The 72,089-nt window shown below is 39.4% G+C and overlaps 1 protein-coding gene, 2 long non-coding RNA genes, 5 other non-coding genes and 1 pseudogene across 9 annotated transcripts; all 9 read right to left on the minus strand.

Annotated features, from left to right (window-relative positions):
- Positions 1–3,273: 3,273 nt before the first annotated feature.
- Positions 3,274–3,392, minus strand: LOC122139195. The gene has a single exon (XR_006156071.1). It is a non-coding gene; the product is annotated as a 5S ribosomal RNA (ribosomal RNA).
- An 84-nt stretch (positions 3,393–3,476) lies between these two features.
- On the minus strand, positions 3,477–3,595 carry LOC122139191. Its single transcript, XR_006156067.1, has one exon. It is a non-coding gene; the product is annotated as a 5S ribosomal RNA (ribosomal RNA).
- A 12,270-nt stretch (positions 3,596–15,865) lies between these two features.
- Positions 15,866–15,974, minus strand: LOC122139114 (annotated as a pseudogene).
- A 5,731-nt stretch (positions 15,975–21,705) lies between these two features.
- LOC122139156 lies at positions 21,706–21,824 on the minus strand. Its single transcript, XR_006156028.1, has one exon. It is a non-coding gene; the product is annotated as a 5S ribosomal RNA (ribosomal RNA).
- A 3,931-nt stretch (positions 21,825–25,755) lies between these two features.
- LOC122138527 lies at positions 25,756–27,000 on the minus strand. The gene is made up of 3 exons (XR_006155652.1): positions 26,868–27,000; positions 26,726–26,787; positions 25,756–26,645 (listed from the first exon to the last, which is right to left on the minus strand). It is a non-coding gene; the product is annotated as an uncharacterized LOC122138527 (long non-coding RNA).
- Positions 27,001–27,259: 259 nt separating this feature from the next.
- LOC122138788 lies at positions 27,260–32,344 on the minus strand. Its single transcript, XM_042733409.1, is given in 3 exon segments — positions 27,260–27,283; positions 27,367–29,879; positions 29,882–32,344. Coding segments are annotated over 3 exon segments (4,917 nt in total). The 5' UTR covers positions 32,262–32,344.
- A 272-nt stretch (positions 32,345–32,616) lies between these two features.
- LOC109066770 lies at positions 32,617–34,348 on the minus strand. Of its 2 annotated transcripts, XR_006155661.1 has the most exons (3): positions 33,879–34,348; positions 33,570–33,798; positions 32,617–33,491 (listed from the first exon to the last, which is right to left on the minus strand). It is a non-coding gene; the product is annotated as an uncharacterized LOC109066770 (long non-coding RNA). The 2 variants fall into 2 exon arrangements; XR_006155660.1 differs by lacking the exon at positions 33,879–34,348 and having other exon boundaries at positions 33,570–33,870.
- Positions 34,349–48,781: 14,433 nt separating this feature from the next.
- Positions 48,782–48,900, minus strand: LOC122139178. Its single transcript, XR_006156051.1, has one exon. It is a non-coding gene; the product is annotated as a 5S ribosomal RNA (ribosomal RNA).
- Positions 48,901–48,984: 84 nt separating this feature from the next.
- LOC122139165 lies at positions 48,985–49,103 on the minus strand. The gene has a single exon (XR_006156037.1). It is a non-coding gene; the product is annotated as a 5S ribosomal RNA (ribosomal RNA).
- Positions 49,104–72,089: the final 22,986 nt, after the last annotated feature.

The following is a 72,089-nucleotide window of genomic DNA, read 5'->3' on the forward strand; positions in this document are numbered from 1 at the left end:
GATGAAACCACTCACCACTATTGTGACACTTACTGCTGCTGATGTTTCCATTCCAGTCAATGCAATCCTCGATTCTGGGTCAGCCGGCAACTTTATCCCTGGCTCCCTCTGCCGTCAGCTCAACCTCCAGGCCACAGCCACGCAATCCTTCTACCAGATCCACTTAATAACTGGAAGGCCACTAAGCAGGAGACGGGTTCGCCGTAGTTCGAGCTTCTTCTTTGTGGAGAAAAAGGACAGAGGCTTGCGGCCATGTATTGACTACCGAGCCCTCAACAACATTACTGTCAAGTTCAGATATCTCCTTCCTCTTGTCCCAGCAGCCCTGGAACCTGGAACACCTCCGTGGTGCCACTGTCTTCACCAAGTTGGACCTCCGCAGTGCGTATAACCTCATCCAGATACGTGAGGGGGACGAGTGGAAGACAGCCTTCATCACACCCACTGGACACTACGAGTACCTCGTGATGCTGTATGGCCTGGTCAACGCCCCCTCCGTATTCCAGGACTTCATCCACGAGCTGCTCCAGGAGTTTCTCCACAAATTCGTCTTAGTCTACATCGATGACATCCTGATTTACTCCCAGAGCTTGGCAGAACTTCGTCACCACGTTGCAGAGGTCCTGAAACGCCTGAGGGAATCCCAACTCTACCTGAAAGCGGAAAAGTGCTCCTTCCATCAGCCCTCAGTGCAGTTCCTTGGATATAACATCAACAGCAGTGGCATCCGGATGGACTAGGGGAAGGTGGATGCCATCAGGAACTGGCCAACACCCACTGCCGTAAAAGAACTCCAAAGATTCCTCGGCTTCTCCAATTTTTTTACCGCCGCTTCATCCAGAATTATAGCTCCATCACCAGTCCACTTACAAGCCTCCTCCGAAACAAGCCCAAGTCTCTGTCCTGGACCCCAACGGCCACGGAGGCCTTCGCTACCCTTAAGGAAGCCTTCACTACCACTCCTCTCCTGGTTCATCCTGACCCTGACAAGCCTTTCATTGTGGAGGTTGATGCCTCCACCACCGGAGTGGGAGCGGTGCTTTCTCAGCAGCAGAGGAATCCCAGCAGACTCCATCCATGTGCCTTCTTCTCCCGCAAGCTCAACCCGGCGGAGGTGAATTATGACATCGGCAACCGAGAGCTTCTGGCCATCAAGTTAGCACTTGAGGAGTGGAGGCATTGGCTGAAGGGAGAAAGACAACCGTTACAAGTACTTACGGACCATAAGAATCTGGAGTATCTGAGAATGGCCAAGAGACTTAATCCCAGACAAGGCCGTTGGGCTTTATTCTTTACCCTTTTCAATTTCATGATTTACTATCGACCTGGATCCAAGAACGTCAAGGCTGACGCCCTATCCCGTTGTTACACACCTGAGGAAAACTCAGTAGAAAAAAGTATATTTTCTTTTCTTTTTCTCCATTGGGAGCGTGCACGTTCACTAAAACAAAATTGTCTTCTTTCATTTAAATCCATTTCTACCACTATACATTTTCCTTTTTTATCATTATATATAAGTTTTGTCTTTATACCTCTGTCTTTTCTTATTAAAACCGCCACTCCTCCCATTTTTTTCCTCTTCATTATTGACAAGTAATTCCCCTTCCCTTCTTTTTCTAATATCCTCCATAACATTCTTTTTCCAGTTTGTCTCTTGCAATAAAATCACATCTTCATTTCGACACAATTCCTTCACCTTTTTAAATTTATAAACATTCATTAATCCTCTAGCATTAAAAGTCACAATTTTCAGCACCATAAAATAAAAGCCATAAAACCCCCATATTGTCACTCCATTCCCTCTCCTTCCTTTACCATTTCCCCACTGTCCTGTTTTTCCTCACATCCTTGTTTTAATACTTTTCTTTTGGCTTTCTCTAAAATTGGTGTTACCTTAGTTTTTCTTCTTCTTTTATTGATTCCCGTAGTGCCGGCATCGTCGATGCATTCATTGTCTTTGTCCATTCTCCCTTCCTCACTGACCCACTCCTGCTCCTCTGTCTTTTCCAGTTGAATCTGTAAAGAATCAGTTATTTCCATCAGTGACCCCGTTTCCTCACTGCACTGCATTAATCCAGTCCTTTCACTTTCCTCTTCAATGTCCGTGCTTGTGATATCCTTTCTTTGTGTTCCTTCCGTGTTCCCGTGTAGCTCCTCTTCACTGTCTTCCTCATGCATCTGCCCGCACCCCTGCTCTTCCTCCTGATGTTGTTCTCTGAACCAGCACTCGCACTTGTTCAGCACAAACCTGCAGTCCGGGCACCTCACCGCATTACAGTCCCTCGCGAAGTGTCCTCTTTCCGCACACTTAAAGCATTTGAAGTCAGGACAGTCCTTCATCATGTGTTCAGGGCTCATACACAACCTACAGGTTCTCACCTGCTGGCTATGTATCACCATGAAATACTGAGGTCTCTTTTCCGTCTCCATTCTCGTGCTGTAGGGCAGGGAAGCCACCTCTTTTGGTAACAGTACTCTCAGGAATCTCGTTCCATCTTCTATGCGGGTGCCCGGGTAGAATCTCCTTTTGATCTGTGAGATAGGAGTTACCCCCCATCCCTCCAGCTTCTTTAAAATATCGTCATCCTCCAGGTAAGCAGGCAGATGCATGAAAGAGACAGCAAAATCCTTATTGTTCAACTTTTTAATTTCACAAGTCTTTCCTTTTATCATCAATCCTTCTGCCAGTTTCTCAATATCTTCCTCTTTCTCCAATGTAATTTCATATTGGTTCATCATTTTTGGTCTTACCGCTAGTATGCTAGTCACTTCAATCTTGTCTTTCAATGCTTCTATAATGTCCTCTGCTCTCCCATCTTGTACCTCCGTCAAATCAATCACTACCGTTGCTTCCTTAGCATAGATCCGTTTGAGTCTCCTTTCTGGTTAATCCTTTTCTCGTTGTCTTTTGTCCAGTCCATTTTCAGTTAGCTGCCTTGTCTCTCTTGCCGAACCCATGTCTGTAGCCGTTTATGCGTCCATTTAAAAAACAACACAAAACTAAAACGATCCCAGGACAAATAACAAAAATAACACAAAAAACTAGAAACAATATACTTATCTTGAACAAAAACAACGCAAAAAAACAACACAAAAGTTTGGGTGAGCCTTTCTCACCTCCCATAGCCAACACACTTCCTGTTTCTCACTAGCTCCCTCTAGCATGCTCAGGGTGCTATGGCCGTAAGCGAGGCCTGCTGCAAAGTGTGGGCTATTTAAAGATCAGCCACCCTAATGCGCAATGTATTAGATAAGTTGTGAAGAAAAAACTAAAGTTTACAGCACCTGGTATTCCCAGGCATTCTCAAATCCAAGTACTAACCAGGCCCGACCCTGCTTAGCTTCCGAGATCAGACGAGATCGGGCGCACTCAGGGTGGTATGGCCGTAAGCGAGGGCTGCTGCAAAGTGTGGGCTATTTAAAAATCAGCCACCCTAATTGGCAGTATATTAGATCAATTTTGACGAAAAAACTAAAGCTTACAGCACCTGGTATTCTCAGGCATTCTCAAATCCAAGTACTAACCAGGCCCGACCCTGCTTAGCTTCCGAGATCAGACGAGATCGGGCGCGCTCAGGGTGGTATGGCCGTAAGCGAGGGCTGCTGCAAAGTGTGGGCTATGTAAAGATCAGCCACCCTAATTTGCACTATATTAGATATTTTTTGATGAAAAAACTAAAGCTTACAGCACCTGGTATTCCCAGGCGGTCTCCCATCCAAGTACTAACCAGGCCCGACCCTGCTTAGCTTCTGAGATCAGACGAGATCGGGTGCGCTTTGTTTTTTTTTTGTTTTTTTTGAAGAAATTTTCAATTCAAACATACATATCAATTATGTGACATATTAAAACATATAAGATGCTTTCTTGGACATAAAAACTCCTAAAATTAAGAGTTTACAGATATCTTTCGTACAAAGATTTAAAAAAGAGGTAATTAAAAGGTTTAGTCTTTTAAAAATGACAATTCCATCCCCAAGTCATTTAAAACCTTTAAGACCTCCTGAGTAAAAACATCATAAAAAACATCCATGATTTCCTCTGACTTAAAATAATAAAAAAGACATTCTACATATTTCTCAACTTTTCTCTTAAACACATTCCACAGATCAATTAAAACATTTTCCTTTTTCACCACCACCCTTCTTTCCCATACTGCACTTTTCATCAACATCACGAGTAAATTAATGAGCTTTTTATTCTTACATTTCTCATTAATGCCCAACATTAACACCTTTTCCCACTCAAAGTTCCCATTTCCCTCTCCTCTCAAAATTAAAATCATGCTTTTACATCTCTCATAAAAATCTTTCAGCTCATTACAATATAAAAACAAGTGTAAAAACCCTTCGTCTGCATCCTGGCATACATGTGGCACTTTCCTCCCTCCCAATTTTGTTTAAAATCACATCTGTGAACACTGCTTTGCTCCTGATAAAATACTCCAAATTCTCCAGTTTCGTCTGTACAATTTTTCCATTTATGTTCCCCCATATGTTATCTTCTTTAACATCATTGAAAATCCATAACCAGTATTCGTTTACTACAGGTTTCTTAAAAACCACATCTCTAAAAAAACAATAAAACATTTTTACAGTACACTCTTTAAAAGCACACAGTTTCTCCCCCAGTCTTACATAAACATCTTTCTCTTGTTTGGCCTCTTCCATATTTTCCACTCTCTTTATCCATTCTCCAGGTATTGCCTTTTTAATTATGTTGTATTTCTTTATCAGTTCCTGTCTGTTAAAATCCATCTTTGCCTCCTCCATCATGTCAACAATGTACTGTACTGGTAAAAATCCTTCTTTGAATTCACATCCCTTACCCTTGTGATACCCACCTCCCACCATTTACTAAAAAAGACCTCTTTACCTTCATAAACAATGCCGCTGTTTAAAAATAAAGGCTGGTTTAAAACGTTCTCTCTTCCTTGTGTATTAAAATGCACACATGTTAAAAATTTCCCCCACGCACCCATCAATTCTTGATAAAAATCTGGCAACCCCTCTTTCATAATTTTTTTCACTCTCATCCATAAAATGTTATCCCCCAGATTAAAATTACCACATTTACTTAAAAAATATTCCATTGTTCTCTTCCATGCCGCCTTGTTTCCTTCGTCCAAATATTTGAATAAATATAAATATAAATATAAATATATCATTTTCACTCTTAAACTGTTCTTTCTTTGCTCCACATCCATTAGCCCTAGTCCCTAGGACATTCATTTCCAAAAATTCAACCTTCTCTCGATCCCTCCTAAAATCTCCTCCCACATAGTTCCTTCTGCTTTCGTTTCATCCTTCCCCATTAAAACACCTAAAATCTTTATTTCTTTCATTTCCTTAAAATTAACGTGCCCAGCTGAAACCTCAGTTCCCCCAAATCTCATGTATACTGTTTTGTCCTCATTCACTTTAGCCCCTGATGCCCTGCAAAATCTTTTTACTATTTTCATTGCTTCCCCTACACTCTCCAGATCTTGCAGCATTAGCGTAGTATCATCAGCATATTGAAAAATGTTATTCTCTCCTCCCTCTATGCCTATCCTATATTTATTCTCCCTTCCTGTTTTACTGTTAATCCGAGTGGTTCTGCAACTAAAGCATATAAAAGTGAAGACAACGGGCAACCCTGTCTAATTGATCTTGTTAATTTAACACTCTGTTAAAAAGCCATTACATTTTACTCCCGTTACAGCACCTTTATATAAGTTCTTAACCCATTTAATAAAATTCCCTCCAAAATCAAAACTCTTTAAAACCCCAAATAAAAAATCATGCTCTACCCTGTCGAAAGCCTTCTCAAAGTCCAAACTAATTATAAAACCATCTTTCTTCTTTTCAGTAATATATCTTATTGTAACTTTTATGCTCATTGTTGTATCCGCAATATCTCTTCCTTTAATTCTCTATGCTTGGTTTGTTTCGATTATACTGGGCATCACTTCTTTTAGTCTGTTAGCTAAAACTTTTGATAAAATCTTCAGATCGATGTTAAGCATCATTATAGGCCTATAGTTCTCCACTTTGTCTCCTTTCCTTTCATATATCAGCTTCATTAATACCATTCCCATTCTTTGGTTCATCTCACCTTTCCTAAAAATCTCATCAAATACTTATTTTAAGATACTGGTTAAAAAATCTTTTAAAACAATGTAAAACTCACTCCCAAACCCATCTATCCCCGGACTTTTTCTTTTGTTTAATCCACTTATTGCTCTTTTTATTTCTTCTTCACTTACTTAAGCATCACACTCTTTTTTTTTGTCCACTTCTCCTGCTCTTGCTTTTATTCGCTTGAGTAATTCAACTTTTTCTCCTTCTTTTACTCCCTCTGTACAGAATAAGTTCTCATAGTATGATTTTATTTCTTCCAAAATTTCCTTATTTCCTTCTACTATTATCCCATTTTTGCCCCTTATTTCTTTAATCATTTCTGCTTTTCCTCTTCTTCTCTCTAGATCAAAGAAAAACTTTGTGCACTTCTCCCCCTCCACTGTATATTTTGCTTTGCTTCTTAATCTTGCAGCTTCATATTTCTCCTCTTCCATTTCTTTCCTTCAGTCTACCTTCTATTTCTTTTATTTTCTCTATGCTTTTTTCCACCTTATCCAGTTCCTTATTCAAGTTTTGTCTTAGCTCTCTTTCCTTATTTTTCTTACATTTATTAATTAACTTGCAATACGATATTGTAAACTTTTTTTACCAGATATTTCACGTTCTTCCACCATATTCACTTATCCTCATTATACATTTCATTTCCCTTTTCCTTTTCAATGATCTCCTTTATACTTAAAACATAGTCTTCATTCCTTAAAACCTCTGTATTTAAAATCCAGACTCCCGGCCCTCTTTGCACTTTACTCCAGTCTACTTTAAAAAATAAAAACTTGTGATCGCTAAAACTTGTTTCTTCATACTTAATCTTCTCTATAAAATTCTCCACATTTCTCGTACATAAAATAAAGTCAATTCTTGTTTCACACACAAACTGCCCCACTATTTGCCTCCTTGAATATTCTTTTTTCTTTTCATTTCTTTCTCTCCACACATCGATGATATCATTTTCTCCCATTAATGCTTTTAATTCTTTTCTCCCCGTGTCAGTTTTAAAAACCATTCCTTCTGCCATGTCTTGTTTACTAAAAACTGTTAAAATCCCCATCATTATTATTTCCTTATACTTGTTTACAATATTTCTTAAAACATTAAAATATTCTTTCTTTTCTTTCTCCTCTGTTGGTGCATGTACATTCACTAAAATCAGTTCGCGTCCTTCATAATTTACTTCCACCACCATACATTTCCCCATCTTATCTTTATATACTACTTACTTGCATTAAAAACATCTTTTCTCATTAAAACGCCACTCCTCTTCCAAGCCTTCCATCCCCATTGTTATATAAAACATCCCCTTCCCATTTCTTTTTATAGTCCTTCATAGTTTGTTTCTTGCAAAGCAATAACATCTTCGCCTTTGCATTTTTCTTTCATTCTTTCAAATTTTCCCATGTCCATCAGTCCTCTTGCATTAAAAGTAACACAACATAAAACCATTAAAAGAAAGAAAAATAAATACCTAAAAACCATTATTCTCCATCTTCTCCCTCCAGCCCTCTTAGCACTTCATATCTGTTTACACTTGTCATTATCTTTTTCCTTGCATTTTACACATTTGGTTTTACCTTTAATGTTCTCCTTCTTATTTGTCCTCTCCCCCCTCTGTCTTTTTCCATGTTGTCCATCCTTATTTCTTCTTCACTGTCCATTTCTTTGTTTTGATCGTCCACTCCTTGTCCAACTCTCTCCATGTTATCCAGACGATTTTTAAAACTGTCCGATATATATATATCCGTCCATTGGGTGTCCTGTTCTATTGTCCGTTCCTTATCCTCATCATTCACTTTTTCTCCTCCTTCCTCTCGGTTGCTTGTTCCTCGTTCTGTTTCTTTTTGTTGCAATCCTTCTTCCTCTTGTCCTTCATCAGTTTCTCTTCCCTCCTCGCTGTTTCCTTCATAAACCTGTCCGTCCAGCCGATGTTCCATACCTCCTTCCTCTCCCTCCATCCAACATTCACATTTATTTAAAACTTCTTGACACCCCAGGCATCTGAAAGCATTGCAGTCTCTTGCAAAGTGTCCCCTCTCCTCACACTTGTAGCACTTAAAATCTGGGCAGTCTTTAAGCAGGTGTCCCAGGCTCATGCACAGCCTACAGGTCTTCACCTGATGGCTGTGCATCACCCTAAAATACCGCGGCCCTTCCTCTTTTTCCAGCTTCGTGTTATATGGCAACGATGCCACTTATTTGAGGAATCTCACCCGTAGGAACCTTGTTCCGTCCTCAATGTCAGTGCCTGGGTAGCATCTTCTTTTTATTTTTGAAACTGGATTAACTCCCCATCCTTCCAATTTTGCAATTTCATTGTCATCAAGATAGACAGGCAGGTGCATGAAGGAAACAACATAGTCTCTATTTCGCTGATTTTTAACCTCACAGTTCACTCCTTTTATCATCAGTCCATCAGTCAGTTTGTCACATGTTTCTTCTTTTTCCATAGTCAGTTCGTATTCCTTTCCTTGCCTTGGCCTCAGTGCTAAGATTTTCCCATATCCACATTCTTTTGATACAGCCTTGATAATATCCTCCGCTCTCACCTCGATCACATTCTCTACATTCACAATCACTGTAGCCTCTTTTAGATATTTTCTTTGATGAAACTTCTCCCTCGTGCCTTGGTTCTTTCCATTTCCAGCTCGTAGTCGATTTCCGAGTCCAGTGTCGTTTGCCGATCGTGTCTCTCCGCCAAGTCCAGTGTCATTTTCCATTCGTATCTTTCCAGCCGGTCCTGTGTCATTATCAATTAATCCATCCATCGTAACAAAAACAAAAAAACTAATGCAAAAAAAAAGAAAAAAGAAAAAAAAGGGGTAACCACCCTCCAGCAAGCAAGATGCTGCTGTTAGGTGGTTTAAAACTGACAAACGACACAAAAAAATCTAACCTAAAGTCCAAAAAACTCACAAACAAACAAAAACAGAAAAAAACAAAATGGAGGAGAGCCTTCCTCTCCCAACTGCAGCAAAAAACCACCTTTACACCACAAACTCAAAATCGCCACCATTCTCGTATGACCCGAACGGGCTGCTGCAAAGTGTGGGCTATTTAAAGATCAGCCACACAAAAGTTGTGAAGAAAGGATCCGTATTGACGAAAAAAATAAAGCTTACAGCACCTGGTATTCCCAGGCGGTCTCCCATCAAAGTACTAACCAGGCCCTATGGCCGTAAGCGAGGGTGATCAGACGAGATCGGGCGCGCTCAGGGTGGTATGGCCGTAAGCGAGGGCTGCTGCAAAGTGTGGGCTATTTAAAGATCAGCCACCCTAATTTGCACTATATTAGATCAATTTTGACGAAAAAAATAAAGCTTACAGCACCTGGTATTCCCAGGCGGTCTCCCATCCAAGTACTAACCAGGCCCAACCCTGCTTAGCTTCCGAGATCAAACGAGATCAGGCGCACTTTTTTTTTTTTTTTTTTTAAATATTTCAGTTCAAAAATACATCAATTATTTCTTACATTATAAATTTTTGTTACAGAACCATATGAGTCATAAAAGAAATGCAGACATTCAGTGAAGTTTACATAAAAAGTTTCCAAGCAAACATAGTCCTTTTCACTCATGTAAAAAAGACATTCCCAAACCCGAGTCCTTTAAGATCTTACAGACATCCTGTGTAAAAACATTGTTAAAAACACCAATTTTCTCTTCTTGTTTAAAATAATAATACAGGCAATGAACATACTTTTTAAATTTCCTTTTAAACACATGCCACACATCCATTAAAATATTTTCTCTCTTTGCCACCATCCTTCTTTCCCATATTACACTCTTGATCAACATCACAAGTTAATTAACAAGTTTTTTGTTGTTACATTGCATATCCAGACCCAGCATCACCACCTTATTCCATTCAATATATTCATCATCCTCCCCTGTAAAACTTAAAATCATACTTTTACATTTGCCATTAAAATCCTCCAATTCTTTGCAATATAAAAACAAGTGTAAAAATCCTTCATCATCATCGTTACAAACTTTACAAGTAGCACTTGGTTCGATTCCAATTTTGTTAAAGATAACATCTGTAAAAATCACTTTGTGTCTGATAAAATATTCAGAGTTTTCCAATTTTGTCTGTACGAATTTCCCCTTCATATTTCCCCTTATCCTGTCTTCTTTTAAATCATTCTATTTCTGTAACCAATATTCATTTGCTACAAGTTTCTTAAAAACAGCATCTCTAAAAACACAAAACTTTTTCACAGTACATTCATTAAAAGCATACAGTTTTCCCCCAGCCTCACATACACATTTTCCCCATGTTTCTCTTCTTCCATGTTGTCAATTCTTTTTATCCACTCTTGAGGTATAGCATTCTTAATTACCTCATATTTGTTTGTAATCTCTTGTCTGCTAAAATCCTCCTTTGCCTCCTCCATCACATCCACAATGTATTGCTCTGGTAAAAACCCCTCTTTGAATTCGTATAAAACATCTCTGACTTTTGTGATTCCCACATCCCACCACTTTTTTAAAAAACCCTCCTTCCCTTGATTTAAAATGCAGTTGTTTAAGAATAAAGGCTGATTTAAAATGTTCTCTCTACCTTGTGTCTTAAAATGCACATTAGTTAAAAATTTGCCCCATGCCCCCATCAGTTCTTTATAAAAATCTGGCAGCCCCTACGTCATCCATTTTTTGGCTTTCATCCATAAAATGTTGTCCCCCAAATTAAAATTACTACACTAACTTAAAAAATGCCCCATAGTTCTCTTCCATGCCGCTTCGTTTTCGTCATCCAAGTACTTTTTTATTATTTTCACTCTCAATCTGTTCTTTCTTTGTTCCACATCCATTAACCCCAGTCCTCCCTTCTCCACTGCTCCTATTAAAGTGTTGTGTGCTATTCTTGGTGGCTTCCCATCCCATAAAAAAACTAAAAAACATTTTTTCAGCATTTTTTCTACCCACAATGGCATAGATGACACACATACAATATACCACAATTTAGAAACCATTAATACATTAAGAACTAAAACCTTCCCTTTCAAAGTTAATGTTCTCATTCTCCAAAAATTCAATCTTCTTTCAATCCCTCCTAAAGCGTCCTCCCACATAGTTTCTTTTGCTTCCTTTTCATCCCTCCCCATTAAAACACCTAAAATCTTTATTTCTTTTGTTTCCTTAAAAGTAAAATGTTCTGATAAAAGCCCCTCCAAATCTCATATATACCGTTTTGTCCTCATTTACTTTAGCTCCTGATCCGCTACAATAATTTTGTACAATTTGCATTGCTTTTTCCACACTCTCCAGATCTTTTAACAATAACGTTGTGTCATCCGCGTATTGAATAATTTTACTTTCCCCTCCCTCGATCCCGATCCCTTTTATCCCCTCTTCATGTTTTACAGCCAATCCTAAAGGTTCCGCAACTAAAGAATATAAAAGAGCTGACAACAGACATCCTTGTCTTATTGATCTTGTAATTTTAAAACACTGTGATAAAAACACATTACATTTAATTTTTTTTTATTGCACCTTTGTATAAGATCCTAATCCATTTCATAAAATTCTCTCCAAAACCAAAACTTTTTAAAACATCAAATAAAAAACCATGCTCCACCCTGTCAAAGGCTTTCTCGAAATCTAAACTGATAATAAACCCATCTTTGTTCCATGTATTTATCTTATCATATCTTTTATACTAATTTCACTCCGTACACTTGGTTAGTTTTAATTATACTCGGCATGACTTCCTTCAATCTGCTGGCTAAAATTTTAGATAAAATCTTTAAATCAGTATTCAGCATTGTAATCGGTCTGTAGTTCTTTAAATCTGTCTTGTCTCCTTTTCTCTTGTATATCAATTTCATTAAACCCCTTTCCATTCTTTGATTTAATTCTCCTTTCTTAAAAACATCTACATATACTTCTTTTAAAATGCTAGTTAAAGAATCTTTAAAAACTATATAAAATTCACTCCCCAAACCATCTATACCTGGACTTTTCTTTTTGTTTAATTCACTTATTGCTCTTTTTATCTCTTCTTCTCTTATCTCTTCATCACACTTTTTTTGTCTAATTCTCCTACTGTTGCTTTTATTCGCTTCAGTAACTCCAGTTTCTCTTCTTCCCTCACCCCCTCAGTACTTAACAGGTTTTCATAGTATGCTTTTATTTCTTTTAATATTTCCTCATTTGTTTCCACCACTACACCATTTTTTCCTCTTATTTCTTTAATCATTCCAGCCTTCCCTCTTATTTTTTCTAGATCAAAGAAAAATTTTGTACATTTTTCGCCCTCCACAGTACATTTAGCTTTACTCCTTGGTCTTGCACCTTCATATTGTTCCTCTTCCATTTCTTTCAATATTCCCTCCAATTCTTTTATTTTTTGTATATCTTCCCCATTCTCATTTAATTCCTTTTCCAATTTTTCTCTTATTTCTCTCTCCTCCGCCCTCTTACTTATCTGTATTAATTTGCAGTACTTTATTGTGAATTTTTTAACTAAATATTTAACATTTTCCCACCATATTCTTTTATCTTCAATGTACATTCCATTCTCCTTTTCCTTTTCAATAATTTCTTTAATACTTAACACATAATCCTCATTCTTCAAAACCTCTGTATTAAAAACCCACACCCCCGGCCCTCTTTTCACAGAACTCCAGTCTACTTGTATAAAAATTGGTTTATGGTCACTTAAGCTTGATTCTTCATATTTAATGCTACCAATAAAACCCTCAATGTTCCTTGTACATAAAATAAAATCAATCCTTGCTTTACACATAAAATTCCCCACTAATTGCCTCCTTGAATATTCTTTCTTTTTTTCGTTTCTTTCTTTCCATACATCAATTATATTATTTTCAGTTCTTTTCTTCCTTTATCAGTTCTAAAAACCATTCCCTCACCCATTTCTAATTTACTGAAAACAGTATTAAAATCACCCATCATAATAACTTCTTTATGTTTCTTTAAAAAGTCTCTTAAGACATTAAAATATTCTTTCTTTTCGTTCTCTTCTGTCGGTGCATAAACATTAACCATAATTACTTTTTTCCCCTCATACTCCAGTTCAAATGCTATACATTTCCCATCTTTGTCATTATATATTGTTTTACATGATACACCACTGTTTTCTTTTATTAAAACTGCAACTCCTCTTCCCAGCCTCCCATTACCATTATTATATAAAATCCCTCCGCTCCACCGTTTCCTTATTTCAGTCATATACCCTTCCCTCCAGTTTGTTTCTTGTAGTAAAATCACATCTTCTCCTTTACACATTTTTCACTTTTTCAAATTTTCTTGTGTCCAAAAGCCCTCTAGCATTAAAAGTAACAATTCTTAAAAGCATAAAACATATAAAAACGTACATAAAATCCATCATCTCAGTCCATCTCCTCCAAGTCCTTTAACATATTTATTCACACTCTCAATTGAATTATCTTTTATCACTTTTTTTTTCTAATAGTCTCTAGATTTGACGTTACCTTTACTGACCTTCTTCTTTTAGTTGATTTCATTTGTTTCTCCTCCTTTTCTTTCCCCTCTTCACTTTCCTTTACTGCAGCTTGCTCATTACTCCTTTGTTCATTAAGTTCCACTTTGTCCAAGTCATTTTGCAAACCCTCAGTCAAATCCATTTGTGTCAATACATCATCATCCTTTTGTCCACCAATCAGTTCATCATCTCTTTGATTATTTTGTTCCACCACGTCCAGAGCATTTTGTAAACTTTCAGTCAGTTCCATCTGTGTCCAAGCCTCCCCATCTTCTTGTGATTGTACTTCCTTCTCCTGATGCTCAATCTCTTTATTCACTGTTTCTTCCTCCTCTTGTAAAGCCGTTGTTTCCTCCTCTCGCTGCTCATTACTCCTTTGTTCGTTAAGTTCCACTTTGTCCAAGTCATTTTGCAAACCCTCAGTCAAATCCATTTGTGTCAATACATCATCATCCTTTTGTCCACCAATCAGTTCATCATCTCTTTGATTATTTTGTTCCACCATGTCCAGAGCATTTTGTAAACTTTCAGTCAGTTCCATCTGTGTCCAAGCCTCCCCATCTTCTTGTGATTGTACTTCCTTCTCCTGATGCTCAATCTCTTTATTCACTGTTTCTTCCTCTTCTTGTAAAGCCGTTGTTTCCTCCTCTCGCTGCTCATTGTCTCGTTCATGCATCTGCCCGTCTACCTGCTGCTCATCCTCCTCACTCCCCATCCAACACTCACACTTATTTAAAACCAAATTACAATCCGGGCACATCACTGTGTTGCAGTCTCTCGCAAAGTGCCCCTCTCCTCACATTTAAAGCACTTGAAATCAGGACAGTCTTTTATAGAAGCAGATTAGTCTCAAATATAATTCACGCAAAAAACACGATTCACACATGCGTAGACAATTTCACATGCATGAAACCTAATTCACGTACACACAAAAAAAAATTAACGTGCCTGAAAAAAAATATATATTCACAAAAAGAAATTCACATGCGCAAAATAAAATTATATATTCATAAAATACATTTCACAAATGCAAAACACAATCCGTAGATATACAACTGTGCACAAAAACCTTTGAATGTTTAAAATGGAAGAGTGTCTGAATGTACGAATCGTCATTTACTACGAATCCACTCGGATTTGTGTGTGTGTTTTTGAGACTTTCCTGGCAGAGCTCTCTTCCCACGTGGGTCTGTCATACTCTTTAGCCAATCAGATGCGAGCTTACCATTCAACCAATCATATCATAAGCCACTGAGAGTGCATTCAATGAGAGTAGTTTTGCACATGTTCAGATGAAGTCACAATAATGGCAGAAGCTTCCTTTGTTTGAGTCTGCGCGTCAGAAACGGAAGTGCTAAAAATTCGCTAAAAATGGGCTTCACTTGTCTCAATTGAGTTCCAATTGGGTCGCTGTGTCCATTTCTTTTACTGTCTTTGGGATTACTGATGTAAAGGCTTAATTTCCGTTCTAATTAATCAACATTGCGCAAAAGGTGCGCAGAATCGTGCTCCTTGAATGCACTCTCAGTGGCTTATGATATGATTGGTTGAATGGTAAGCTCGCATCTGATTGGCTAAAGAGTACGACAGACCCACGTGGGAAGAGAGCTCTGCCAGGAAAGTCTCAAAAACACACACACACACAAATCCGAGTGGATTCGTAGTAAAGGTTTCATGCATGTGAAATTGTCTACGCATGTGTGAATCTTGTTTTTTGCGTGAATTATATTTGAGACTAATCTGCTTCCATAGTCTTTTACCACATGATCCGTGCTCATGCACAGCCAACAGGTCTTCACCTGATTGCTGTGCATCACCCGGAAATATTGCGGACCTTCTGCCGTTTCCATTATTGTGCTGTACGGGAGGGATGCAACTTCTTTTGGGAACCGCATTCTCACAAACCTCGTCCCATCCTCAATACTGGTGCCCAGATAAAAATCTTCTTTTAATTTTTGAAAATTGGGAAAACTCCCCAGCCTTCTAATTTATTTAAAATTTCCTTGTCAGTAAACAGGCAGATGCATGAAGGAGACAACATAATCTCTGTTTTGCAGTCGTTTTAGCTCACAGTTAATTCCATTTATCATCAATCCGTCTATTAAAAGCTCTGTGTCGTCCTCTCATTCAAGTGTTATCTCATATTCCTTCATTTGTTTGGGTCTCACTGCTAAAATCCTCCTGTTGCCGATCCGCTCCACCACCGCTTTAATTATATCCACCGCTCTCGTGTCCTTCTTTTTCCTTCTCTTTACCATGTCGTTGTCGTTGAGCCAGAAAAAACTAAAGCTTACAGCATGTGGTATTCCCAGGCAGTTTCCCATCTAAGTACTAACCAGGCCCGACCCTGCTTAGCTTCCGAGATCGGGCGCGCTCAGGGTGGTATGGCCGTAAGCGTGCTTTTGCTGCAAAAGTGTGGGCTATTTAAATATCAGCCACCCTAATCTGCAGTATATTAGATCAATTTTGACGAAAAAAGCTTACAGCACCTGGTATTCCCAGGCGGTCTCCCATCCAAGTACTAACCAGGCCTGACCCTGCTTAGCTTCCGAGATCAGACGAGATCGGGCGCGCTTTAGTTTTTTCTAAAAAAAAAAAAAAAAAAAAGCTTACAGCACCTGGTATTCCCAGGCGGTCTCCCATCCAAGTACTAACCATACCCGACCCTGCTTAGCTTTCGAGATTGGGCGTGCTTTTTTTTTTATATATTTCCATTCATATACAGAAATACATTCAATTATACACTTTTGTCAACCTTCATATATTTATCAGACCTCACCCCTCTTTTCTAAATTCAATTCTAATCCATTCAATGTATTTTTAATAAATGGATTATTTTCCCCTATCAACTTATTAAGTATCCGCATCTTCCCCTCACTCTTAAAGTACTCCTCTAATGTCTTTATATAGTCTTCCAATTTCCTTTTAAAACTAGTCCACAAATCCAACTTCTTCATTTCCTTTCTTACAAAATTCCTTCTCTGCCATATTATAAACCTCCCAACAGTCAAGAACATATTTATCACATTCCGTTTTTCACAACCTATGTTAACTCCAAATAAGAACATACAACTCCAATTCTGTTCATTCTCAATTTCATCCCCTTTATCCCCCAACAATTCTTTTACCACATTTTTCATTTTCAGTTTAAAAGCTTGTAACTCCGTACATGACAGAAATATATGCAAAATTCCTTCCTCTTTTATCATACACACTTTACACATGGCATTTTCGGTTAATCCCATTTTGTACAGCTTTAACTCTGAAAATATTATTTTATGTCTTATACAAAACTCTAAATTTTCCATTCTCGCATCCATGTACCATTTCCCCAGATTTTTCCATAACATCCTCTTATCAAAATCGTTAAACACTTTTTCCCAAAATTTAACAGCCGCCAGCTCTTTAAACACTAAATTCCTAAAAAACACATAAAATTCTTTCACTGAACTTTGATTAAGAGAAATGTCTTCTCCCTTCTCTTTTATAAATACCTTCATCTTATCCCCTTCATTTCCATTTTCTCCCTCAATCCTCCTTATCCATTGTCCAGGAATTGCTTCCTTTACTTGTTCATATTGTTTTTCCAAAATTTTCACATTTACATCATCCTCAACCTCTTTCACCTCATCCACAATTGCTTGGAATGGAAAGAATCCTTCTTTTACTTCATATAGAACATCTTTCACTCTCTTAAACCCAGCCTTAATCCACTGTTTAAAATACAGTTATTTTCCTTTATATAAAACATTATCATTTAAGAACAATGGTTGATTTAGCATTTCTTCTCTTCTTCTAGGCTTTATGCCAACATTTATTTTGAATTCTCCCCATGCTTCCAATACTTCTATATAAAATTCTGGGATTCCGAACATCATATTTTGCTTCAGTTTCATCCATAAAATATCTGCTCCCATATTCATATTTCCACATTTGTTTAAAAACAACTTCATTAACTCTGGCCATTGTGCCTGATTTTCTTCACTCAAAAATTTTCTCACTATTTTAACTCTAAAACTCTTTTTCTTTAATTCTGGATCCTGCAAACCCAACCCCTCCATCTTTCACATCCCCTATTATTGTCTCATACGCAATCTTTGATGGTTTTGAATCCCATAGAAATTTCAAAATAACCGATAAGTAAAAGAAATAAATTATTCTTTTACTTATCCACCTTGGCATCGGTGTAACACTCAACACATACCACATTTTCGATAACATTAAGGCATTCAGTACTAACACCTTCCCCCTCAATGTTAGTTCCCTCATTTTCCAGAAATTTAAAACTCTTTCCATCCTTCCAATCACATCGTCCCACATCATGTCTCTCATTTCTCTTTCATTTTTCCCTATCCTGACTCCTAACACCTTTAAGCCTTCTTCTTTAAAAGGAAATAGGCTTTGAATGTTCTCCCCATCTCCTATGTTCATATAAACTGTTTTCTGTATGTTAATTTTGGCCCCAGATCCTTTGCAGTACCTTTCTAATATTTCCATTGCTTTTTTAACACTTTTGACATCCTTTACTATTAGTGTTGTGTCATCTGCGTACTGATATACTTTTTGTAATTCTTCATTATCTCTTAAAACCACTCCTTTGATTTCCTTTTCCCCCATTATTGCTAGCCCCAGGGATTCTGCCACTAAACTATATAACTGGGCTGACAAAGGACAGCCCTGTCTTATAGCACTTGAAAAACTGAAAGCTCCAGTTAAAAACCCATTACATTTTATTTGGCTTTTCGCCCCCTTGTATAAAATCTTCAACCATTTTATGAAATTCTGCCCAAAATCAAACTTTTCAAGAATTGCAAACATGAATTCATGCTCGACTCTATCAAAGGCTTTTTCTAAATCTAGACTTATAACATATCCCTTTTTCCTTCCCTCCATCATATAGCTCACTACATCTCTTATACTACACACTGTGTCTGTAATATCCCTTCCTTCGATAGCATATGCCTGGTTTGTTTCAATAATGTTTGGTAAAATTTTCTTCAAACGGTTTGCTAATATCTTTGCTGAAATTTTATAGTCTGTATTTAGCATGGTTATTGGCCTATAGTTTTTCAAATCATTCTTATCTCCTCTCTTCTTAAAAATTAATTTAATTACCCCAATCCCCATTAAATGACTTGTTTCTTCCTTTTCAAATATCTCATCATACACTTCCTTTAAAATTGGTGTCAACACTTCCTTAAAATGTTTGTAGAACTCCCTGACAGCCCATCTCTTCCAGGACTTTTCCCATTATTCAATTGCGTTATGGCGCATTCAATTTCTTCTTTTTTTATCCCCTTATCACTCATTTTTTTATTATCCATATCTAATTTTTTCTTTATTTTTCCAATCAAAAAATCTTTTTCTGTTTTTTCAATTTTTCCTTTGCTAAACAGCTTCTTATAAAATTCCGTTATTTCGTTTTAAAATCTCTTCTGTTTCTTTTACCATCTCACCACTTTCTCTTTTGATCTCCTTAATCATTCCCTCTCTCTGTCTACATTTTTCAAGATTAAAGAAAAACTTTGTGCATTTTTCCCCTTCTACTTCATATTTTGCCCTGCTTCTTATCACCTCCCCTCTAAAATGTCTTTCTTCTATTTCCTTAAGCTTTTTTTCTAATACTAAAATTCTTTCCACATTTTCCCCTCCCTCATTCAGAATATCTTTCAACTCCTTTCTTATTTTATTTTCTTCAAAATTCCTTGCCCTCTTCATCATTTTACCAAAGTTTTTTGCATAATTCCCAATTCTATATTTAACATTATCCCACCATATTCGTTTATCTTCTTTGTACAATTGATCTTTCTGTTCTTCCTTTATTACTTCTTCTACACCTTCTTTAAAACTAATTTCCTTTAGAAATTCCGTATTTAGAATCCATAACCCTGGCCCTCTCTTCATTCCACTCAAATCAATCTGCACCCATACAACTTTATGATCACTTAATGACGTTTTTTTGTAATAAATATTATCCACCACATTCATAAAATCATTTTTACATATTGCAAAATCTATTCTGCTTGCACACATACATTTTTTAACCACTTGTTCTCTTGAGAAAACTCTGATACCTTCATTTCTTTCTCTCCATATATCCACTAAATCATTTTCTTCCATTATACTCTTCAGCTCTTTCCTCCCTCCATCTGATTTAAAGACCATTCCCTCTGCTAAATCCATCTTGCTAAAAACCGTATTAAAATCTCCAATTATTACAAACCTCTTCCATTTTTCCATACTCGTCCTCAATTTCTTGAAGAAATCAACCTTTTCCTTTTCTACAACAGGAGCATGCACATTACATAAAATGACTTTTCCCCCACCATCCTCTATTTCCACCGCCAGACACTTCCCCTCTTCATCATTATACACTTCTCGTACCTCTTCACACACACCTTTTTTGATTAAGATTGCTACTCCTCTCCCTTTTCTTCCATCTCCATGGCTGCATAAAACATCCCCTTTCCATTTCCTTTTGAACTCAGTCATTACATCATCTCTCCAATTTGTTTCTTGAATCATTAGTACATTTGCCCTCTTACAAACTTCTTTCAGTCTTTCAAATTTCCCTTGATCTAATAACCCACGAACATTAATGGTTGCAATGCTCAAAAACATACAAAAAAGAGTCCACCCCTCCTTCCTCATTCCACTTTGTCACCCCTCCCTGACAATGTCTCATACCTATTTTGATCCCACTCCCCTCCCTTTACTTCTGTATCCCCAGTTTCCATTATCATCACATGTCTTTTTTTGGCTTGTTCATGGTTTTGTTCTACCTTTAACAGACGTCATCTTGTTGTCCCCTTTTCTCCGACTTGCTTATTGACCCCCCTTTGTTCTTCCTCCATCTCGTCCTGTTCCTCCTGGCTCTCCAAAGCATCCTGTTCTTCTTCTTTAGCCGCCAGATTCTCGTCCTCTTGTTCTTTTCTACCTTCATTCCCCACTGTCCCTCCAGCTTGTTCCCATTCATCTTGCTCCCTTTCTTCCATTTGCTCCTCCTCTTCACTTTGTGTTTCCTCTGTTTCCATGTTGTTTTCCTCGTCCTCCTCAGCCCCCATCCAGCACTCACATTTCACCAGCACCTCACCGCATCACACTCTCTGGCGAAGTGTCCCAGCTCGCCACAGTCACGGCACCTGAACTCGGGACAGTCTTTCATTACATGCCCCCACCAACAAAAAAACGACCATCTTAACCTGTCTGTCATGTATCACTCTGAAATACTGTGCCCCTTCCGCAGTTTCAAAACTTGTGCTATATGGGAGAGAGGTGACGTCCCTAGGGAATTTAACCCTGACGTAGCGAGTCCCGTCTGTGATGCTCATACCTGGATATAGTCTTCTTCTGATCTCCGATGTCGCAGAGACACCCCACGTATTCAGCTTACTTTTGATCTCTTCATCCGTTATGTAACATGGTAGATGCATAAAGTAGACGACACACTCTCTTGTGCTTAAGCTTCTCACCTCACACCGGGTTCCTTTGATTATTAAACCATCCTTTAGGCTTTCACAGCAACTCTCATTTCCCAACGTTATTTCAAATTCCTTATTCAATCTTGGCCAGACACCCAATACTTTTGTCACTCCCACCTTTACAATCAAAGCGACTATCACATCTTCTGCTTTCCCTCCATCCACCTCCGCCACGTTTACAATCATTGTTGCCTTCTTTGCATACTCTTTTTCCCGCTCTTGGATATTCTTCTCCTCCCTTCTCCCTGATCCTCCTCTTGACACTCTCCGCTGCTCCTTCTCAATTCCTTGACCTTGTTCCTTGTCATTAGCCATGTCCTTGTCAACATTAGTAGATCCGTCCATTGTGAGCAGGTTGCTCATTTTGCCTTCCCCTGAGCAGCTACTTCTGCTCAGGGCAGCACCGTCGAAAAAAAAAAACTTTTAATCTCAAACAAACTTTGCTAATCTATCAACCAAAACTTAAATGAAAGAAAAGTTTGGAAGATCCTTTCTCTCCTTTCTGCTGCCACCTCACTTCCTGCTTCCTCTCGGGCGCGCTCAGGGTGGTATGGCCGTAAGCGAGGGTTGCTGCAAAGTGTGGGCTATTTCAAGATCAGCCACCCTAATTTTCACTATATTAGATCAATTTTGACGAAAAAACTAAAGCTTACAGCACCTGGTATTCCCAGGCGGTCTCCCATCCAAGTACTAACCAGGCCCAAACCTGCTTAGCTTCCGAGATCAGACGAGATCGGGCATAGCCAGGTTGGTATGGCCGTAAGCGAAGTCTGCTGCAAAGAGAGGGCTATTTAAAGATCAGCCACCCTAATTTACACTATATTAGATCAATTTTGACAAAAAAACTAAAGCTTACAGCACCTGGTATTCCCAGGCGGTTTCCCATCCAAGTTCTAACCAGGCCTGACCCTGCTTAGCTTCCGAGATCAGACGACATCGGGCACGCTTTTTTTTTTTTTTTATTGAAAAAAATCAAACATTAAAATATAATAAAATATACATTTTCATGTACAATCTTTCAATGCATTCCATCTGTTGACATTGTATATACATCTTCGGAAAATGTTTTCAGTTCCCAGCGACTTCCACATTTTGATCTCTTAAAACACGGCACACTTTCAAAGTATTGACATCATAAAAGGCACTTAGCATGTTTTCATCCTTAAAATACGAAAGCTTACAGCACCTGGTATTCCCACAATAACACCAAACCAACCACTAACCAGACCAAACCCTGCTTAGCCTCTGAGACCAGACGAGATCAGGCACGCTTCTTCTTTTTTTTTTTAAAAAAGTCCTCTTTCATAGGCAACGTTATTTTGTATTTTTTAAAAGTGTACAGCACATCAGTTGGAAACATCTTATGAAACTTATCCAGTTCTTTCTCCATTTCAAAATATTTAAACAAGGTTTGCCCCTAGTTTTCCACCAGTCCTTTAAACACCATCCATACATATGCTACATAGCTTTTATTTTTTGCCACATTCCTCCTTTTCCATATTGCATTTTTCACTAAAACCATCAATAAATTAATCACCTTTTTGTCTTTAATATTCCCATTCATACCAAACATTAAGATTGTGTTCCAATTGAAAACATCTTCATTCCCTCTTAAATCTTTCACCAATTCTTTTGTTTTGTCAAAAAATTATTTCAGTTTTTCACAATATAAAAACAAGTGCAAATCCCTTCATCCTCTTTAAAACAGACATTACATACAGCATCTGGTTCCATTCCAATTTTGCACAATCTAATTCCAGTAAAAATAACATCGTGTCTTAAAAAATAATCCAAAACTTCCAGGTCAGTATCTAAAAAAGCCCATCTTATATTTTTCCATACATCCTTCTCTTGAATTTCATCAAAATGTCTTAACCAAAAATCATTGGCTTTTGGCTTTTAAAAAACAGACAAATTAAAATAATTATAAAAGGTTTTCACATTACATGTTTTCAAACACACCTCTTTGTTGTTCAATTTTAAAAACACTTCCATTTTATTCTCCCCGCTCCCACCATCTTGAATCATTTCCAACCATTCCTCTGGAATTTTACTTTTAACCTCTTCATATTGTTTTCTTAAAACATCCACATTGTATTCCTCCTTTGCTGCTTCCATTGCATCTATGATTACTTGTGATTGATTACGGGTAAAAAAAACCTTCTTTGAATTCATATAAAATGTCCCTTACTTTTAAAATGCCCACGTCTACCCACTTCTTAAAATAGAGTTCTTTTCCTTGTGTCCCGATCTTCTTGTTTAAAAATAAGGGTTGATTTAAAATTATTCCCCTTCCAACAGGTTTAAAATCCACCTTTTCTAAAAAAGACCCCCAAGCGCTTAAAACTTCCTTGTAAAATTCTGGTATTCCTTATATCATCCAATTTCATCCATAAAATATTGTCTCCAATTTGTAAATTTCCACACTTATTCAAATAAAACTTCTTTATTTTCGTCATCTAAATATTTCTTAACCACTTTTACCCTCATACTCTTCACTTTTTGTTCCAGATCTATTAGTCCCATTCCTCCCTCCTCTACCGGCCCAATCAAAGTGTTGTAAGCAATTCTTGGGGCTTTTTTCCCCATAAAAACTCTAAAATCAATTTTTTAATTCTTTGTCTCACCCACAGCGGCATTGACGCTACATGTAAAACGTACCACATTTTTGATAACATTAAAACATTTACTATTCCTTTTAAAATCTTTCCTTTTAAATTTAAAAACCTGTTTCTCCAAAAGACCAACCTTCTTTCCATCCCATCCACTATTTCCCCCCGCATAGTATCCTGTACATTCTTTTCATTTTTCCCTAAAAGCACACCTAAGATCTTAAATTCCTGCACTTCTGTGAAACTCCAACACCCCGCTAGAACCGGTACCCTCCCAAATCTCATGTATCCAGTTTTCTCTTCATTTATCTTTGCTCCTGACCCTTGACAATACCAATTGATTTTATCCATTACATTTTTAACACTCTGCAAATCTTCCACTATTATTGTAGTGTCGTCAGCATACTGGTAAATCTTATTTAGCTCCTTTCCTCTATTTATTTCTATTCCTTTTATTTCTTTGCAGTTTTTAACTATCAGTCCTAAAGGCTCTGCAACTAAAGAATATAATTGTGCTGATAACGGGCATCCTTGTCTTATAGATCTAGTTAAAATAAAAGACTCTGTTAAAAAACCAAAAAAACCAACACACTTTAATTCATCTAATTAAAAAATTTTAAAAAACTTTAAAAAATTTCACAAAAAGTCTCTTCCAATTACTCCATACGCCTGATTTGTCTCTATTATACTCAATAAAACATTTTTCAGTCTGTTCGCTAAAACCTTTGCTAAAATCTTCAAGTCGGTATTTAACATGGTTATTGGTCTAAAATTCTTTAAAAGTGTCCTATCACCCTTTCTTTTATATATTATTTTCATCAAACCCATATTCATTCTTTGATTGAAAGCCTCTTTTTTAAAAACCTCCTCATATACTTCTTGTAGAATCAAACTTATTTCAACCTTTAAAACTTTATAAAACTCATTACCTATCCCATCTATACCCGGACTTTTCTTGCTTTTCAAATTATTTATTGCCTGCGTTATTTCTTCTAGCTGTATTTTTTTATCACACTCCATTTTGTCTACCACCTCCACTCTTTTTTTTATTTGTTGTTTCTCATTTTTCCATCCGTATCTTTCGTTTTAAATAATTCTTCATAATAGCTTCTTACTACTTCTAAAATTCCCTTTGTTTCCTTAATTACCTCACCATTTTCATTTTTCAACTCTTTTATCATTTCCGATTTTGCTTTTCCCCTTTCTAGGTTAAAGAAGAACCTGGTGCATTTTTCTCCTTCTACTGTATATTTTGCTTGACTTCTTAACATTGCTCCATTACATTTACTTTCCTCAAATTTCTTCAATTCCTCCTCCATTATTATAACATTTTGCACATTTACCTCCTCCTTATTTAATTCTTCCTTTAATTTATCTCTTATCTCTTTTTCTTTAGACCTTTTCACTTTCTGGATCAACCTACTATACTTAATTGAATATTTTTTTTATTTCATATTTTACGTTTTCCCACCACAATCTCTTGTCTTCCCAATACATTCCATTTTCTCTTTCTTCCTCTATTATCTTATCAATCCCTTGTTTGTAACTTTCGTTTTTTAAAAGCTCTGTGTTTAAGATCCAGACCCCAAGGTCCCTTAATTTCATCTTTAAAATTCATCCTCATTACAACCATTTTATGATCACTCAAAGAAGTTTCTTTATAAAATACATCCTCTATAAAATAGTTTAGGTTTCTTATGTCTTTTCTTTTCATGCCTCTCTCTCCGAATGTGGCGGGGCGGTGTAATTTTTGGAAAAAACAAAAAAAAAACGGTATAATTTTTGGAACACAAGAGCAAATTTTTTTTTATTCCCTAATAAATAAAGTCCGACTACGCCACCCTAGGGGTTAGCCCCAGGGAAAATACTCAAACAATGAGCACAGCACACAGGTTCGGTTCCCTCATAGAATTGGGCAAGAGACGGGAGTAATACAAAAATACAAATGTTTATTAATAGAAAAACACTTTAAAATGTTGGACACTGAAAACCCACTTTAAACTAAACAATAAGAAAAAACATGCAAAAACAGAAAATAAATACCAGCAGGCCTGGGGCTCCCAACGGCAGGAACGGACCTACACGCACACACACCCCGTGCTTTTAATCACACAATCACACACTCAACAGTGTACACTGCACACGATAAAGGACGACCACCACCAGGAGGAGGAAGAGCAATCCACCCGTTGGACCCCAGCGCCTGCAAAATAAAGATAAGAAACTATAACAATGTTCATAAAGAAAAAATAACCAGATGGACATCAATAAAGCAAATCCTCACAACACATATATGTAAATGACGAAAATAAAGAAAAAACCATTCAAGCGCAGGAACATCAATTAGTTGGTCACCTAAATAATACAAGACAATTTTAGCTCAATAGAGGTTCACACACAAATAAAATTGTACTTATAGATGGTTGATCACATGAACCAAGCAATTAAATGGCTTAATTAAATATTACACGCCGTTTAATTGGCTTTACATAAATAAAGATGAAATAAAAATCAAGGTAACCAAACAAACTATACTTCCAAAAATTAGAGGTTAGTTAACCGAAAAATAAACAAAAAAAAAGGTTTCAAATCAAACAAAGACACAAAGGGCAGCTAACTCCCCTACAAGTGGAAGGAACCAAATAGTCCCCCACACAATCCAGGGTCAAATATAACGCCACGATAAGAACCAAACGAGCAGTCCCCGTCTCTTTAGTGATGATTGCGTCAGCGCGGCCGTATTAACCGCAGCACTTTAATAGTGTGAAGACAGTAGCAACAATCACGGCATAGAACGAGAAGGAGAATCCTATAAAAACCAAACGGAGATGTTACCAATCGTAATACTATCCCCACTCCCAGTCATAGTAAAGTATAAACACTTACCATCAGGAGATCACGCTAGAAAGCACGCTTAAACACGGATTGGTCAGTCCTGCCCACCGGTTACACAAGGGAATACAGGGAATCACGCCTATTTGATATCCGAAAGAATGTTAAACCCACACAGCCATTTCAGCACCATATTACGAGCTCTTAACAATAAACGTTTACCTGTGAGGTGAACAGTCATCAGACCCACTAAGCAGCACAGAGGGCACCGCACCAAAGCTGCACTAGTTGATAACAATGATTTAAAAAAATTATACATAGGAAAACTCCAAAAAGAATCACCCATTAAACACAGCTCGCTTACCTACAACCACCGTCGACGCTAGCAAAACAAACGGGGAAATCGGACGTGACGCATCCCAGGTAACAGCCAATCAGACTTAAATGCAAGGTACTACTTGCTGATAGGATGACACTGCTGTCAATCACCTGATACCGTTACATTCCACCACCAGTTTCTGCAACGTCGCCCCGACGGTGAACCACACAAAATCCCGCCTAGGAACTCAGTTCCAAGGCCGAAACAAGGTACCAACTGTACTACTCACAATGCTAGACACGGAACCCGTACCCACTGGTCGAGGGAGATGGTGCCTATTTGAGTGCTGGCCTGCAGTTCTCCTCCCAGTCCTTCTCGCCATAACCTCACCTACCTCTAGTGAATTGGAAGGCACTACAACTGGTGGTAAACCCACCTCAACCGCAGTACCCTCTGTTACCCTGCAGATCTCCACAGCTTGCAGGTCACCAGATGTCTGAGGGAGAGAAGGAACAATGTCCTGTGGCCTCGACCTACTTCTAACTTGTGGTGTCTCTGGCACCAAGACAAACAAATCCTCATCACACCCCTCTTCCAAGGGCTGCACAGGTTCAGTCACCGGACTATCAGGCAACCCAATCGGCAGATCCCGACAGATCTGAGCCTTCAGCAAAGATCGGTGCACCTGCTTTATTTTTCCCAGATCTGTAATGGGAGCAATGGTATATACCGCCCCACCTTCCTTAGGTGCCCTCATGACCTGGTACACCACTGAGCTCCACAGATCCTGGATTTTACATCTACCCCTCACACTATGATCACGGAGGTATACCAGCTGACCCTCCTTCAGTGGTGCTTCCGTCACCCGCCGGTCATGACGGGCCTTTCGCCGATCGGCTGCAGCACCCAACCGTTCACGAGCACCCTCAAACGCAACTTGCAACCGATCCTGCTGCTCCAGAATCCACCTATTAACCCCGCCTGCCAATGGCTCTTGGACTCTGCCCAGTAAGAAATCAACAGGAAGTCTAGGTTCCTGTCCAAACATTAGGAAAAACGGAGATTCCCCGGTTGCCTGATGAGGAGTAGTGTTGTACGCAAAGAGTACCTGGGGGAGGCAAAACGGCCAATCACCCTTTTTAGAGTGTGGCAAAGTGCGCAACAGATCATGCAAGGTTCTGTTAAAACGCTCACACTGGCCGTTTCCGGCCGGGTGATATGGGGTGGTACGTGACTTCTCGACTCCATAAAGACAACAGAGCTGTTGAATAAGGACGGATTCAAAATTCCGACCTTGGTCAGAGTGGATGCGCCCCGGCACGCCGAATTTACAAAACCACTCCACTACAAGAACCTGAGCTACAGTCTCTGCCCGTTGGTCTCTAGTGGGTACTGCCAAGGTGTATTTTGTGAAAATATCGGTCATGACCAACACATTCTCAAGGCCAGACCTCGAAGGCTCTAACACTGTAAAATCCAAGGCCACAATATCGTTCGGCCGAGCAGCCAACAGGTGCCCCATAAAACTAGACGGGGGAATGGGGACACCTTTAGCACACTGGCACCGCTCACACTCATGACACCAGCGGTCAATATCCGCCGACATACCAGGCCAGTAGCATCGCTGGCGCACTAGCTGAAATGTACGCTCTACCCCCTGGTGCCCATGCTGTTGGTGAAGCTGGGTCAAGACATAGTGTTTCATAACTGCCGGCAATAACACCTGGAAGATTTCCTCTCCCCCGTCTGAGCGGAACACACGCCGGTAGAGCACTCCATCAGTCTCCACTAGGCGGTCCCATTGCCGAAGCAGAATAATTGCCAACCTGGAGAGTGTCTTGCGCTCATCAGGAGTCGGGGGCAACTTACGCCTCCAAAACTGCAACAACTCTCCTATGACTGGGTCTGCTACCTGCTGAGCAACCAGGTCGCTATTTGAAGTACAGGGAAATGCGGTCATCTGGTTGACCAAAGTCACCAATCCACCTTGGGCAGCTTGCTGCAACGCCACTGGGACGGCCATACCTGAACACAACTGGTGCACTTCCGTACCCGGAAGATTTTGACGAGACAAGGCGTCAGCATTGCGATTGCTTCTCCCTGACCTATATTTGATCTCAAAATCAAACGATGCCAATTGGGCAGCCCAGCGCTGCTCCATGGCACCCAACTTTGCAGAAGTCAGGTAGCTAAGGGGGTTGTTGTCCGTAAACACCACGCATTTCTGGCCCAACAAGTACTCCCTAAACTTTTCAGTCATGGCCCACTTGAGCGCCAAAAACTCCAGTTTCATTGAGCTGTAGTTCGATGTATTGCGCTCAGAGGGCCTAAGACTGCGACTGCCATAAGCTATAGGGCGTACCTTGCCTTGTTGCTCCTGTGAAAGGACTGCCCCTAAGCCTCCATGACTGGCATCTACCTCTAAAATAAAAGGTAGTGAAAAGTCAGCGTAGGCGAGCACTGGGGCTGTGGTTAACTTACCTTTCAACCCCTCAAAGCCACACTGACATTCTGAGGACCAAGCTTGAGCAAACTCCTGAACACCCCGCTTCGGGCGCTTTGGGCTTGCCAGCTGAGCCACCAACCTGTGAAGAGGGGCAGCCAACTTGGCAAACCCCTCAACAAACCGTCAATAATAGCTAGCGAATCCCAAAAATGAGCGCAACTCTGCAACACTGGTGGGACAAGGCCATTGTGCAACTGCCTCTACCCTCCCCGGGTCAGTAGAAACTCCTTCTGAAGAGATGACGTGCCCCAAATAGTGTACTTCCTTTTTGAAAAAGGCACACTTAGATAGTTTGGCCTTCAACCCTTCAGTCTGCAAGCGGCTCAGGACGACATCCATCCGAGCAAGATGTTGATCCACCGAGGAGGAAAAGACAACAATATCATCAAGATATAAGAGAAGGGACTGGCATTGCTGATCACCAAACAACCGCTCCATCAATCGTTGGAAGGTGCTTGGGGCATTGCACAACCCAAAAGGCATCCTATTCCACTCAAATAGGCCAAACGGGGTGCAAAAAGCAGTTTTAAATTTGTCCCCCTCAGCTACAGGTACCCGGCCAGCGAGTCCAAAGTCTCCTCAATACGTGGTAGAGGGAATGCATCCTTCCTAGTCTTTGAATTTAAGCGACGGTAGTCCACGCACATGCGTAAACTACCATCCTTCTTTTTGACCAAGACAATAGGCGAAGCATAAGGACTGCAGCTCTCTCTAATTACCCGATTTTCCAACAATTGATTGATATGTGCCTTTACCACCTCATACTCGGATGGAGGAATACGCCGAAACCGCTGCCTAACAGGGGTGTCATCCAACAAGGGGATCTCATGGGATATCAGATTAGTACATCCCAAATCCCCGTCGTCCATAGCGAACACAGACACATACTTCTCCAGTAATGCCCTGACCTTACCCTGTTCTTCTTCTGGCAGCACCGATAGATCTAGCATAGCTACCTGTTCCTGTACAGTGGGGGAAACGTGCACAACCTGTGTACTCACCTTGGCGGTAACCATCTTAACTTCTGTGACCTCTGGGGGCAAACTAATCACATCAACCTTATTCACTGTGCCAATGACAGTGCTAGCGTACAGCAACACATCCACAGTACCAACATTAACTATGGGCACATAGACTGTACCACCATCCACCCTTAAAAGAGAAGGAGATGCCAGCAAACCTGAGGGTAGACCAGATGCTGGTGGTTCAAACAGTACTGTAACGCTCGAATATGTCACCGAACAGGTTGCAGCAACAAATTTCATGGTGCCACCTGAGATGCGACACGCCCGACGTCCCCGCACTTTGACTCGCCCCCCACAATCCGAAACCGACTGACCGCCAAACTGATGGCAATGTTGTAAAGCCTGAAAAACAGAATGAGGGGCCTGAGACACGATTGGTAGGTTGAAGAGAGCTGTGCCATGCTGGCCAAAGAGCTCCTGGTAGCAGCGGCCCAGGATGTTCATGCCCAACACCCCAGGGACATCTACACACACGCCACCAGGGGGATCTCGGACCACCAGCACACCGCAACCTAAAACTACTCTACCACAGAGCTCCACGTCTAGTTCCAAATAACCAACATAAGGAATTGAAAGGCCATTGGCCGCTCGAAGCTGTAACCAATGACACACTTTAAGCTGTTCCTGACCCCACAACCCAAAATTAGCCACAAACCAACCTTCAGTAATGGTGGACACCATGGAACCGGTGTCCACCAGGCAAGGTACCTGAACCCCACCCATCAATACAACTAGCTGTGGGCAAGAAGACATAAAGCGTGACATAAAATCAGAACCAGATACATTTTTGGAGCCTATCCTTTTCCCAACCAAGTTGTGGCCCTGCAACTCGGTGGGAACTAGTTTTCCGACGGCTGCACGGATGATGGCTGTCCACCTCTCATTAAAGCAGAATTCAAACGGGCTGATGGTGGAACAGATATCCGCTCCCCATCGCAATCCCTGGCAAAAATGGCCAGGTTGCTGATACCTTCTGCAAATTAAATTAGCCTTAAATGGTCGCGAATGTGACTGGGGATTTTGCAGCTGAGCCATACCTTGGGTTAACTGATTCAATTGTTGTTGCTGCTTTCTGAGCATTTCCCGTAGTTCACTCATTTCTGACATTGCTGAACCCCTGTTGTTACCGTGCTGATGTCCCTGCACCCCATATTGAATGCCATAAGCGGATGGAACAGACTGACTTCGACTACGCACCCCACCAGGCATGCCTTCTCTTTCCCAACGAAGAGCTTCACTGCGAATGTCAAACAAAGTGGCAGTAGGTTGACGACGCACCAATTGCTTAAGTTCACGTCGAAGAGCGCAATCATTAACGTATTCAACAAACTGATCTCTTAGCAAAATTTCAGCGTTAGGCATACCATGAGGCGACTGATTTTTAACTTTTTCCAGAAGACTCATCAGAGCCAAGGAGAATTCCACCAATGTCTCCCCCTCCTGCTGTCTTCTGGAAAAGAACGACTCCTGGAGCGCTACATAAGACTTTGTACAACCATACAAATCACGCAATACCTGAATAATTTGATTCGGATCCTCCCTCTCATTCCTAGACCGGTAACGGATTTCTTCCCTCGCCTCTCCCTCCAGATGATCGAACAAGAAAAATGCCTGATCAGCGGTAGACAGATGGCGGAGTCGCATACAGGCCTGGGCTTCCTCCACCCACTCATTGATGCCAATGCCCGACCGGCCACTAAACTGTGGACACTTACGATCCCGGGGAACGAAAACAAACCGCTCCGCTGTCGAAGCACCAGCACCAATGCGTGGGGGATCTGCAGTCACAGGAATAGTAACATTAGATGGACCTGGCTGTGCAACCAACACTGGCTCTTGCCGCAGCCTTTCATTATCAGCTTTTAGTTGGGCTACTAAATCTCTCAACTCACGTAATTCATCCTCCATTTTGTGTAACTGCACAAGCACTTACCACAAATATAAAATAAGATTGACTTGTGCCGATCCACCACAAAGAGTGACTGCTACTGTCTGGTCCCTTCCAAAAACAGAAAAAGAGAAAAAAACAAAAAGACAGACAAACAAAATACCCTCTCCTCACTACAAAACAAGAACCACCCCGACTACTACACAATAATGCGGCGCGGCGTAATAATTTTAACAAAACAACAAAAAATTATTCACTAACAAATAAAAAAAGTCAGACTACGCCACCCTAGGGGTTAGCCCCAGGGAAAATACTCAAACAATGAGCACAGCACACAGGTTCGGTTCCCTCATAGAATTGGGCAAGAGACGGGAGTAATACAAAAATACAAATGTTTATTAATAGAAAAACACTTTAAAATGTTGGACACTGAAACCCACTTTAAACTAAACAATAAGAAAAACATGCAAAAACAGAAAATAAATACCAGCAGGCCTGGGGCTCCCAACGGCAGGAACACTTCTACACGCACACACACCCCGTGTCACTTAATCACACAATCACACACTCAACAGTGTACACTGCACACGATAAAGGACGACCACCACCAGGAGGAGGAAGAGCAATCCACCCGTTGGACCCCAGCGCCTGCAAAATAAAGATAAGAAACTATAACAATGTTCATAAAGAAAAAATAACCAGATGGACATCAATAAAGCAAATCCTCACAACAATATATGTAAATGACGAAAATAAAGAAAAACCATTCAAGCGCAGGAACATCAATTAGTTGGTCACCTAAATAATACAAGACAATTTTAGCTCAATAGAGGTTCACACACAAATAAAATTGTACTTATAGATGGTTGATCACATGAACCAAGCAATTAAATGGCTTAATTAAATATTACACGCCGTTTAATTGGCTTTACATAAATAAAGATGAAATAAAAATCAAGGTAACCAAACAAACTATACTTCCAAAAATTAGAGGTTAGTTAACAGAAAATAAACAAAAAAAAGGTTTCAAATCAAACAAAGACACAAAGGGCAGCTAACTCCCCTACAAGTGGAAGGAACCAAATAGTCCCCCACACAATCCAGGGTCAAATATAACGCCACGATAAGAACCAAACGAGCAGTCCCCGTCTCTTTAGTGATGATCGCGTCAACGCGGCCGTATTAACCGCAGCACTTTAATAGTGTGAAGACAGTAGCAACAATCACGGCATAGAACGAGAAGGAGAATCCTATAAAAACCAAATGGAGATGTTACCAATCGTAATACTATCCCCCACTCCCAGTCATAGTAAAGTATAAACACTTACCATCAGGAGATCACGCTAGAAAGCACGCTTAAACACGGATTGGTCAGTCATGCCCACCAGTTACACAAGGGAATACAGGGAATCACGCCTATTTGATATCCGAAAGAATGTTAAACCCACACAGCCATTTCAGCACCATATCACGAGCTCTTAACAATAAACGTTACCTGTGAGGTGAACAGTCATCAGACCCACTAAGCAGCACGGAGGGCACCGCACCAAAGCTGCACTAGTTGATAACAATGATTTAAAAAAGTTATACAAAGGAAAACTCCAAAAAGAATCACCCATTAAACACAGCTCGCTTACCTACAACCACCGTCGACGCTAGCAAAACAAACGGGGAAATCGGACATGACGCATCCCAGGTAACAGCCAATCAGACTTAAATGCAAGGTACTACTTGCTGATAGGATGACACTGCTGTCAATCACCTGATACCGTTACACATACATCTATTATATTTTTCCCCTCCATCAAACCCCTTAATTCTTTTCTCCCTTTGTCTGACTTAAAAACCATTCCGTCCGCCATATCTCTCCTACTAAAAACCGTATTAAAATCACCTGCCATTATTATTTTCCCCCATCCTTCTATCAATTCTCTTAAATCATTAAAAAACAAAGACTTTTCTTTTTCTTCATTCGGCGCATGAAGGTTGATTAAATTAAATTCCTCATTTCCATATTTAATTCTCACCCCTATACATTTCCCTTTTTTATCATCGTAGATAAGTTCCCCTTCTATTCCCTTGTTTTTTCTTATTAATATAGCAACCCCTCTTCCCATTTTTCCTTCTCCATTATTAAAAAATATTTCTCCATCCCAACTCTTAAAAACATCCATTACATCCCTTCTCCATTTCTTTCAATAAAATAAAATTACATTCCTCATTTTTACACAGTTCTTCAAGTTAAAACCACTTAAAACCATAAAATATAATAAAACATGCATAAAACCCTTTTCCTCAGTCCGCGCTCTGAGAGTCTTTCAACACTTCAAATCCATTATCATTTACTAGAGTGTTCTCTTGTATCACTCATTTCCTTGCTTTATCAAGGTTGGGTCTTACCTTGGGCAATCTTCTTCTTTTGAGGCCTTTCACTTCAGTGTCAACGTCCTCGGTACTTTCCTCACTCTCTTTGTCTGTAATATTCCCTTTGTCCTCTTGATTGTCCTTTTACATTTTTTCCAATGCACTGGCTAGTGCACTTTCAACTTTTTGCACTTGTGCCAATTTTTCTCCTTCCATTTGTGTCTGTATCCTTTGTTCGTTGTTGTCCTCTCCTTGTCCATTCCTGTTCTCTTTATTCCCACTGTCCTGCGTTCCTTACTCCTCTTCCTCCATCTCATTGTCATCCTCTTTCTCATACACCAAGAGGTGTATTCCAGAAGTGCTTCCAGAAGTCATAGATCCTCTTCTGACTATTATTTATTCCTCATTGTTATTAGGGTATGTCCCCAAAACCTTCAAACTGGCTGTTATTAAGCCTCTCATCAAAAAACCACAACTTGACCCCAAAGAACTAGTTAATTATAGACCGATCTCGAATCTCCCTTTTTCTTTCCAAGATACTAGAAAAGGTAGTATCCTCACAATTATATTCCTTCTTAGAGAAAAATGGCATCTGTGAGGATTTCCAGTCAGGATTTAGACCGTATCATAGTACTGAGACTGCTCTCCTTAGAGTTACAAATGACCTGCTCTTATCATCTGATCTTGGTTGTATCTCTCTATTAGTGCTATTGGATCTTAGTGCTGCGTTCGACACTATTGACCACACTATTCTTTTGCATAGACTAGAACACGTTGTTGGCATTAATGGAAGTGCAGACCTAGAATGCTGTCTAAGCCTTGATGGCTGCTCTTTCAATTCTTCGTCATCAGTTAGGAACCTAGGTGTGCTATTTGATAGCAACCTTTCCTTAGAAAGACACATTTCTAGAATTTGAAAACTGCATTTTTCCATCTCAAAAATATATCAAAATTACGGCCTATACTCTCAATGTCAAATGCAGAAATATTAATCCATGCGTTTATGACCTCAAGGTTAGACTATTGTAATGCTCTATTGGGTGGTTGTTCTGCACGCTTAGTAAACAAACTCCAGTTAGTCCAAAATGCAGCAGCTAGAGGTCTTACTAGAACCAGGAAGTATGATCATATTAGCCCGGTCCTGTCAACACTGCACTGGCTCCCTATCAAACATCCTATAGATTTTAAAATCTTGCTTATTACTTATAAAGCCCTGAATGGTATTTGAACGAGCTCTTGTTACATTATAGTCCTCCACGTCCGCTCCGTTCTCAAAACTCTGGCAATTTGATAATACCTAGAATATCAAAGTCAACTGCGGGCGGCAGATCCTTTTCCTATTTAGCGCCCAAACTCTGAAATAACCTACCCTACCTAACATTGTTCGGGAGGCAGACACACTCTTGCAGTTTAAATCTAGATTAAAGACCCATCTCTTTAACCTGGCTTACACATAACACACTAATACACTTCTAAAATCCAAATCCATTAAAGAATTTTTAGGCTGCATTAATTAGGTAAACTGGAACCGGGAACACTTCCCATAACACCCGATGTACTTGCTACATCATTAGAAGAATGGCATCTACGCTCATATTAGTCTGTTTCTCTCTTATTCCGAGGTCACCGTAGCCACCAGATCCAGTCTGTATCCAGCCCAGATGGTGGATCAGCACCTAGAAAGGACCTCTACAGCCCTGAAAGACAGCGGAGACCAGGACTAGGGCCCCAGAGACAGATCCCCTGTAAAGACCTTGTCTCAGACGACCACCGAGACAAGACCACAGGAAACAGATGATTCTTCTGCACAATCTGACTTTGCTGCAGCCTGGAATTGAACTGCTGGTTTCGTCTGGCCAGAGGAGAACTGTCACTGATGGAGTTTTGGTTCCTTGCCAGCTGCATGATGACATCACTGAATTCAGTGATGAACTGCCTTTAACTGTCATTTTGCATTATTGACACACTGTTTTCCTAATTAATGTTGTTCAGTTGCTCTGACGCAATCTTTTTTGTTTAAAGCGCTATATAAATAAAGATGACTTGACTTGACTTGACCTGCAATCCCACCTGTTCCTTTTGATTCTGGTTGTTTTCCATCCAGCACTCACACTTGTCCAAAACTCTCCTGCAGTCCGGGCACTTCACCGCTCTGCAATCCCTTGCGAAGTGACCCCTTTCCTCGCACTTATAACACCTAAATTCTGGGCAGTCCTTTACCATGGGGTCCGGGCTCATGCACAGTCTACAGGTCTTTACCTGGTTACTGTGCACCACCCAAAAAAACTGTGGAACTTCTGCCGTCTCAATCTTGGTGCTGTAGGGCAGGGACGCCACCTCCTTGGGGAACCGCACTTTAATATACCTTGTCCCATCCTCGATACTGGTGCCCGGGTATGTCCTCCTCCTGATGTTAGAGATGGGGGTTACCCCCCATCCCTCCAGCTTCTTTAAAATATCCTCGTTGTTCACGTAGGCAGGTAGGTGCATGAATGACACAACATAATCCCTGTTTTGCAGCCTTTTCACCTCACAGTTTATCCCCTTAGTCTTCAGCCCATTGGTTAATTCTTCCGCAACCTCCTCATTCTCTAAGGTAACTTCATATTCCTTTGATAGCCTTGGTCTCACCACCAAAATTTTTACCACACCGATTCTCCCTGAGATTGCTTCAATAATATCTTCCGCCCTTGCATCCTGGGGCCCGTTTTCGTACGCCGCTAACTCAGTTAGCTGGATTTGATTGTTGACGATTTGGCATGATCTTGGATCGTTTGTTTCTTCGAAGCTCATCCTAGACTTGCTGTCATAGCAACAGGTCCGTAAGCTCAAACCTGCTCGGGAGCAGGCTTATTTCATGTAAACAGGATTAGATTGAGGCTTTATAAGCAGAGGAGATAGGGAAGTCTGTCGCAGCCATGTCTTGTCCGTTTTTATGCGAGCAACCTGTTGCAGAAGGTGCGAGAATAATTCGCAGAGCTTTTCAAATTAATCGGGTATTGTGGGATAGACAGGATCCTTTAGCCCAGCGCGAAAGTGTAATTGTTGAGAGATACCGTTTTTCTCGTGAGGGTGTCATTTACATCATTAATTTGTTGGAACCACACATTAAGTGTTCAACACAGAGGAGTCAGGCTTTGACAACTGCACAGACTGTGTGCATTGCCCTGATATTCTTTGCGAGTGGCACTTTCCTTTATACTATTGGAGACGCAGAGAACTTAGTGAAAAGTGCTGTCTGTCGTGCCATTCGCAAAGTTTACCTGGCACTCAAGCAGTTTTTAGGGGTTTTTGTGGTATTTCCAAGCCACTTAAGACCCCAGATTGTAAAGCAGAATTTTTTGTGCTATTGCAGGTACATTTATAATTGTTAATGACATGCAATCATGACCATGCCAAAAAGTATGACTAACAGTATGTGTCATTCAGGCTTCCCTAACTTGATTGGTGCCATAGACTGCACACACATCCCCATCAAGGCCCCACCTGGCCCGAAAGAAGGAGATTTTGTTAACCGAAAGGGGGTTCACAGTGTAAATGTGCAGGTAAGTTACTATTACAATTTATAATATTCCAGATTAGTAATTTATTACATTAAAAAAAGGAATGAAGTCAAAAAGTATGCAGTTGACTGACTAAAATCTCACAGATGGTGTGTGACTCTATGTTCCATATTACAAATGTGGAAGCAAAATGGCCAGGATCAGTGCATGAGAATTTTCAGAGAGTCACATTTATGCACATTATTTGAACGTGGTAAGGGAACATAAATGTCAAGCTCACAGTATTACACACACACTTATACTGAGCCTAACAAAACTGCATTTTTCCCTTATACAGGGGATTTTGATGGGATCCTGCTTGGAGACAGAGGCTATGCCTGCAGGCAGTATTTTATGACGCCCTTCCCTGACCCAAACCCTGGACCACAAACCCGTTACAATGCAGCTCTAGCCAGGACAAGGGCACGCATTGAAATGACTTTTGGGCAACTAAAGGAAAGATTTCGGTGTCTGAAAAGTCTGAGGGTTGCACCTGACAGGGCCTGTGACATAATTGTTGCATGTGCCATATTGCATAACATCACCACTATCAGAAAGGAGAGGATCCCTGTGGTGGGGGTGCAGCCTGAGTTTTATTTAAACAATTCTTTATAAAGAAAAGCCAGCAAGTCATCTTTTGCCTGCAATTAGAGATAGTAGTATTGGTGACTTTACATAACTATGTGTCAAATGGTGTATTAGCACTTACTCTGAAGGTCCTTTTGAAGCAACTCTATCTCTAGAGCAATTTTTCTCTTTTTCAAGTTGTCAAGTTCAATTTCTCCTCTTAATTTGCGTTTTTTCAGCTCAAAATACTCAATTTTCTGTTGAAGATGCTGTTTATAGAGGGAACGGATGTCACCCTGTCATTGTAAAAAAAAAAAAAAAAAAAAAAAGGTCAAAACATGCCTCATGCAACAAAAGTAAAAGTACAACACTGTCCACCTCTGTATTAGTTCTAGGTGGGAATTGTCATTACAATTAACTACACTGTAAAAAATATAAAGTGATCAATAACTCATGGCAACATATTTTGTATTAACTAAAAGTTTAGAAGTTTTCACTTTCACAAGGAGTTGAAATGACTGTACCAGGCATTTGGATTATACTTCATTTAATGCAGCAACAAATAATTTTACAGTGTACTAAGAGAATTGAAAGCTCATTTACCCTACCAGTAATGAAGGTGTTGCTGCTACTGGTCCCTGTCTTTGGGTCTGAGGAAGAGCTGCCCCCAGGGATGCCCTCCACAATGGTTCGGTTTTCATTCAATCCAAGGACCAGCTCCTCTGCTGGGGTATATTGTGGTGGTGCAGGACCACCACCTGTTTTTTTTTTCAGCCTTTTTCTTGGTGGCTGTTATAAATAGACAAACACATCATTTAACAGTGGCTTTTAAAAAGAAGGAAAAAAAGTGTCTTTTTAAAATAAAGACAGTATGAATTAAAGGCTACCATTTTGTAGAATATTCTTGTATTTCACTTTTACTTGTTCCCATGTTCTAGTGGGTCCAGTGGTGGCTCTGACATTAAAGAAAGTAAATATTAAATTATTAAAATGCAAAAACACATACAGTATAAAATGATAGAAATATCTACTATGGACAGCACTTACGCATTAAATTTGTCTGCTACTTTTTGCCAGCCCACTCTCCTGGCTTTTGCAGACTTTGAGGTGTTCCCTGTCGTTTTAATTAACGACTCAAATTCGGCATAACCTTCCATTAAAAGCTCTTGTTCTGCTTGGGAGAAAAATTGGGCACGTTCTTTGGCCATACTGAACAGCCAATAGCAGCGTTGCTGATCAATGTTTCTACTATCGATACATATCCCCTTTTAAACCAACACATGAACGCGCAATTTTCTCAGATAACTCAATCCAGCGATACTAATCATACACAACAGGTGTGTTCGAAGAACCCAATTAGCCGGATCATGATTAGCACAATGATATCATCTTGGATGTGTCATTTGATCTCGGATGTAATAAGCGACGTATGAAGAACGGGCCCCTGCACATGCAATAATTCCACAATCACTGTTGTTGCTTTCATATAAACTCTTTTTGCAACTTCTTTCCTTTCATCTTTATCCATTCTGCTTCCATCTCGTCATCAATTTACCAGTCCAGGTTCTTTTTGCCATTGTGTCCCTCCTTCCATTGCGGTCTCCCATCCAAGTACTAACCAGGCACAACCCTGCTTAGCTTTCGAGATCAGACGAGATTTTTTTTTTTTTTTTTTTTTTTTTTTTTTTTTTTATTAAAAATCACAAAATAAATACATTAACAATACATCATCACAAATATTTAAACATCTGGTAACAGGACTTCAATCCCAGTCCAAGTTTTTACAATATAAGGATTATTTCTTGTAATACATTTTTCAAACATTTCCATATTCTCAATCATTTTGAAATAATCATATAAAACTTGTATTTCCTCCATCATGATCTGTTTATATAATAAAGTTATCTCTATTTCTTTTTTCTTTTGTTTCATTATATTTCTCCTTCTCCATATTGCAAATCTTGCAAGCATTAACATAAAATTAAGAGCATACTTATTTTTTGTCTTTCCATTAAAGCCAAATAAAAGCAATGTATCCCATTCTTCCAAAGTAATCTTGTCATTATACAGAAAATCACATACCATCTTTTTTAATATATTTATAAATTCACTTAACTTTCTGCATTTTAAAAATAAATGTAATACACCTTCCTTTTTCTCCAAACACACTTTGCACATTTCATCTTGCGCTAACCCAATTTTACTTAAAATAATTTCTGTCATCACACAATTGTGTCTTAATAAAAAATCTAAATTTTCCAAAACCGGACTTTTAAAATTCAATCTTACATTTTTCCATATATTCGAAGCATCAAAATTGTCAAATAACTTCCCAATATTCTATTGCTTTAGGTTTTACAAAAACAGTTTTACATAAACAGGTATAAAACATCTTAAAGAGCAGGTCAGATGGTATTTTAAAGTGTCCCAATATTGTATTGGAGTCCCCTACATCAGGTTTAAATGCATCTAAGGTCAGAAAACATTGTAATTTTCTCAGAATATACATTTAATATTAGAGTCATTTGCCAATGATTTGGAAATGATTAGTTTCAAGCAAGTTCGGAGCAAGCCCCTCCCTTCCTCAAGCCTATTCTGCTCTGATTGGTCAGCTGGCCAAACCTGTTGTGATTGGCACAGAGATGAGTCCTTGAGCCAGTAAGCCAGCGCTACCACTGACAAAGCACCTTTACATAAAACAATAATATAGTCAATCTGTTCTTATAATGACATAAAATACAAAACACTTATGCAAGCGAATCGTGCCCACAGCTAAAGTTTAGCTGCTAAACTGTGAACACTAGGTAGATACGTTAGCCGAGTGCTAACGTGACTAACTGATTAAACAATACAGTTTGTAAACCAAAATATGTCTACTGTAATGTTTGAAGAACGACAGACAAAAGACGCTTGGTCTTAATTTTTAATCAGAACGCAGAACAGTTGTATCACAGGAGCACCAGCCGAAATCACTCATCTCTCCCGCATTAACCCTGTAACTGCCAGTGCAGCACAATAAACATCAGTTTCACAATTATTATAAAGTCTGTGTGCTACACCACATTCTTTATTATTAAACAAAGTAATTAGAACAACGTCAGTCTACAATAATCGACATATTCTTAGGTTTACTGTGAATTTTTAGAACTACTTCAGTAAGACAGTAATATTGTGCTTTACCTGGAAACCTAAAGCTGCACTAGGTATACATCACATATTGGCACAAAAAATATATATTTTGAGCACTCAATTGAAAATCTACACCTAACATATCAATCGTACTACTTACAAGTCGTGGTTCAGAGAGCTTGTTAGTCCAAATTAAGAAGATTAGAAGCCAACGAAGATAAAAGCCCAGATTAGAGAAGCGGTTCTTGATAAAATTACAAGCACACAACAAAAGGCTCGAATTGTATTTCTGTGGTATCCTTGAACACCGCGTCTTCTCAACATGATGTAAACGCACTAATAGCAAAAGTGTTTGTGGGCAGATCAGACTCTGTTCGTATTTCGCGGGCAGGCGGGGGGAGTATGCAAATGTGTTACCCAGTGACGTAACAGGCAAAAGAGTCGAAAAATATAACGACTAGTTACGGCGATTCAGAACCGACTCTCTCTTTTGAGAGACAATATCTTTATTTATCATGCACTTTTTTGATTAACAACTTTGCAGATTGTTTTCATTTAAGGATAGTTACGTTATAAACTGCAAAAGAGAGATTTTTCAAAAACCTATCTGACCTGCTCTTTAATGACACTATCATTAAAAACAATCTTATCATCCCCTGCTTTTAAAAAAACCTTTGGTTTTTCATTCTTAATTTCTTTTTCTGCTTTTTCATTATCCTCGATATTTTTAATCCAATGTTCTGGCAATGCTAATTTTTGTATATTGTTAGACTAGACAAAAAGCTGATTTAATAAAGAATGTTTCAATAGAAGGTAAAAATATAAAAGATAAAAAAAGGGATTTTAAAAGCGGTCAAGGATTTTTTTGGTGTTTTATTTAAGAAAAAAGGAGTTAATGAGGAAGTTGAAGAATATTTGTTAAATCAAATCAAAGTTAAAGTAAAAGAGGATGATAAAAAATGTGTGACAGTGATATAACAGAAGAGGAGATAAATGAAGCTATAATACAATTAAGTAATGGGAAAAGCCCTGGTTTAGATGGTTTATCATCTGAATTTTATAAGGTTTTTAAAGATGTTTTAATACCTATTTTGAAAGATCTTTTCATAGCCATTTTTAAGAATGGACAATTGAGTGAGAGTATGAAGAAAGGCATGATTAAAATAATTTATAAAAAGAAAGGGAATAAAGATGATTTGCAAATTTACAGACCATTAAGTATGCTCAACACAGATTATAAAATATTAGCAAAGATTTTAGCGACTAGACTTAAAAAAGTAGTTCCCCACATCATTACAACTAATCAAGCATATGGCGTATTAGGAAGAGATATAGCGAATACGGTAACAAGCATTAGAGATTTAATTTGGTACATAAAAGAGAAAAAGAGTAATGTTTTTTTTAATCAGTATAGATCTAGAAAAGGCATTTGACAGAGTTGAGCACAAATATTTATTTGATTTAATTCAACAGTTTGGTTTTGGTAATAATTTTATAAAGTGGATGAAATGTTTTTATACAGATATTTTTAGTTGTTTTAAAATAAATGGGTTTTTAACAGACTTCATAGGAATATCTAAATCTATAAGACAAGGATGTCCCTTATCAGCTTTATTATATACGTTAGTTGCTGAACCGTTAGGTTTAGCAATAAATGGAGAAAAAGAAATAAAAGTTTTTTTAATAGAAGACAATGTAATAGAACAAAAAAATTTTCAGTATGCAGATGATACTTCTCTGATTTTAAAAGATTTTAATAGTGTTGAAAAAGCTATGGGAATTATTGATAAATACTGTCGAGGTTCGGGTGCAAAAGTAAATAAGGAAAAAAAAACTGAATATATTAAGATTGGAAAAGTGGACATTTCGCAAAGAAATTTGCAGTTAATAGAACAAAAAAAAAAATTTAGGCATTACACTTGGATATGATGAAATTAAAACTAGAGAAATAAATTGGGATGAAGTTGTAAACAAAATGGAAAAAAGATTAATTTTTTGGAAACAGAGAGTACTGTTTCTAAAAGGGAAGGTACTTGTCTTAAATTCTCTTTTTTATCCAAAATGTGGTATGTTTTAAGTGTCGTTAGTTTACCAGTGTGGGTATATAAGAGAATAAAAACTATGATTTTAAAGTTTCTTTGGGATGGTAAGCCATCTAAAATTGCATATAACACAATCATTGGAAAGGTGGAAGATGGAGGATTAGGACTAATAGATCCATGGCTGAGAATGAAAAGCATGAGAATTAAAACAGTAAAAAAGTTTTTTAACAAAGATAACATTCCGTGGAAAAGTGTCATGAATTATGTTATTAATAAATGCGGACAAATAGGAGATGATTTTTTATGGATGGAGAAAACAGTACCTACAGCAACCGCTATTTTTAACTCAAAATAATAAAAGCAAAAAGCATATGTTTTATGAAAACTGGTATGCAGTAGGTTTTAGACAAGTAAAAGACATTTTATATGAAGTGAAACCTGGCTTTTTACCTACACAAGCAATAATTGATTCACTTGAGGAAAGAGAAGATATAGAAGTAGGGTGACCAGATTTCTCAGAGTGGAATACGGGACAGACACAGAACCCACAGACCCACAACATCTACTGCACACATACAAGTATTTACACTTAATACTATTGTTAGCTATGTAAAAAAATAAATGTAGACTTACATTAAATTGCAGATCAGTGGGAACAAGATGGTGCAACAGCATCATTCACTGTTGCTGTTTTGTATTTTTCACTGGAACCAATTTTTGCCAGCGTGCGCTTGTCTTTCAAGAGTTTATCATAAAATGCGGAGCAGTCCAGTCCGAAATTAATTCGTACGAAAAGCATTGCCTTCATTGTTGTTACACTCTGTCGAGATTTTTCATCCGTCCATGATGCATTCATTAACGAGAACACACGCTCCACAGGTGCAGATGTACCAGGCAGGCATAAAACAAACTCCACAGCCAAAGATAAGACTCCAAAGTTGAGTGAATTGCTCCCTATCTCACTAAACACGTCTCTCCATCTATCAGACACAGCCACCTTGTTTTTGTTCCACTCATTGATGTGACAACTGACAATGTTTTTAGCACAGGCCCACTCATCAAAGAGCATGGTTTCGTCAACCGATGTGAGAGCAGGTATTCTTGAGTAGAAGTTGCTGATGCTGCTCTGAATGTCTCTCCATTCTGGAACACTTCTCAGTAGGACCCACTCTAGTTCTTTTGTATTCTCCAGTGAGCAGCTCCAATTATCAAGGTAATCCACTGATGCTGAGTAAAAGCTTCTCACTGCACAATAGAAATTATCAGCTTTTATGTCACCAGCTTCAACAAGGGTGTCTAACTGTGTTTTGATGTCAGAGGGAATAAATGATTCCTCCAGCCTGGCCTGCAAGACATTTCTCAGATCATAAATGTGCAAAGCCACTTCTGTGGCAGATATATTGTCTTGCTCTACTGTCTCCAATGCACGATGGAAAGCTGCAGTTTGCTTAAGTGCAAATCCAAGCCAAAGTTTTGTGCAAGGGTTGCTGAATGTGTCTTTTAGAAACTTTGGGCACTTTTCTTGAGAAAGAAAGTATGCACGTAGACCATCAAAAAGGTGCAGAATTCGTTCAAGAGATGGACCAAGAGAGAGGAAACGTGTGCTACCATGCTGCAGTAATTTCTGATAGTCCAGCTGTACAAAGTCACAAAACTCCTTGAGCTCCTTTACGCGCACTGTATAGATACGAAAGTATTTGTATACCTTCACAGCAAAACACTCCAAATCAATCGGTAAGCAATCCACTGCTGTTTGCAGGGTATTGTGGATGATGTGTGCATTACAGCCAATGCCCAGAATATCCCTTCCTAGCTGAATTTGCAGCTTTCTCCAGATATTGCCTTTACCAGCTCTTTTAACACCGCCAAAGTTTGTGTTAGTGTTATCAGCACAAAGTGCAACTATTTTCTGAGCAAGGCCATGTTTTTCAATGACATGGGAAATGTAGGCAGTTTGCAAATCTGATGTCTCACCTGGCAGAGATGAAAGTTCAGTGATCTTGACCTTTATACCCTCTAGTGGCTTGAAGTATCGCACAAGCACAGGGAACAATTTAATGTCTTTGTGGTTGGATGCATCCACAGTTAATGTGACAAAGGAGCACTTGTCCAAATCATGCTGAACTTCTTCCTCTGACAAAGGACAAAGAACGTTGCATATTATAGCCTCAGATTTAGTGCGAGCGGAAGAAAATTTTGGATCATACAATTTCTTAATCAATTTTGCAGTGCAGTCAGCTGACCGAAAACTATGGCCATGAATAACAGAATGATATGCAAAAAGTCCTTCACTTGCATGCACTTTATCAGATTCGCAACTTTGCTTCACAAAAAAATTCGCTGACACTTGGAGTAGCACACTTACTTTTAGCAGCGTCCATGTGCTTTTTTGTGTGCATATGCTGCATAATGTCGGTTCGCCCTCCGTGAGCAATGGAAAAGCGAGCCCCGCAAATGTCGCATTTTAATTTACTTGCCTCTGATAGTGACTCTCTTTTGAGAAATTTAAACTCTTTCTGAAGATCGTCGTTAAATGTACACGCATGCTTCTTTGACATCTTTGCACCTGAGGCAAGCTTATCCGTCCTCTCATCTCATATACTGTACACTTAACTGTGACGTCGGATTCCGCCTTCACTAACTGCACGTTGATTAAGGGAATTGTGATGGGATGGAATTGTCCTTCTCCTGCCTTCTCTTATTGGATGGAATTTTTTTTTTCTCTAAAATATACTATGAGGTGATTTGCTAGTTTTATTAGGTTATTCCGTATGAGAGGAGTACTCACGCTATCACTCAGCAAAAAAAAAAAAATAAAAATAAAAATATATATATATATATATATATATATATATATATATATATATATATATATATATATATATATATATTATATATATATATATATATATATATATATATATATATATATATATATATATATTAACGATGAAATACGGGACAAAACATGATTTTTTCATAATAAGTCGGGACACTAAAATTTGAGTTGAAATACGGGACTGTCCCGGGAAAAACGGGACGTCTGGTCACCCTATATAGAAGACAAAGGGAAAATTGAAGAGCATCATATAAAAACTTTGTACTTCTTTCTCCTTCCACTGTATTTCTTATCTTACTTCTTATTCTAGCACCCACACATTTGTCCTCTTCCACTTTAAGTTTCTCTTCTAATATTACTGTTTCTAATATCCATATTTCCTTCAGTTATCTTTTTAATTTAATTTTCCCATTCTTTATTTAGTTCTCTTTCTTTAGCTCTTTTTGCTTTCTGTATTTTCTTAGAACATTCAATAGAAAAACTTTTGATATCTGATTTTATATTGTCCCACCACACACATATTGCTTCATCATATAAAACATCATCTACACTATTAATAATTAGATTTTCCATTTCCATTTTATACAATTCTTTGTTTAAAAGCTGTGTATTAACCACCCATACACCTGGTCCTCTCTCAACTCCACTAAAATCCATCATGTATAAAAAATCATGATCACTCCCGCTATACATTTTATAAAAAACTTTTGAAATAAAATGCTCAAATCTTCTGTCACATAAAATGAAATCTATTCTGCTTTGTTTTAAAATTGTATTTACCCACTGTCTTCTTGAATATTCTCTTTTGACTCTCTTATTGTCCTCCTCCTCAGATTCACACGTACACCTCATCCATATTTTTTCACAACTTTGGTACCTTGGGGCTTGCCAGTCCCGCGCAAAATGCCCCTGTTCCAGACATTCTCTGCAGGTATATTGAGGACAGTTCTTTTTTTCTTGATCTGTGCTTGCACATATTCTGCAAGTCTTTAGCTGGCCGTCATGAATTACTCTGAAGTATTTTGGTCCCTCCTCTGTGTCAAATCTCACATTGTATGGCAGAGTCACAATGTCCTGTGGGAATTTTACTCTTAAAAACCTTGTTCCATCTGCAACAGTGGTGCCCGGATAATATCTCCTTCTGAACGGGAGAATAGGATTTACTCCCCAGTCCACCAGTTTTTGAATTATTTCATCATCTTTTATGTAGTTCGACAAATGCAGAAAAGAGACCATTCTTTCAGTTTTACATAGTTTTTTGATCTCACAAAATTGTCCATCAACCAGTAATCCATCTATTAGCTTGTCACAATCCATCTCATTCTCCATGGTTAGTTCATAGTCAAAATTACTTTTTTTCCTCAGTCCATACAGCTTTCCCAATCCAGTTTTCTCTTCCACAGACTTTATTATCATCATCATCATCACAGATATTTTCTCTGGATCATTAACAGTCATTGTTAGCGTTGCTTCTTTTTTGTAGTCTGTCTGATATTTCGATTGGCTTTTTATCTTTTTCATTGTCTCATTTCTTTGACGTGCTTCTCATCTTTCATCAATATTATCTCTTGTTTGTTTACCTTGACTTTTATATAGCTCTTCTGTTCCTCTACTCCTTACATCAATTCCATTCTTTTTTCTCCTTGTGGCAACCATTGCCCATGTTTCATTTTCATCTTTATCCTTTCCATTGTCCATTTCTTTGTTTCTTTCAGTGTAGTCGTTATCCTCAGTCTCTTGGTCTAATATCCGTTCCTGTTCCGTAACTGTAATATCTGTCATTATGAAAAGATTACTGTCTGAGGTTTAAACAAAAATAAAATTAAACATAAACTTTAAGTAATTATCAAAAGAAAAAACAATTAAAAAAAGAAAAAACAAAAATAGTGGAGAGCCTTTCCCTCCCAACTGCCACCTCACACTTCCTGGATCGTACCAACTCAGGGCACACTCAGAGTAGTATGGCCATAAGCGAGGGCTGCTGCAAAGTGTGGGCTATTTAAAGATTAGCCACCCTAATGGGCAATGTATTAAATCAGTTGTGAAGAAAAAACTAAAGCTTACAGCACCTGGTATTCCCAGGTGGTCTCCCATCCAAGTACTAACCAGGCCCGACCCTGCTTAGCTTCCAAGATCAGACGAGATCAGGCGCACTCAGGGTGGTATGGCCGTAAGCGAGGGCTGCTACAAAGTGTGGGCTATTTAAAGATCAGGCACCCTAATGCGCAATGTAGTAGATCCGTATTGACGAAAAAACTAAAGCTTACAGCACCTGGTATTCCCAGGCGGTCTCCCATCCAAGTACTAACCAGGCCCGACTCTGCTTAGCTTCCGAGATCAGACGAGATCGGGCGCGCTCAGGGTGGTATGGCCGTAAGCGAGGGCAGCTGCAAAGTGTGGGCTATTTAAAGATCAGCCACCCTAATGCGCAATGTATTAGATCCGTATTGACGAAAAAACTAAAGCTTACAGCACCTGGTATATATATATTCTTTACACTCATATTTTTTATTTTGTTTTTCTCGCCTTTATCATCCACATACATCTCCGGCATACATTTTTCCACATTAGATACACATTCAAGTTCGATCACATTAGTCCACTGCAAGGGTATACTTGATTTAATTTTTCCATATATTTTATTTACTTTCTCAAAGAAGCTAAGAGGCTCCAGCCCTCATCAGGCCCGGTGGGTGCTCTTCTTTACTCGTTTTGATTTTGTTGTTTCCTACAGACCTGGCAGTAAGAATGGTAAAGCGGACGCTCTCTCTCGTCTCCATCATTCCTTGTCTGAGGAGCACCTCCCTGAACCCATTCTCCCTCCAGCCGTGTTCGTCTGTCCGGTCCTCTGGGACTTAGACGAACAGATACCCAAGGAAAACCGTCTCCATCCCGCTCCGCCGGGAGGTCCAGAAGGGCTCATCTTTGTACCTCAACAATTCCGCACCGCCCTTCTGGACTCTGCTCATACCGCTCCGGGCTCTGGACATCCAGGTAGCAGGCGTACCCTCTCGCTCCTCAATCAACGGTACTGGTGGCCGTCTATCTACCGAGATGTTTCCCAGTTCGTCCGAGGTTGCTCAGTCTGCACCATCACTAATACCCCCAGGAAACTCCCGGAGGGTAAACTCGTACCACTTCCTATACCCCATCGTCCGTGGTCTCATCTTGGAGTAGATTTCATGACAGACCTTCCGAAGTCTAATAACTTCACCTGTATCCTAGTAGCAGTGGATCGGTTCTCGAAGGCTTGCAAGCTGATCCCGTTACCTGGACTCCCTACCGCCTTCGAGACCGCTGAAGCCTTGTTCAACCATGTCTTCAGAAATTTCGGAATTCCCAAAGCTATAGTATCAGATAGGGGTCCGCAGTTCATATCTCGAGTTTGGCAAGCCTTCTTCCGACTACTTGGGGTTACTGTTAGTCTCTCCTCAGGATATCACCCTCAGACGAACGGCCAGACTGAGCGGAAGATCCAGGAGATAGGACGATACCTCAGATCATATTGCCACCAGTACCAGGACAGCTGGAGCCGCTATCTCCCCTGGGCTGAATACGCCCAGAATTCTCTCAGGCAATCCACCACCGGGCTCACCCCGTTCCAGTGTATCCTGGGTTTTCAACCTCCTCTCTTCCCTTGGTCAGGTGAGCCCTCGGAGGTTCCAGCTGTTGACTATTGGTTCCATCAGAGCGAGAGGGTATGGGACTCAGCTCATGTGCATGTATGGGACTCAGCTCCAACAGGCAGTGCGAAGGCACAAGACCCAAGCCGACCGTCGACGGACAGACCCCCCCCCCCAGGATCAACCTGGTCAGAAGGTGTGGCTCTCAACCCGAGACATCCTCCTTCGCCTGCCCTGCCGTAAGCTGAGTCCCCGATATATCGGACCATTCACCGTGCAGAGGCAGCTGAATGACGTCACTTATAGGATCAACCTTCCACCTCATTACAAGTTTTCACCTTCATTTCATGTCTCCTTGTTAAAACCCTTCACTGATCCTGTCACTTCTCCTCCCTCAGATCCTGGACCCAGTGACTTACCTCCTCCTCCCGTTCCAGTAGAAGAAGAACCCATCTACCGTGTCCGCACCATCATGGATTCACGGCGACGAGGTCCTCGGCTGGAATATCTAGTAGACTGGGAGGATTATGGCCCCGAAGAGCGCTCATGGGTACCCCGCGAAGACATCCTGGACCCAGCGCTCCTCACCCAGTTTCATGCAGACCATCCTGATCATCCAGCCCCCAGGGCTCGTGGTAGACCTCGCCGCCGTCATCGCCCCTCTTCTCAAGCGTCAAGAGCCGCCTCGGGATGAGGGGGTACTGTCAGGGTTCCACCATCAACACTGTCCTCATCATCACTCCCTCCTCCCACTCGTTCGTTATCCCCGGAATATTAAATATCAGCACCTGCAGCTCTTCATCCTCATCACCGCCATCTGCTATCCCTCATCACTGCTCATCTTTATATGTCCACTCTCACCCTTCAGTCTTCGTCTGGTCTCGTCATCTCATGGCATACAGACTCTATTCCCTACACTCACCTGAGAATCCGCGACCCGCCAGTCATCTCCCAAAGATCGGCCTTCAGTCCTCCTCCTGTGATCCTTCACCCACTTCCTGTGATCATAGACTCTTCAGTTAAGTCGACATTGGTTCTCATCATCCTGTTCGTTCTGATATTCTCCATCTGGTTCGGAGCATTCTGTTAATAAAGCTATTCGACTCACCACCTTGTCTGCCTCCTGTCTCATCCGTGACAGTTAAGTTCAATAAGTACTTTACTGAATAATGCATTTATGTGACGAGTGGGGTGGGGCCGAGAGCTGTGGGAACGGAGCGAGGCCGGTGGAGTGATTGGGAAATGAGCGACACCTGCTCCACTCACCGGTCTCGAGTCCCACGGAGGAGATTGGGAGGATACAAAAGAGGAGCGACGACAGTGAAGGACAAGAGAGGACCAGGCCTGGGCTTTATTTTGTGTTTGGTTTTTGTTTGTGCGCGGCAGTCGACCGTGAGGGGCTGTCGCGCTGTTTATCTTTATTTTGTAATTAAAGTTTAATTTGAGTGTTCGCCGGTTCCAGCCTCCTTCTTCCCGTGATTATGGAGTTTTATATTATTACACTGGTGCCGAAACCCGTGTCTGTGTCCCCTCTCTCGTCTCTGTCGCTCCTCATCCTTCCATCTCCTTTTCTCTCGCCTCGTCTGTCTGTCCTTACCCCCAGGTCCCCGCAGCCACTGTGAACGGTCCCCCCAAGAGGGGGGGGGGGGGGATGGGTGGAGTAGAGCGCAGACTCGAGAGTACCCCCCGGCCTGTGATGGGCGATGGGGGTATGTGACGAGTGGAGCGGTGAAGTGATTGGGAAATGAGCGACACCTGCTCCACTCACCGGTCTCGAGTCCCACGGAGGAGATTGGGAGGATCGAAAGAGGAGGGACGAGAGAGGACCAGGCCTGGATTTTATTTTGGGTTTGGGTTTTGTTTGTGTGCGGCAGTCGACCGTGAGGGGCTGTCGCGCTCTTTATCTTTATTTTGTAATTAAAGTTTAATTTGAGTGTTCGCCGGTTCCCGCCTTCTTCTTCCCGTGATTATGGAGTTTTATATTATTACACTGCCCAAAACCGGAGGAGCCGTCGCCGTCCACCGGGCGGCGGAGGAGTGTCGTGCCGTCCAGTACCACCGCCAGGCACCGCGGAGGAGTTCAAACAGCTGGTGGAGGGCCGAGCGGCGGCGTGTCTGGGAACTGGATTTTTTTTTTTTTTTTTTTTTTTTCTCTCTCCCCTCTTTCATGTCTGTCTCTCCTCATCCTTCCTCTCCTTTTCTCTCGCCTCATCTGTCTGTCCTTACCCCCAGGTCCCCGCAGCCACCGTGAGCAGTCCCTACTCGGAGGGGGAGGGGTGGTGGAGTAGAGCGCAGTCTCGGGAGTATGTGACGAGTGGGGCGGGGCCGAGAGCCGTGGGAACGGAGCGAGGCCAGTGGAGTGATTGGGAAATTAGCGACACCTGCTCCACTCACCGGTCTCGAGTCCCACGGAGGAGATTGGGAGGATACAAAAGAGGAGCGACGACAGTGAAGGACGAGAGAGGACCAGGCCTGGGTTTTATTTTGTGTTTGGGTTTTGTTTGTGCGCGGCAGTCGACCGTGAGGGGCTGTCGCGCTGTTTATCTTTATTTTGTAATTAAAGTTTAATTTGAGTGTTCGCCGATTCCCGCCTCCTTCTTCCCGTGATTATGGAGTTTTATATTATTACAATTGGCTTGTGTAATTGTACAAACAATAAACAAGTGTCACAATTTGTATTGGTTATTTAAATTGATGTCTTAGTTTACTGTTCGCATTGTATTTTTGTTCTTTCACAGACAAGAGACCATGCTCATGAAATAAATGGAGAAGCTCATTCCAAATGGGTATTGCTATTGTTTTCAGGGGTCCTTCTGCTATAACTATGAATTGGATAATAATTTGTTGCCTAGTCTGTAGCCTAGTCATATTATTATTTTTCTTTACAACGTTTCTGTCAAACATTTCCAAATATCATCAAAAAACCCAATAAAAAACAACAAAAAAATAAATACAAACAAGCAAGAAATGTGACTCATATATTACTAATTTACCACCAGATTTTAAAAAAAAGAAAAAAAAGAAAAAGAAAGTCGTCACATTTGCCAAGTATGGTAACCCATACTCTACTGGTGCTCTGCATTTAACCCATCAACGTGCATACACACAGCAGAAGTGAACTCACCCTGAACACACACCCAGAGCAGTGGGCAGCTATATATCCAACGCCCGGGGAGCAACTGGGGGTTCAATCCTTGCTCAAGAGCACTTCAGCCATGGGTATTGAGGGTGGAAGAGAGTGCTGTTCATTCACCCTCCACAACTCCTGCAAGCACCAAGACTTGAACCTGTGACCTTTGGGTTACAATTCCAACTCTCTAAACATTAGGCCACAGCTGCCCCCCAAAAAAAGCACTGCATACTAAAGGAATAGTATGCAGGATAAAGTGTAAGTGTATGTTTTGCAATTACTACCCTTCCACCCCCATGGGCCCAGTCACATTTCAAATGACTGCAAAAAAAAAAAAAAAAAAAAACACTGCAAAGTCTAACTATTTATTCAATGTTTACTAAATAATGTTGGACAAAGTTTTCAGACATGGAAAAGTGGTATAAAGGCATTTTTTTTAAAAAGCGCTCACAGTAAAATAACAAATTTCTCCCTGGCTCTCAAATATGTCATAGAGGATTGCGCAATGAACATATCTACACATCCATTTGTTCATTAAATATAATATATTGAATTTCATTACTAAACGTTTTAAACTACATTACCCATAAGCCCCTGTCATTCTATGGATGGAATGGTTAAACAGGAAGCTATAAATTGTAGTTCATTGAAGTGTGTAGTTACGCTTGGGTTAGGATCTCAGGAATTAGTAGTTTATCTCAACATTGCAACAGCTCATTGTTAACTTAATGTATCACTAACGTAATGATAACAGCAAAACATACTTTTTAGCATGAATCATTTTTAATATGACTTTAAAGACCTCAACGAGTCCTGTGAGCTCCAATGAAACGTCATAGGCAATGAAACCCTCCCTCTTTAAAAAGAAATATCCCATTGATCAAGAGGTGGCAAGGTTGAAATTATAACCAAATAAAAGCTGCGGGATTGTAAATTTGTGATAACACAGCGTAAAAATAAGTTAAATACATAGCATACCCGACCGAAACTATGCAGCAGGGTGTAGTACCACTATGGGTAATGTTAGTTCATTTGACACTGGAGACACTAAACTGTCCTTATAGATGAGAGTGTGAATGTTTATTTGTCTGTCTGTGTTACCATGCAGGTTGCCTTCAGAACAAGATACTAGGTTCCCGCAAGTCAAGATCTTTAAGTCTATTGCATTAAGTCTCAGCAATGTGAATACAGATTAATAGACTTGTCATTTTTATTAATTGTATTGATAATTTTCACTTGACCGTTATAAAGAAATGTTTAATTATTTGAAAAACAACATTTGATGGCTATATGCTAATGTTTTAATATATTTTTGCCTGTTAACATTAGCATTAAAAAGTGAAAAGTGCCCCCCCTGCAAAGTGAAAGTGAAAAAAAAAAGTGAAAGTGACATGACATACAGCCAAGTATGGTAACCCATACTTGGAATTCGTGCTCTGCTTTTAACCCATCCAAAGTGCACACACACAGCAGTGAACACACACACACACACACCCCGTGAACACACACCCGGAGCAGTGGGCAGCCATTTATGCTGCGGCGCCCAGGGAGCAGTTGGGGGTTCGGTGCCTTGCTCAAGGGCACCTCAGTCGTGGTATTGAGGGTGGAGAGAGCGCTGTACATTCACTCCCCCCACCTACAATTCCTGCCGGCCCGAGACTCGAACTCACAACCCTTGGATTGCAAGTCCGACTCTCTAACCATTAGGCCCACGACTTCCCCCATGAGTAACTTATATATTAAGTTACTCATTTAATATATATAATGACATCATATGATTTTGCTGCCTCTGGTATGCCCGTGTCTTAAAGGTTGCTGTAGATATTCCACCTCTTCAATTTGGTGGAGTTAGTGACTTTTTGATAACGCGACTGCTGGGCATTCTTAAGGAGTGTCATTTATCAGGTAAAGATGTTGCACTATAGTATTAAGAGGTGAAGTGTATAATTGCGGGATATAGATTAAATTAATAGTTGATTGTGTTGCCACAGTTACTAAATGCAGACGCAAAGCCCTTTCCAGAACAGGTGTAACAATCGATGGCTTAATAGCACCTGATATCATCAGTCAGGTAACAGTGCTGCTTTGACTCGTTTTAGGATGATTTAAGTGTGGGGTTTTATTGTGTAGTATGGAGGGATATTAATGTTAAAATGTAACACTTTATTGTAGTTTTATTCATATTGGACAAAGGGGAAAAACTTCTCTCCGAAAGAGGCAGCCAGGTTAACCTGGCCATTTTAAAAGAAGATATGTAATTTGGACGTACAGTAGGTGGCCATCCAAAACGTTGGTTCTACTGCCGCTCGTACCACCGCCGCAGCGTCTGCAAAGTGCATTTGCAGCTTTTGACCGCTGAGTGGCGCTTTAAAATCACAAGTTTTCAAACAAGCGCATCAAAGCACATTTTCGCGAATAGACGTCAGCTTTGCCTCAACTCAATTCAAGTCATCTTTATTTATATATCGCTTTAAACAAAAACACTTTAGGCTAGTTAAAATATTTAATATTCACAGATGAAAGTTTAGTCCTTATGAGATATGTGCATTTCTTAGAACGAATTCAAGCAGGATAAATGTCAAGACTATGAGCCTGTGCTTATATTTTCTCTACACCATATTTTAGATTTTGACACATTTAAATAGTGTGCAGTATTATTTATATAATATGAATTATGTGTTATTTTATTCAAAAGAAAATTGTGGTTTACTTTGCATCGGAGCATTAAGAGTGGTAGCCTATTGTGAGCTAGGCTTGCGTGTTTTATAAATTATTTTCTTTATTTTAGTAAAACGTGAGGGACTGTATAATTTCGCTCCTATTATTTAGGCCTAATTAAAACAAGAAACCTGCACGATTTAGCTAAATCACTGAAACTCTAAAGAATGGACTGATTAATAAAACGTCCTCATGATTAAACTCAAGTTCTCTCATTATAATCAACAAAATACACACAATGTAAAAAAGAGCTTCATTAATTGACAACTTCAGTGATTTTAAATGGAGTCTTCTTTACTTGCTTTCATATAATTTAAGTAAAGTAAAAATAAATTAATTAATTAAATGAATTAATTGCAGCCACATTTAAATGCAGGTTTGTACAATATTCTGTAAAATGTCAGACTGCAAGATTTGCTCGGCGCGCATGATGTGTGCACGTGCAGCATTTATTCTTATTTGTCTACATTTTATCTTCATTACAAATCTTGTTTGGTTATATTTTGGATAATTCCATGTAAAAAAAATATTTACTTATTATTCATATTCAAGTGTTTGTGCGAAAATTATTAATGCGCATGACAGAGAGGCGCCCTCTCGATCGAATCAATTCAAAACGAAAGCATTATGTAATCTGAGAAGGTTTCATTTCTCTCTAAAGCCGCGTTCATGTGGAGAGAGTCAGCACTGTAAATTTCATCTTGCAGCTGACAAGAAAACATGTGTTTATTAATAAATAATTAAAATGTCTCCTTTTTCACAATTATTAGGCTACTTCTGCCTGTGCTTTGTGGCAAACTTAATGCATGTGCCTGAGCGTGGAATATATTAAGGCTCATTATGGGTTATAGATGTAAATTTAATATAAACCTGCGATTAATTGAATAATGACAAATGAACGACTAGTTACTAGAAAAATCTTACGTGGGTGGCAGATCTATTAAATACCCTCTAGACATCTCTGTTAAAGTTTTTAAAGCATTTTATACGCGTTTGTATAAATTCTTCTTTCAGAACGGTCTGTAACGGAGAAATGTCTTAACACTGATTTTTCCTCTGAAACACAAAAACGAAAATTGAAATAAAATTGATATTTTATGTTTTGAGAATGGCCAGCCCTTCTCTGCAGATATTGTGCTTCTGGTTTGTGCATTTTAAATCACATAAAGTCTACCAAATATAATGTCTCCCAAAACTCTATAAAAACACTAAAAACATATATAAAACATGTTCATAGGCGGATACTTTACTGATGTCTGGATTCTGTTTGGGATTTAGAAAAACTTAAAGAGATGGTTTAATATAGGCCTACTGTTTATGAATAGGCTACATTCTGTGAAAATTTATATTTCACACTCTAAAAAAATATTGTATGGACGCAACAAAAATAAAACGGCCGACGCTCCACTCAGGCCTTGTAGTTCTGATTGGGCTTAACCCTCCCCCGCTCGTTTGAGACACGATGCTGAGCAGAGTATGAGTGGAGCGGAGTGATTCTGACTGAAGCGAGGAGCAGAGCTTTTAAAAGTCGGAGCAATTCTATATTCTACCTACTAAAAAAAATGCATCATAGAAACGTTTCATAGACCTTCAGTTGTCATACTTTAAAATCCCATGCCATTTGTAATTTCACTGTATTTTCACCTCCTAAATTACTATCTACTATTCTATATTCTACCTACTATTACTACTATTCTATAATGGTAAAATTTATTCAGGCCGATGGCGTTTTTTATGACATTATTTTTATTTTTAGAATAATTGTAGCCTACATAAATGTGTGAATCAAAACAAATATAACTTTTTAACTGCAGGCAGATATAGGCCTATATTATTGTACATTACAAATATTTGGATCGTCTCTTATTCTGTAACTTATTTTATTAAAGAGGAAATACTTATTTTCTTCAAGAATAAACATTACAAATAAATAATAAAAGAAAGAACCTCTATTAGCCCTTATTTGTAGGTTGCAGGAGATATGCAAGCGATTAATAGATTTAAAAAAAGAAAAAAGTGGGTGTCAGACACAAGACACAGAGGTAGGTGAACGTTTAGCAGTATTTATTGTGACAGAGGTTTCAGACACAGGTGAAGCAACAGGAATAGTCTTGACACGAAGAAGGCTGGAATTTAGCTCTGGTTGTGATGGAAGTAGATGACAGAATCGGAAGGTGGCACAGAGGAACTGAAGAGGAAGGAACAACGGGTATCCAGGGGAACAACAATGGTAGCGAGGGTTCAGGTAAGTACATGTGGGTGAATGCTAGATCAGACGAGGAGTGAGGGGAAGTGATAGTCCTTATATGAGAGCCTGGTGTTGATGGACAGGTGCTCAGAATTCTGGTGATTGTGAACGAGTAGGTGTGGCATGTGGAGAGGGTGTAGGCTGTGACTCCGTGACAGTACCCCCTCCTCCACGGGCGGCTCCCGACGGCTGGACGGGATGTTGACGACGGGGTCTGCCACGACCCCGAGGAGCTGGACGATCTGGCTGTTCCTGATGGAATTGGGTAAGTAGAGTACGGTCCAGGATGTCGTTGCGGTTCACCCAGCATCGTTCCTTGGGGCCATAGTCTTCCCAGTCCACGAGGTATTCCAGCTGTGGACCCCATCGTCTGGAGTCGAGGATGGCCCGTACCCGGTAGATGTTTTGAGTCTCAACGATGGCAGGAGGAGGAGTTACCGCATCATCACCAGACTCTGTGGAGGGAGGAGATAAAGGGTCAGTGTGAGGTTTCAGTAACGAGACATGGAATGAAGGTGAGATACGGTAGTGAGCAGTGAGGTTGAGTCTGTAGGTTACTTCGTTCAGCTGCCTCTCGATGGTAAATGGACCAATATACCGGGAACTCAGCTTACGGCAAGGCAGCCGGAGACGGATGTCCCGAGTGGATAGCCAAACCTTCTGGCCAGGTTGGTATTGTGGAGTGGGACCTCTTCGGGACTCGGCTTGTTCCTTGTGTCTCCGGACTGCCTGTTGGAGGTGCACGTGAGCCGAGTCCCAGACCCTCTCGCTTTGCTGGAACCAGTGGTTGACAGCTGGAACCTCGGAGGGCTCACCTAACCAGGGGAATAGGGGTGGCTGATAGCCCAGGACACATTGAAACGGGGTGAGCCCAGTGGTGGTTTGACGGAGTGAATTTTGTGCGTATTCAGCCTAGGGTAGATATTGGCTCCAGCTGTCCTGGTTCTGGAGGCAATACAGTCTCAGGAATCTCCCGACTTCCTGGATCTTACGCTCAGTCTGACCGTTGGTTTGAGTATGGTATCCGGAGGAGAGACTGATGGACACCCCTAGGAGACGGAAGAAGGCGTTCCAGACGCGTGAGATGAATTGGGGACCTCTATCCGAGACAATGTCCTCTGGGGGTCCGAAGTGGCGGAAAACTTGATGGAAGAGTGCTTCTGCCATGTGTAGAGCGGTAGGTAGACCCTTGAGGGGAATGAGTTTGCAAGATTTAGAGAATCGATCAACCACGACCAGGACGCTTGTGTAACCTTGGGATGGAGGAAGATCAGTCATAAAGTCTACTCCAATGTGCATCCAGGGTCGCTCGGGGATGGGGAGAGGCACGAGTTTCCCTTCTGGTAGCTTCCTAGGGGTGTCAGCAACGGCACAGACTGAGCATCCTTGCACATATCGAGAGATGTCCCGAGACATGGAGGGCCACCAGTAGCGTTGTTTCAGTAGCGAGAGGGTCCTTCTCCTGCCTGGGTGTCCAGAGCCTGGGGATGTATGAGTTAAGTCTAAGAGGGGCTGGCGATGGGTTGGGGGAACGTAGAGACGCCCCTCTGTACCTCCCGGCGGAGCTGGGTTTTGTAGATTCTTATTAGTAATCTGTTGGTTGATGGTCCACTGAATCGGGTTAACAAGCACGGCTGGAGGGAGAATGGGTTCAGGAACGGATGGTTCAGGATCGGCTTGGTAAAGGCGAGAAAGGGCATCCGCTCTACAGTTCTTGTCACCTGATCTATAGGTGACCTGTAAATTAAATCGGGTGAAGAAGAGAGCCCATCGGGCCTGGCAATGATTCAAGCATTTGGCTTCTCTGAGATACACAAGATTGCGATGATCTGTAATGACTTGGAAAGGTTGCTTGGCTCCCTCCAGCCAGTGTCTCCATTCCTCGAGAGCTGATTTTATGGCTAGGAGCTCCCGGTTTCCCACGTCGTAATTCTGCTCTGCTGGGGATAACTTTTTTGAATAGAAGGCATATGGATGGAGCCGTGAGGGGTCACCCTGCCGCTGAGAGAGGACCGCTCCGATCCCGGTTGCTGAGGCGTCAACCTCCACTATGAAGGGCAGATCTGGATTGGGGTGAACCAGGACCGGAGCCGATAGGAAGACCTGTTGCAGTAAGGAGAAGGCTTCTCGGGCAGGTGTTATCCATGAGAGAGACTTGGGGCGGTTCTTTAGCATAGAAGTGAGAGGAGCACTAAGCATACTGTACTGGTTAATGAAGCGTCGGTAGAAATTGGCAAATCCCAAGAAGCGTTGAAGTTCTTTCATGGTGTTGGGTAATGGCCACTGCTGGATGGTTTCCACCTTCCTCTGGTCCATCTTGATACCATGTTGGTTGATGATGTAGCTTAAGAATTGGACGGTGGAGGTATGGAACTCACACTTCTCTAATTTTAGAAACAGTTGATGTTCTCATAGTTTTTGAAGGATTTGGAGTACATGCTTTTCATGTTCTTTCATGTCAGGGGAGTATATCAGGATATCGTCTATATAGATGATGACAAAGCGATTCAGGTACTCACGGAAGATCTCATTCATATAGTTCTGGAAGACGGATGGGGAGTTGGACAGGTCATACGGCATAACCCGGTATTCGTAGTGTCCTGACGGGGTTATGAAGGCAGTCTTCCATTCATCGCCTCTTCTAATGCGGATGAGATTGTAGGCACTTCGGAGATCAAGCTTAGAGAAGATACGGGCACCTCGTAGCTGTTCCAAAGCTGCTGGGACCAGAGGAAGGGGATAACTGAATTTCACTGTTTGGGAGTTCAGGTGACGGTAGTCTATGCACGGCCTCAAGCCTCCATCCTTTTTGGCCACAAAGAAGAAACTCGAAGCAGCAGGGGACGTAGATGGACGAATGAATCCCTGACGCAGGGCCTCCTGAACGTACTCCTCCATGGCCTTCTGTTCCGGGATGGACAGTGGGTAGATCCGACCCTTTGGGAGGGTCGCTCCAGGCAGGAGGTCGATGGCACAGTCCCATGGCCGATGAGGTGGTAAACGTGTAGCCAACCTCTTGCTGAATACATCCTGGAACGCCCGGTACGCTGGTGGGATTTCCACTATCACATTAGTCGCCGGGCTCTCCACAGAGGTGGACAGGACAGGAAGATGATCAGGAGTTGTGGGAGATTTTGGTTGGGGCTTTCTTGGGCGATTAATACACTTCTCAAAACATTCATCACTCCATTTGAGAATCTCACCGGTTGCCCAATGGATATGTGGCTGGTGGGCATTTAACCAGGGGCGTCCCAGGATGATGTCCGCGGTTGACTCCTCCAGCACCATGAACGTGATTTTCTCCATATGCAGGCTGCCAACGCGAAGGAATAGTGTGGGGGAGTAATGGCGGACACGACCTGTACCCAGCGGCTTTCCTTGGATGGTGAGTATTCTCAGGTCGACTTGGCATTTCTTCTGACGAACATTCAATTCTTGGAGGATTTGGGTGCTAATGAAGTTCCCAGCCGACACAGAGTCGATGAGGGCTTGCGCTGAAACACAGGAATGAGAATTACCGACATGGACCAGAGTCTTAATGAGTTGATATAAAAACACAGGCGATTATTCATCCGTCGAAGACATTCCGCGTTGGTCAGATGGTTTGAATCAACCTGCATTGGTTCAGGTGCTGGGGCGGCGACAGATGTTGAAGCAGGCAGAGGATTGACAGCGGGAGTATTTATGTGGGAGGCGTATAAACGTTGTGACACTCTGATAGTCTTCTGAATAAGATTCTCAAGTCCCATGGTGTCGTCGTAGACGACTGTAAGCTGCTGAACCTCCCTTCGCAGACCATGACGAAAAGCAGTTATCAAAGCAGTTTCGTTCCAACCACTCGTTGAAGCCAGAGTGCGAAATCGGAGAGCATACATGCTGACGGACTCCTCTCCTTGATGAATATGATATAACTGATCATGGACGGACAGTTCAGCGGTATGATGACCAAAAACATCTTTCATGTGAGCAAAGGTGGTGGATAGTGAAGTCGTTACTGGAGCATTTGTTTCCCAGAGGGCTTGAGCCCATTGTAGTGCTCGTCCAGAGAGAAGCGAGATGACGAATGCAACGCGACCGCGTTCATTCTGGAACAGGTGAGTGTTGGCCTCGATATAGAGCGAGCACTGAAGCAAAAAACCGCTGCAATCCTCCGCCGCGCCGCTGTATGTCGCTGGTCGGGCCACGGGACTGACAGAGGCAGCTGACGAAGTAGTCGTTGTTGCAGGTGGCTGCTGGAGTGCTTGCTGTACGGCTGTGATCTCAGGAGAAACATGGGTTAGGCTCGTCGTGGGCTGTGGTAGTGAGGACCGTACAGCGTGAACCAGTGCAGCAAATGGATCCGCAGTGCGGTCCCCGCCTGTGTCCGGAGAGCTCTGCATAAGGTCTGATCTTCTGTCAGACACAAGACGGGAACACAGAGGTAAGTGAACGTTTAGCAGTATTTATTGTGACAGAGGTTTCAGACACAGGTGAAGCAACAGGAATAGTCTTGACACGAAGAAGGTTGGAACTGAGCTCTGGTTGTGATGGAAGTAGATGACAGAATCGGAAGGCGGCACAGAGGAACTGACGAGTAAGGAACAATGGGTATCCAGGGGAACAACAATGGTAGCGAGGGTTCAGGTAAGTACATGTGGGTCAATGCTAGATCAGACGAGGAGTGAGGGGAAGTGATAGTCCTTATATGAGAGCCTGGTGATGATGGACAGGTGCTCAGAATTCTGGTGATTGTGAACGAGTAGGCGTGGCATGTGGAGAGGGTGTAGGCTGTGACTCCGTGACAGTGGGTGCTTGGTTTCAGAAAACGAATACAGCTCGTAAAAAAATGCTATGATGAAAAAGTCATGCTAACTTATTAATTCATAGAAATAATTTAAGCAATTAAAACCTTTTTTATACTAGATTCAACTTGAATTTCAAATAGCCTAAATCAACTTGTGTCTTATATTGTATCTGAAGACCTTGATTGCATGTTAGCATAAAACTAACAATATATTTAGATTTTTTTTTTCTTTTTCTTTTCTTTTTTTTAATGAACAATTCCTGTATAAAATGTGACAGCAACCTTTATATCAAACATTTTGAAATCGTCCACAGCTGAACAACGCGAGAGGCAGATTGAGTGCGCGGAGTGGATGTGATGCACAAAGTCATTTTTAGATGCAATGGAAAAATAAAGCTGGATAAAAACATACACGAAAACACGCTAAAAAATAAATTAAGTTTGTGAGAGTTGCATTTTATAACATTCAGAAATAATAACGGCAGGCCTAATAATGCCATAGGCTAATGTACCAACAGGACATTTTTAGTTCCCTTCACTTTACAACAAATCCTCTAAATTCAACAAATTTATCAGAACAGAACAAGAATTACAAATATATAATTCTAATGGATAAATATAATTGCAGTATATAATAATATAGGCTTATAAACGTGTTTCAGTATCGTCGGAAAAAAAATCATAATGAGCAAAAATATGCCAAAGTGGACCGCTGCTCGCGCCACATGGCTCTGTGAACAACTGCTGTTTCCAGTGAATTTGTGCGCGTGAGGCACCAGCGCGATCAAAGTCACAATTCACAATTTTTGGTCACACAGTAAAGGCATAATTCAAAAATGCAAAGTGTTAGCAATTTGAAAAGTCAAGAATAATAACAGAGTGAATAAGAATTATTTGTAAATGCTGGACCGTTCTCATTGCGCTCTGCAAATGGAACCTGAAGATTATTATCATTTTTATTTTTTTTTAACCAAGAATGAACCGAAATGAAAACCTTTAGCTTTTAATTCGTATATATATATATATGTGTGTGTGTGTGTGTGTGTGTGTGTGTGTATTTTCTCCTGCTCACATACGCAATTATTTACACCACACAACATGGTTCTGTGAAGCATGCGCCATTTTTGGCTCCTTAAAAAATTTTCCCCTGAACATCAAGCCTGCATTTATTTGATCAAAAATACAGAAAAAAATGTAATATTGTGATATATTATTACAATTTAAAATAATTGTTTTTAAATTTATTATACTGTAAATTATCATTTATTTCTGTGATGCAAAGCTGAATTTTTAGGATCATTATCACATGATCCTTTAGAAATCATTCTAATATGATGATTCATTATCAAAGTTGGAAACAGTTCTGCTGCTTAATATTTTTTCAGAACATGTGATACTTTTTTTAGGATACTTTGATGAATAAAAAGTAAAAAAATAAAAATAAATAAGCTATGTTTTTAAAATATAAATATTTTGTAAAAACAATATACACTACTGGTCAGTAATGTGGGGTCAGTAATTTTTTTTCTTTCTTTTTTTTAATAAAATCAATACTTTTATTCAGCAAGGATGTGTTAAATTGATAAAAAGTGATAGTAAAGAAAATATATTATTAGAATATATATTATTAGAAATGTTTTTTTTTTATTTTGAATAAATGCAGTTCTTTTTAACCTTTTATTCATCAAATATATTAGACAGCAGAACTGTTTCCAACACTCATAATAAATCAGAATATTAGAATGATTTCTAAATGATCATGTGATAGACTGGATGTTACATGTGACACTGAAGGCTGGAGTAATGATGCTGAAAATTCAGCTTTGCACAACAGGAATAAATTATTTTTTTTTAAAGTATATTCTAATAGAAAACTATTATTTTAAGTTGTAATAATATTTCACAATATAACAGTTTTTTCTGTATTTTTGATCAAATAAATGCAGGCTTGATGAGCAGAAGAAACTTCTTTCAAAAACATTAAAAATAGTAATGTTTCCAAACTTTTGGTCTGTACTGTATGTAATGACTGTTTAATAACAATAGCATGCATAAGAGCCCTTGTGTAAAGGTCTTTCTTTAAATTTTTGATGAGTAGACTGTAGCCTAAGACTATCCTATTTTTTAATGGCTTTTAAGGATGTTATAATGTATATTATAATGTTATTGTTGTTTAACGTTTTCCTTTCATTTTACAATTACATTCAGTTCGCAATCCGTCCCTTTGCGCCACCTGGCGGTAGTATAGCGAATGATTTTAACAGGCGACTGACTTGCAGTTAACGCCGCGGCCCTGCGGCGGTATTACCCATTTTGTTTGTCTACCTACTGTATGTGTTAAATGCCCATGTATTATGTATTGTATATTTGATGCTTTGTTTTAATATAAATGTATTAAAGGTGTTTTTAATCATAGGAGTATTTTGGCTGTTGGTTAGGCAACCACTGTTTCTTGTTGTATTTTTCATTTATTTTCTGTTCAATTTTTTGTATTTCTTTAAACTATTATTTCTGATAAAATTACAAGAATTTTATGCTCCTACTTTAAGCTTGGTCTGGGCATAAATCTCCCTCTACTTAGGGTTGCACTGTGGGTCTGTATAGGAATTGAGTTCTAGTGTATTGGGTGTTTTCTTTAAATGTTTATTCTTTTGGATTTGAGGTGTAATTTAATTATATTTCATATGGGTTCAAGTTTGATGTGATTTTTATTATTGTGTGTTTTTTTTTTTTCTTGCTAGAACTAATTCCTTTTATGCCCCATTTGGTGTTACAATATTCTGAACTAGTAGGGGGGTTGTTGTCAGTCTTTGTGTATGTGGAGCTTATATTTTACTATAGCTGTTCCGAATAAAATGTAAACTCCTTTGTACTCTGGCTTCGAATTTATTCATTTGAATTGCTTGAGCGGGTGGTCTTATTTTCTCCCACTAAGTTGTTAAAGTGGGGGGTGGCGTAGTCATTCTTTTCAGTTTAATTGTTAGAAATAGTAATTTATACCTTATGGTCAACAAATAATTGGTCATATTATACATATTATATATATATATATATATATATATATATATATATATATATATATATATATATATATATTATTATACATATATATATATATATAATGTTAATTATACTGTATCTGTACAAAGAACAACAATTTTGGCCCCATAAATAATTCTTAAGTTATCAATTTACTAACCTTTACCAGATTATTGTGTAAAGTTTAAATATTTATTTTATCCTTTGTACTATTAACACTAATTGAAAATATTACTCCAAAATGTCAGAGTACCAGTGTTTGATTATTTATTAAAAACCATAAGTGATTTTTAAACTGAAAAGTAATTTCAATCGATTATTAGATGTATTAGAAAACAGCAAAGAAACAGTTACATGCACTAAAAGTATATTTTACAAGAAAACATGAACAACAAACAAATACAGTAACTTAACCAAGAACAGGTACATAAAAGTTTGACTAAGCATTCAATCGTAAAATCAGAAAAAACACTGATAAAGGCACAGGGACATGGATCCTTAATCTGGGAATAAAAGACAGGACCACACGTTTGTTTTGCTATACTTTTGAGGACCTCCATAGATATAATGATTCTTATGTACAAATTGTATATTCTCTCCCCCTATACTAACCCTACCCTTAAACCTACCTATCACAGAAAACCTTCTGTATTTTTACATTTTCAAAAAAAAAAAAAAAAAAAAAAAAAGATTATGCTTATTAATCAGCTTTCCTAGTAAATATCACCAAGAAGACATTTGGTCCTCACAAATACAACTTAACATGCCTACCAACACAACCCCCCTAATCCTCCCTGCCCCCCTAAAAAATTTTATACAAATAAATGTGCCAATACCATGCCGTTTCTAGGCCACTGATATGTTCTTATTTCAAATATATTTACATTTTACATATTTTCTTAAGTGTTAAACTTTAACTAAGGAATACATTTCTGACAAACATTACAAACAAAACATGACTTCAATCTTACTTCCTTTGATGTCCTCCTCCTTATGATCTTGTCATATGGAATTTTTTTTTAATCTGGGATGTACTTGGCATTCTACAACAGAAATATATAACAATTAGGAAATGTTTCCACTCATGACACATTAAGAGTTCAGTAAGCAATTCTTAATAAATAGAATGCATAAATATGGGCTGGCCACCTGAAAACCTTAAAAGTGAACTGAAATTAGAACATCTGAAGTACAGCTTGGTGACTAGCCTTTATGAATTTTTTTATTAAAATTAAGTATTTTGTTCACATAAATTTGTGGTATGGTTTGGTAATAGTGGACAGTATGAACCCAAAACATTTATGGATGACTTGTTTTTTTTACATTTGCATAATGCCAAATATTTTATTTTAACAGTAAAGGCATTGTGCATTGTCATCAGAGCTGCTTATTTTGTATGATCATTACATTACAGAGAGCATAAAACAAATATGGAAACTACATAAAACATACAAATTAAGTTCCCTCTTGCATTTAAATGATCTTGTAATAGCCCTTTCAACATTAAGTTTCAAGTTTAATTTATTTATATAGCACCATTAAAACAGCAGCAGCTGACCAATGTGCTTTACCACATATAAATAAAATAAATACAAGCAAAACAATTAAATAATAATGTCACAGATAAAATCAGAGAAAATTTAATGAACAAAATATCAAAAGAAAATCAGAACACCAACAGAAGTAAGTATACAAAAATAAAACATAAAGGGACATTAAAAGCAATGGAAAAATTATTTTTAAGCAAAGTTTTAAGCAAAGATTTAAAGATCTGTAATGCAGGAGCAGATCTAATGTGAACTGGTAACCTGTTCCAGAGTTTAGGGCCCGCCAACAAGAAATGAATGTTCTCCTCTTTGTTTTAGTCTGACTCTAGGAACAGTGAGCAATCTAAGACTACTAGATCAAAGAGCTCGTTAAGGGTTATGTAAAGATAGAAGTTCAGATAAATATGAGGGGGCTAATTATATTTAGGGACTTAAAAACAAAAACTAGGGTTTTAAACTCCACTCTAAACAGCACAAGCAGCCAATGCAATGATGTTAACAAAGGTGTAAATGTGATAATGTGATCAAATAAAATAATTTATTATTAAAAATCCAAGTATGTCATACCTGCTTGCTTATACATCCATTTTCTTTGTTTGCCTCCTGACCTTGGAATTATTGTTGAGGAACTATCTGTAATAACACAAACACACACACACATAAATAAATAAATACATAATGTCAAGCTATTTCTTTTCGTGCACAATATCCCCACTTGACAGGGACCGACACATCATCAACGGAGGCCTTAACTGGATTCCACTCTTCTTTAATTTTCATCAATTATGGTGAAAAGTGCCAATTTGTAGCAGAAAGGTGAAAAAACTTTAAACAGAAGAAAAACAACACAACATATGTAAATGAACTGTAAATAAAGCTTATTAAACATCTGTTGTCACAGGGTTTTTTTTGTACATCTTTTTGACATGAAGCACTTTCAAATTATATTATTTATAAGCTTAATAAACTTTTTGAGTATAATATAGCTGCACCATACACAGTCCAGAAAATCAATGTGAATCCTTGAAATAACTACATGTGCATGTAAAATCAGATGAATCACGTTATTTTAGCGATCTGTTCAATCACCTGCAAACTGAAGAAATAATTAATATCCCGTTTTCATTTTCTCCCGGGATTAAATCGGAATACAAACAAGGATATGAATACACCCAGTAACTCAATACCATTAATATTTACAATACAAAACTACCATCAGCATGAACAGCCTTGTAATGGACAATTAAAGAAATATTTCTGTGCCAAACACAAACAGTTTCTGCGTCACAAACAGGGGCGTGTTTAGGGGGAGGCTGGGGGAGGCAGTGCCTCCCCTAGAATAAGCCCTGCCTCCCCTGAGAAATGATCTGTCCATCTGATGATAAATACAAATTTAAAAGTGGATTGTTTTGTGCATATTTTTCCATCGCTAGCAGATGGGTCTGACCCAACAAAAAAAACAGTTTGGCTCTGTTTGACAGTGCGCGCGCGCTTTGTGCGTACGCGCTCAGAAAAAGTACATCATGTGAGAACAGAACGCCAATGAAATGTTTACCTGGCAGAGCTTTAAAGCGCGAGCTTAATGAACTTTTGTGATTGCGAATAAGTGCAGAGTCCTGTGTAACTCTACCGCTGCATTGAATTAACGTGATGTGAATGTACGTCGAGTTTTACAGTATTGGGACTGAGGCGCCAGAACTCTTTGATCCGCGGCTGTACCAGAAACACACACTCACTATTTTTTATTTCAAATCCAGAAGTTATCAGCAATTTTTATTTAAAAAATTTTTTTGTCAGCATTGCAATTCTCTTTGTACACATATAGGCTACACTCTTTATTAGACGTATTCATGTTAAAACCCAATTTAATCAACGTATTATTCAATGCATTAGCCTACTTCTACATAGATTTACATATTTAGTTGCTCAAGCAAGTGGTAAAATATTTAAACCATGTATTTATATTAAAATCTGATTCGCAAACATTTTAAATTAAAACTTAAAATTGACAAAAACAGCAGACTCATACCTTTTCTTCTGCATTTAAATTTTAATACAATAAATCTTGCATTTCACAAAGAACTTGTTTTTCTACCTCCATGAATGAGACTAGTGTCGTTCATTATGCCGCCTTGTTGTGGTAAATTGTAGTTTCCCTTGCTTTACCCCGGTCTTAAAGTAAAAAGATGACCGTGAAAAATAGTAGTATTTAATTAAATACATTTATGTAAGTCTTTTTTGACTATAGATCTCAAAACTCCTCCAGTAGCCCCTTAAATAAAAAACGAACAGTCCTAACCAAAAACGTTCATTAAAAAAAAATAGCCTATTGCTTTTCTATTGGCCGTTATTGGGGGTGTGTCAGTCTGCTGCCGGATCACATTAACAACCAGAGATCGCAGCAGTCAGTCACTCTGCACACAGACGATATAGATTTTGAATCTGTTGGCAGCTCGTGTTAAAAGGCTCACTGCTCATAACTTTGTTCTTTTCTCATTTAATGCTAGTGTGTACTTATAAGCTTTTCCTGAAAGTATTGTAGTTGAACAGTTAAGTTTTTATTTTTTTTTGTGTCATTTTAGCAGGCTATTAATTTGTCTAACCCTAACTGGATGTATCAGGGACCTGAGGAAATCCATGAATAAGTACTACAATAGTTCACAAAAAGGGTAAAATAATAATAATATTTGCCTATGGCAAGCACCACTAAAAATAAATAAAAAATAAATAAAAATACAAAATAAAAATAAAACTATATTTAAAAAAGTTATGTTGCCTCTGCTAATCATATCATAATTTCAATTCTTATAGTTTCACAAAAAATAGCTTTTATTTGAACTCTGTAGGTCTCCTGACCCCCTGTAGCCTAATATGTTTCCTTTTATCTAGGCCTACATGTTTACATTTACATTTATTCATTTAGCAGACACTTTTATCCAAAGCCACTTACAACCAGAGAATAACATTCAAATACTGTTCTCATACTGTTCAAATGAGCATATCAATTTTTTTTACCTGGGGCCGCGTTCACAAAGAATCTTATAAGAGGCTACAAGTAGCTCCTAACTGGCGAATTTAAGAGGAACTCCTAAAAATAATGGGCGTGTCAGTCATAACTTTAGACTCCTAAAGTGTTTTACTAAGAGTAATTCACAAAGCATTTTAGCCCTAAAAGTAGCACCTACATCTGAAACAGCTTAGAAGAAGAAACAAATTAATTTACCTCTTGTCTATACAAACGTGACTTCAGATTCATTAAAAAAACTCTCTCGTCCTTCTCGGTAGCCTACTCGTGTAGCACGTCTTCTCACAAGCAAACACCTGTCATTCAAGGCTAGGCAATCACTGTGATCTGTTATATATATGAATCTGTCAATAATAATAATAATAATAATAGTAATAATATCATCACATTATTAATGTTGACCTGGTTTAATTAACTTTTATGTGATAGCCCTATAGTCTAATCGGGGCCCTGTGCCTATCTCTGGGTTCCTGGCTTAGAAAAAGATATGCACTAAAACAGATTGTGTGTAGTATAGCTTAATTTTGCGCAGATTTTTTCAATTGTTTATGTTGCCCCCCCAAACAAGCCAAATGCCCCCCCAAACATGACATCCTGGTAACCCCTCTGGTCACAAACGGAATTAGTCTCCCGCTACCCCAGCATCATTTTCTGTATCTAACGAATCGAAATTAAAGTTCTCACCGGCTGCCACTCCGGGATATGATGATGATTTTGATGTTTGTGCACTTTCCTAGCATCCAGCTTTAGGTTTTGACAGAAAAGTTGCGTCCGTCTCATCTCGCGCAACAGCAGACCTTTTTTTTTTCTTCCGCCCCTCACTCTGATTGGCTGACGGATTATTATTATTATTATTTTTTATTTTTTCCAATTATTTAAGTTTGACTTGACACATAAATATATTTTATATATCATTTAGGCGTTGATAGTGGTGCCGTAGAAACACATAATTCCCAGTCCAAGCACGTGAACAGCTCAGAATATAATGTCATGTGTTGTCATCTCAAGATTACAGTAATTACACGATGGCTTGAATTCAGCATCAACATGTTTACTCAGTTAGGTTACTTATTGCATTTTAGTTTGTTTCTATGGTTACTCCTAAATTCCCTCATTTGTATTACCTGTGTTAATCCAACCATCTTTGTTTTCACTTAGTGTGTATATATATATATATATATGTCTGTGTTTTAGTTGTCAATTGCCAGTTCTCGTTAATGCTTCAGCTTAGATTGGTGATGTGTTATTTTCC

Source organism: Cyprinus carpio, chromosome A3, assembly GCF_018340385.1.
Source record: "Cyprinus carpio isolate SPL01 chromosome A3, ASM1834038v1, whole genome shotgun sequence".
NCBI lineage: Eukaryota > Metazoa > Chordata > Actinopteri > Cypriniformes > Cyprinidae > Cyprinus > Cyprinus carpio.